The 70984-nt window shown below is 43.2% G+C and overlaps 3 protein-coding genes across 5 annotated transcripts; all 3 read right to left on the minus strand.

Annotated features, from left to right (window-relative positions):
- Window positions 1-525: 525 nt before the first annotated feature.
- COL9A3 (collagen type IX alpha 3 chain) lies at window positions 526-36957 on the minus strand. The gene is made up of 33 exons (XM_082065701.1): window positions 35542-36957; window positions 34943-35419; window positions 33658-33726; window positions 29356-29391; window positions 28690-28761; window positions 27944-27997; window positions 25074-25109; window positions 24471-24494; window positions 24087-24140; window positions 23379-23432; window positions 22644-22685; window positions 21295-21351; window positions 19631-19684; window positions 19102-19155; window positions 18498-18551; window positions 17682-17735; window positions 16527-16580; window positions 16045-16098; window positions 15696-15749; window positions 15054-15107; window positions 14264-14308; window positions 13334-13387; window positions 13043-13096; window positions 10203-10256; window positions 9372-9443; window positions 6067-6102; window positions 4736-4780; window positions 4161-4193; window positions 3637-3783; window positions 2954-3008; window positions 2263-2445; window positions 1964-2041; window positions 526-709 (listed from the first exon to the last, which is right to left on the minus strand). The coding sequence occupies exons 2-33, from the start codon at window positions 35390-35392 to the stop codon at window positions 534-536; spliced, it is 2412 nt and encodes an 803-aa protein (XP_081921827.1). The 5' UTR covers window positions 35393-35419; window positions 35542-36957; the 3' UTR covers window positions 526-533.
- A 122-nt stretch (window positions 36958-37079) lies between these two features.
- On the minus strand, window positions 37080-48878 carry OGFR (opioid growth factor receptor). 3 transcript variants are annotated; one of them, XM_082065702.1, is made up of 9 exons: window positions 48585-48878; window positions 46532-46585; window positions 44068-44106; window positions 43316-43378; window positions 42914-42998; window positions 42524-42602; window positions 42108-42174; window positions 41678-41826; window positions 37080-40586 (listed from the first exon to the last, which is right to left on the minus strand). In XM_082065702.1, exons 1-9 carry the CDS (start codon window positions 48798-48800, stop codon window positions 39218-39220), a joined length of 2121 nt encoding a protein of 706 aa, XP_081921828.1. In that variant the 5' UTR covers window positions 48801-48878; the 3' UTR covers window positions 37080-39217. The 3 variants fall into 3 exon arrangements, with proteins under 3 accessions (XP_081921828.1, XP_081921829.1, XP_081921830.1); XM_082065703.1 differs by lacking the exon at window positions 46532-46585; XM_082065704.1 differs by lacking the exons at window positions 44068-44106; window positions 46532-46585 and having other exon boundaries at window positions 48585-48877.
- Window positions 48879-50297: 1419 nt separating this feature from the next.
- MRGBP (MRG domain binding protein) lies at window positions 50298-55632 on the minus strand. The gene is made up of 5 exons (XM_082065743.1): window positions 55393-55632; window positions 54237-54358; window positions 53624-53705; window positions 52760-52834; window positions 50298-51695 (listed from the first exon to the last, which is right to left on the minus strand). Exons 1-5 carry the CDS (start codon window positions 55613-55615, stop codon window positions 51505-51507), a joined length of 693 nt encoding a protein of 230 aa, XP_081921869.1. The 5' UTR covers window positions 55616-55632; the 3' UTR covers window positions 50298-51504.
- Window positions 55633-70984: the final 15352 nt, after the last annotated feature.

Here is a 70984-nt window from a genome sequence, read left to right on the forward strand (position 1 = left end):
TTTACTAATCTTGGCAAATATTTGAGGTGCAATCTGAAAGCTGATAATTGACAGCATATACATAAGCTATGGTCTTTACTTAGGCCAGAATGTTAAGATATTAGAATACGGGATATTTAAATGCCTCATTTTCACTGATTTAATTAGCAGTTGGATGCCTGAACACCTTAACAACATGTGTCTTGCGCAAATTTGTGAAATGTCGTGATCTTAGAGTTACGGGTATGATGGCAAAAAAGGAACAACACTTTCTCTTGCAGGTCTCGTGAACAAAGGGAGAAAGGGAAGGTGAAGTTGTTTAGCAGTAAAAACACTGGAAAATATTTGGGGGGAGGAGAAAAATACTCATACAGCATCTTTTAATTAAAGTTTTCATCTGCTGCTTGCTTTTTCCTAGAACTGTGTCAAAGTCTCCACTTTATAGAACAGAAGGAACATCTGTCCATTTACCACTAGGAGGATTCTGTCTGTATTCTTACAATGCAACATTTATTTAAATATTCAGTCACTTCTCCACTTCTTGTACTGTTGGTTTATGATTTTTTGGAGGTCGATGCTCCCACAGCTCCCATACAAGCCGACGTGTCGCATATTCCAGGAGTTCCCTGAGCCCCAATAGCACCAGGAGCACCGGGATCCCCCGGCAGACCAGGTTCACCCTGAGCACCATCACGGCCGTTTTTAGTAATTCCAGGTACACCAGGTGGTCCTAAACAAGGAGAAAAATATTACATTAATTATTTCTTTTCTTTAAAATATATATATATATGTGTGTGTGTGTTACGTTTAGAGTTCTTAAAATATTTTAAGTGTCTCTACATCAGACTTGTTATGGCCTTATTGAGTACAAGGTGTTGAATAAATTTAGCCTGAATCTGAAGTATGTTTTTTGGATTTTGTGAACTATCTTGGCATTTTTACTGCAATTACCTCCGTAGAGTCAAAGGCGGAACTTTAGTGTTGCGCTTTTGTCACCACATGTGTCTGGTTGGACTTTTGCTGATTGCTGTAGAACTGGATTCCATCCCAGAGCTGCCCTGTTAGTGTAGGACTCCATGAATAACACCAAGTGATTTGTAACTAGAATTATTTTACATCATCCCTGAATATTTTGAATATTTTTTCCTTCAGATGCCAAACATAATTCACAAAATGCTAATTTCTGTAACAGCAAGCTACTGAAGCTTTCTTAAATACTTTAAACTATTCTTCTGTCTCCCTGAGGGACAGCTGTATCAGCTGGTGTATAAACCTGCATTCCTCTCTTAATTGTGATAGAGACACAGTGCCTGATTCTTTTTATTCGTGTAAGTGATAAATTGCATCTACTGTTAATCTCCTTACATTGCATGAGTAGGACAAATGCTCTCAATATCTAATTTGTGAGACGCAGCCTCTTTCTACATGCTTCAGGAAAGAAAACATTTATGGATTAATGCAATTATTTCATGGAAGAATCTAAGACAACTGGGTATAAATATTCTGGTTTTATGAAATTACACAGATGCAGAGCCTGATTTTGGTGCCTGTAACTTAATCACTGTGCAGATATAATAGCAATTAGAAAAGCTGCTTTAATAGGTGAGCAAAAGAAAGAATATTATTTGAGTTTCTAACAGATACTCATTAATTTGCATAAATTAATCTTTGAATCTTCATCAAAAGAGGATCCATGACTTCAGGGACTGGGATTATAGCCAGGTACAGAGCAAGAACACCGCAGTACTCGCTACGTCATTACGCTAGGAAGTTATATTTGTTTCTGGTGCAAAAAAATATTGTCCCTGATTTCTCTGGTTTGATCTAGAAGCATGAACTAAATTTTGGAGGACCCTGCTATAAAGATTACAGGGACAAATTGTATATAATATACTGATATTATATACTGCCAACAATATGCAGAGCTGTCCCTGCTCAGCCTTTACTTAAGTCATGGTTTATTAGGTTATTTGCACAGCCTTACCTTGAAGTCCTTGATCGCCGTCAGGCCCATCAATACCTTGACCAACAGGTCCTTTATCTCCCTTTTCACCAGTGTCACCTTTAATCACAAACAGACAATTTCAACAATGAGTCGTTTACTCAAAATCCTCAGGACACCACTGGCGTCTTTCCTTACGCTGCATCCCTAAGGATGCCAAACTGCCCTCTAGAACTCCACCAGCTGCCCAAGCCCTGATCTTTTCTCCTCTGCTGAAATTAGTACAAGTTTGCAATTGATTTCAGTGGGCATAAAAGAGGAGGGGGTCGGTTTAGTCTTACCTCGGGGACCAGGATCACCGAGTTCTCCCGTTGGCCCTCGGTACCCGGGGGGACCGCGAGGACCAGGGTGCCCAACGCTCCCCGTCGCTCCAGGAGGACCCGGGGGACCCGCTGGACCAGGACGACCCGTCATTCCAGGAGACAAGGGCTTTCTCAGGTTAGCAGCCAACTGTGCAATTTGATCTGAAAAGAACAATTGAAAACTGTCTGACATTTTCACTCTTTGCTTGGCCGTTCGGCATCTGCCACCAAGTGGGAGAGAGAAGCTGAAATCCCAGTGTGTGACAGTAAAGCAGAGCTGGGTGCTTGGGCAGATCCTGCTCCCTGCTGCTTCTGCACACAGAAACATTGAATCTGGCTTTTTATTTTCTTAAAATGTCCACAGGGGAAGATTTTGGTCAGAAATCTGCAGGTTTTTAACCCATTGATATTTCCTGTTCCCTAAACCACTTTAAAAGATGTCAAATATTCTAGAGAATTATTCTTAAATAAATAATGAAAACAACTTCAATCCCAAATGGCAAAAATAACCAAATGCAGAACAGTAACTTCAAAGAGAAAACACTACTCAATGTATTTTTTTTCTTATTAAGACAAAAATAAAACATCTTGGGGCCACCTTATGTTCAGGATCTGCTCATCTTCAGTTAAATATGGTAATTAAACTCAGTTTTCTCTCAGTAATACTCACCATTTATCATTTCCCCGCAGAGTTCTCTTATATGTTGTTCGCTGGCCTCTTTGCCCTGCAGTTAACAGAATAATTTGTCGTTATACAGAAGTTTCAGGACATGAAACACATTTCCAGCAGCTCAGTGAGAAGCACACGATCCCGCATGAAGAGGAGTGGGGTTTTTTTTCCCCTCTTTAAAAGACAATGGCTTTAATTCAGAACCTCTATCATACTAATGGCAGAGATTAATTTTAATGTTAGGCCAGATACTTAATCTAGAGTTTATTTGGTCTCTCCCGAGTGATGAAACATGAGCTCTGGATCAAGACAGAAGAGGTCTAACATTTGAAGCATTGAACAGGAGTTGTATTTTTAAATACCAACTTCTAACTCACTTTTGTAATGAGCACAGTGTCTTAGAGCCTCTTCCAATGGACACAGATAATCATTTTTATATCAGTATGAGAGAAAATTAATTCTCCAGAACATGCATTCTGGGCGACTTTAATTCTGAAGCTTGCAAACTTAATATTTTTGCACTGGTAAACACTTGATGCAAGACCATTAGCCTGCACGCACGGTCACCTACTTTTGCCTGCTGAAGTGCAGGACCTTATGTTTTGAATTGCAACCAAAATCTACGACCCATTTATTCACTTTAGAGACTCCCTGACCATGGCCCAGAAGCAGAACCCACTTACCGGGGGCCCAGGTTTTCCTGTGATGCCGGGAACACCTTGTTCTCCCTGGTGGCCCATGGGCCCTGGGAGTCCTGGGATCCCTGGTACTCCAGCTGTGCCGTTAGGTCCTTGGACACCTTTAGGACCAAGTTCTCCTCTTTTTCCTGGCTGTAATGAAGAAAGAAAACAAAAAAAATCACTTAAAAGAGAAGACATGGTCCATTCTCTTCTCATGGGGATTAATTAAGCCTTTCTTCAGGTTTCGCTGACCGCGTATGGGTCTTATATCGTATGGGTGGCTTTACATATATAGGTCATAACAGGAGTCCTTGCTACAGCAAAATTATCACACATATTTGAATGTTTTGAATGCCACAAAAAAAATCTCACAGTTATAGATTTTATAGTGTGACCATGAAGAAAATGTGCTTCTAGGAAAAAACAATGCCAGAACAGATTTTATGGAGATACATCATCAAAAGATGCGATAAGCACATCTACTCCCAAACCTTTCAGGGCATGAGCCCGCAATGTCTGACACCTACCTCTCCTTTTTGGCCGGGGGGACCAAAGGGACCCTGTTAGAAAGAAAAGGGAAATTAAAAAAAAGAATGATCCATTCAGAAAATGCACATCTAAAGTCAAATCTCCCAAGCTCCGGGAAGCGCTGAAGACATGTACATGGCACCCAATGGGCTTTTCTGGCAAAGGAGCCAGGAACGATAACAGGATCCTGGAGACCAGACTCATCCCTGGCACAACAGGGAGACGTCCCTGATGCCACGAGGCAGCTCCAGGAAACCTGGGTAATTCTTGAGATGAACCAAAAACCCCCTGTGGACAGAGCAATGTTGACCGCTCTGAGGAGCAAAATGAGGGGTGAGTGCTGATACCCCCAGCTCTGCACAGGCCACATCTGGGGGGTCCTGGAGACAAGAGGAGAGCTGATCCACACCGTCAATTGGGTGGTGGAGAGGCTTGGATTGCCCTCTCCTTTTCACAGCCAGCAGGGTTGGAGCTCTTGGATGGTTAATTCTGACTGACCATGTTAGTTCTTCATGGTTCTCTAGATCCACCTGTTATTTGAGGAGTCAGTTTTACTGAATTCTAGGACACCCACCAGTTCTCCTTTGTCGCCTGGGAGGCCATCTGCTCCAGCAATGCCCTGAAAGTTGGATACCAGAATTAACACCGCACCTGCTGTACACAAAGATTATTGACAATACGGCTCACTCTGAGACATGAATAAGCTCAGCTCCTGAGGGAGATGGGGGCATTTTGCAGCTTATACAGCTGCTCCAGCAAAAGCAAATTCTCTCTTCCCAAAGCTGAACCCTGTCCCCACTCAGCCTCTGACATGAAGTGTCCAGAATGGGACTTTTTACAAATTTCTTACAGGGAATCTAAATTTCAGGTTCCCCGGTGCCAAGTCTCACAGAAAACGCGAGTTTGCAATGACTGTTCAATGTTCAGTGTCCAGTGTGACTGTGTCCTCGAGGTTCCCTCAGTGGGAAGAGTCACCTGCAGAACAGCTTCATCCCACCCTTCAACAGCAGTGATGCATCCCATGGTGAGGACCATCCCTCCCTGGGGACCCTAATGCAAGGGTGCCCAAAGCTCTGCTGACATTAGTTTTACTAACCACGACAAGCAACATCAATTTTGGGATCACGTCCGTTAAGCCGATAGCAGCGCGAGCAATTCGAGCATCGCTGGGAGCGACACAAATCACTGCACCCGCCACCACTGGCGGCGCTTCCCACGCCAAACGCTCTGCGTCAGGGCTGCCTTATTACACGGCAATTAGAGCAGATAATGAGCATTGTTACGATGACTCTATGGCTTTAGGGAGGAAGTTGTTTCAAGAGAAATGCAGGTTAGGTTGGTAACTTTGCCTTAGCAACAAAGCAGGGACCACACAGACACTGGGAAACATAACAAGCAGCGCTTGCTGGGAAAGGACACGTTTTCTGCAAGAACACAGTCATAATGTAAGTCATATATTTGATGAAAACTGCCTCAAAAGCTTATCACTGAGATTAATCCAACTATGGAAGTTAAGCAGCAAAAAGTAAAAGATTAAATTAGTCTATTAGTGTGCCAGGCTTTGAGGTTAGGACAAACCCTAATCAGATGATGTTCAGTGAAAAGCTGCACTTCTAAACTTAATTTGGAGGAATATGATGTGAGGAGCTCATACACAGCATCCCTTGTGGTTACAAAATACACAGAAAGAGTCTCGCATTTTTATCACAGCATTTTCACGTGTCTCCATTAGAATGGCTACATTTCTTTTGCCAACACAGGAAAATCAGTACCAAAGAGGTTTCTGTTGGTGCCTGCTCTACAATATTTTCATTTGAGGCAGGAAAAGCAGTTTGTGCTGTCAAAGGCTGCGTCTAAGGTAGTTTAAATGCCTCTGCTGACTACAGCGTGGTAGTTGTCACTTACCTGGTTACCTTTGGGACCAGGAACACCGGTAGGACCCTGAGAATAAGGAAAAGAAAGAAGGCAAATGAGCTCAAACTGTTGTTTTCCTGTGAATTCCTGCTGCGGTCAGACATTCACTCACTCAGCAAGGGGCTGAGAATTAAGTCTCCCAACTGCCAAGTAGGAGGGAGCCAAATCTCATTCATACTTCTCAGTAAGAAGAGATTTTAAGCATCCTTTCTAGTTCTGGGGCACTCTCTGCAGTCAGGGGTTTGTGTTGCGGGACGGTTTCTCACACTGGCCTTTATCACACCATCCTCCTCAATTACCTAAATACAACCCAAATGAATTCTGGGCTTCTAATCCTAGGGGGTTTTTTACACCTGTTCCACAAAATTCATTTTTCTAATCCATCCCAGGGGCAGGAACTCTGTTTTACTTCTGCCCCTCTGCTTTTCGTTATTGTCATCTCACAAGCATGACCCACACAGCAATTTTACAAATTCACAAATGAAAGGACGAGGTCCGGGATGAGACTGGTGGGTGATTGATCTCTGCCTTTCACACGTGAAGGTGCGAGGAGGAGATTGGATTGATGGTATAAAATGGACCAGAATATTTTTGTACTGCAGAGGTGAAAAGTCAGGATGTTTTTTCAAGGCTTCATTCGACTGTCAGTTTTCCTGGGGATTTGGAGTTAGGTGCTCCTGACTTTGAGAACCACAGAACAACATGACCACAGGAATAAAATACATTTAGATGATGAGCTGATTATCACCCTAGTGATAATTCAGGCAGCTTGAAAAATCCTTCCAACTTAACTCTACCTACCTGGCATTCACAGAGAGGACAGGAGACGTTTTCGCCCCACTCTGTGACTTTGGATTTAGCAGAGCCAATGAGAAGTTCAGGAGAACTCCAGTTTTTTTTCTGTACTGCAAAATCTACATGGGAAACCCAACTATTTTGCCCTTCAGAGAGGATTTCTACAGCACATTCATCAATCTGACATCCGCAAACTGATCTTTTTCAATAACTAGATCTGGAGATGGCTCATCAGAACAGAATCATAGAGGAGAACAAGCACGTATAACAAGGATATGTCATTTTGGTCAAGCACCGAATAAGTTAAAAAAGAGGGGATTTCTACTGAAGAAAAATAATTCTTGACAAAATGGACAATGGAATGTTCAAATGCAAGAATGGATACAGCTATTTAGAACTCCCATTTTATGTTTGCTGAAGGCAAAGGCAACATATTCTTTCCTGAATGTTATCATCTAGATTTATACCTCCATCTTCACAGAGTCCCAAGGCTCCAGGAAATGTTACGGCATTAAAACTCAGTCACCAAAGTCTGTGTCCTGCGAGGAACAGGCCCTTAAAGAAAAGCTTGGCCCACAATTGATTCAAAACTGTAATTCCCAGCAGCAGGAACAGGTGACAGGACTTCAGGGCCAGCAGCTCCAAATCCACCAGCCGTCCTCACATTTGTATCATTCCATCAATCAAATACAACCCACATTTTTCACCAAGCATCTGGTGATGCCACCGATATGGAGCTGAGAGAGACATCGCCCCAGGTTGCTGCCAGCATTCAGAATCCCCAGGAATTTGACCTTAATAAAAATCTTTAGGAAAAGTCTTTGCCTGTTGCTCCCTCAGTCAGCAATAACAGCCAAGTCCTTCCCCTCCGCAATACCCCGCATTCCAACAAGGTGGATTATATATCGTCTCAATGCTATTTATATCTTATGGTCAAACACACTAAACTTCCCGTATATTTCATGCAAGAAAATACACTTAGTGACACGCTGGTTTATATTCCTGGCCACAGTCCCCCAAGGACTGTGAAAACACATATCAGTACCTGTGAACTCAGGCTTACGGGACTTTTTTTCCTAATTAAAAATGTCACAGTTGGTTTCAGCAGAGTGTGATGGGTGAGCTGGGCCCCTGGAATTGTATTGATCGTGTATTTGCAGATCCTCTTTAGACGTGTCAGGACCAGCAGGCTGGGCTAGCAATACAGCAAACAGGGTGGCATCTGCTGTGCCCTGTGTGCCCCCCAGCAGATGCCACCACCCCCCAGCAGCAAAGGCTGTTTATTTAACATATAAAGACATGGTCTGAGGTTTTAGGGTCTTCCCAGCCCTGATCTTGCGCCCATTAATAAACACAGAACCCGCAGTGCTGGTTGCTGGCACAGCCCTTGCTGCTGCATGGACACGGAGGGTGGGACCGTGGGGTTGTCACCGACACCGGTGGGGTTGTCACTGACACTAGTGGGGTTGTCACCAACACCAGTGGGACATGGTGAGTGGGTGAAAAATATTCTCAGAACCAGGTGGAAATTCTCCAGCATTACCCAAAGCCGCTCCAGCACATTTTCCTGGGGAAAGCTGTGAACGAGCTGGGGTGTTAAGGAACAATCAACAATTATATCTCAGAGTAACTACACAACTTCAGAGCCAGAAATAAAACCTAATTTTTTGTTTCTTTAAGCAGGACATTTTCCCTCCCTCTCTGGACACTGAGCTGCTCTGTGCAGGGGCCTCTTCCCCTCCCAACATACATTTTCCACCGTGGCAAAACCCAGGAGCCCACAATAACCCTCCTGTTCCACATTCCAGGCTCACAGTCCCTCCAAGGGGGTTTTTGAAACCTGCCTGGAGCCGGCACAGAAGGGCCATTGTGAAACCCCCTGTGCCGCTGCGATCGCTGACACTGAAACTTCACCTTCGAGCTGGAGTCGAGGGAGCCGGCAAACACACGGCTACTGTTCTCAGCAAACCCCGAATAAATGTCATTTACTTTGCCCCGCTGGCTTCTTTAGAAGGAGAGTGAATTCATTTAAATATTCTGAGGCGTGGGGCCCAGGTGTGCTGCTGTTCAGAAAGAAAAGTCACTGAGGAAACTGTGATTTTAAAAAAGCCAGAAACCCAAATCAAGCATCTGAATGGAAAAGCGCGTGAAGCAGCGCTGCTGTGCTCATGGGGAGCAAGGGTTTGGTGAAATCATCTCTTCCAGCTGGGAGAAGATCCTGAAATCTCTTTTAAACAATCCATCCTGTCTGAAAATAGTGGGAGTTCCTGAACTGAAATAAGGACGGGAATGGCAGAGTTGGGATGCACAAATCTGTCACCTGCCGTCAGATCTGTCCTGGGCAGGCAGCAAACTCAGATTTTGGATAGGGATACCCCGTGTACCCCACTCTGACCTGCTCCAGTTTGCTGGGCTGACATCAACCACAGTGTTTGGTGCCTCGCTACGCTCTAATTTCACATCTCCCGAACAAGAATTGGTTACAGAGGTTTTCTCCTTACCCTGTCACCCAACTCGCCACGAATTCCAGTGGGACCAGGGAGGCCGGGCTCCCCGCTGGCACCTTTGGGACCCTGTTAGGAAAAACAACGAATAAAAAGAGCTACAACTTAAAGCACCAGGAAAACTCGTGTATCTTGACATTCCCAAAGTCCACCACTCTCCATAACACACTCAAAAGGGTCATTTTCCTCAGTTCTCCTCTCCTTTTTCCCCCAGGATTGACGGACCACTTGCTGGTTGCTGGTACCACTTGTGTTGGTCGGTACAGCTCCCTCTGACTCCTGTCCCCCACATTTCAGCCACCTGCCCTTGGCTTGCCCAGGTCTTTTGCTGACATTAAAATAATAATTTAAAAATATATACACATTTTAATATTAATAAAATCTGATCTGTGACTCCTGACTGAGTGATGCTCCCAGAAGGTTGGACCCTACACTGTTTTTCAGCCAGTTTCACTGGGGAATGGGGACTGGTTGTGAACACTTCCTTGGTAAGGGGAGGAAGAAATATGAGCATCCCTCCATGTAGCAGGAGGGAAAAGGAGTTCACTGAGACATCCAGGCTGGAGGTGTCCAGATCGAGAAGAAATTAAGGCATCTTTACACAGGTCAAACTCAAACTCTTCTTTTTCAATCCAATACCAAATATCATTTGCTCCAGCAGGCAGCTCATTGGCTTTGTGCTCTTTCAACCGCACCATGTTAATAACAGTGTCAAACTGGTTCTGGCAAGTGGAAAGACATTTCTTCCCATCACTCGTCCTGCCAGAGGTTTGCAGAAAACAGTGGCCTGAACATGACACCCATTGAATGACCCCATCAGATACCGACCTGGAAACCTCTGACACCGGGGGCTCCCATCGGGCCTTGAAGACCAAGCGGTCCCTAAAAAAAGAAAGATAAGGAGAAGATTTAGGGCCAGGTAAGCGACTTGTGTAATTAAATTAGCACATTTCTAGCAGAGGGCAAGCATGCAGCTCTGTGCTGCAGCAGCCGTCGCCCGCTGGCATTGCTGATGGACCCGATGAGCTGCTGTAAAGTAGGGCTTGGTGTTTACTGGGCTTTATTAATATTGTTATTATTAGAAAAAAGCACTTATTTGTATCCATTAATGCTTAATGACATACCATACTCATAAATAGTAAAAATCAATGACAGCAAAAAGTGGTAGCATGATAGAGCGTAAACAATATACACTAAAGGGGCTTGCTATGCCAATATTATGCTTTTAATTGATCCAATTGATTTTGCAAGAAACTGCTGTAAAACACATGCTACCTGCACTCAGACATGAAAAATGGCAATTGCATCCACTTGCTTTGGCACATTTTGTACTTGCAATGCAGAAAAAGGCAATTTCTTGTGCTGTTAGCAAGGGTGCTTTTCAGAGCCCGGCTCACCAGACAGAACACGAACGTTGCCATTAGGAGTCTATTACTTTCTACAGAGAAAAATCACATATGCGATAAAGATCTTGGGTGAAAAAAAAACCTCCAAGTAATTTAGGCACCTAAATCCCATTTTGTAAAGCGTCTTCTTGAAAGAGATGCCTTGGGCAAAGTTGTGCCTCGTTTCACAGCATCTCTGCTGGGTGCGGCATTAAGGGACACAAATAAACTCCCAACCAGCCACTGCAGGCAGAAGATAAATCAGCACTGACTGTCCAATGTGCCCCAGAAACCAGCTCTGCTGGACTGCAGTGCAGCTGTGCCTTCAAATGCCATCCGTATTTTTTCCCTAATTGTCAGCCCTACAAATTCTCCCTTGTACCTGAACACCCACTGTCTCTTATATTTTTTTTCTGGTCATTGTGAGGAGGAAATCCTCGTGCTTTGTGTGACTCCATATCCAATCTAAAGCAGCCGCCCGTCCCCCTGCCTGGCTCTCCAGAGCAGCACAGACACAGCCTGGTGCAGAAACCAGACTCTGTCCAGAAGAACCTGCTGAAATAAAGCAGCATCCTCTTCAAAACAGCTACAGAACTGCTCAGGTGTTTTTGTGGTTACTGTTTCTGTTTTCTGCTTGTAATTCACTGAGGAACCTGGAGAGTTAGGAATACAGAGCTCTAGCGAAGTTACATTAAATTGCTCCAAAAATGACTCTGCTGTGCTGGTGCCTTTAGAAGTGGTGGGACCTGACGAAACCGGACAGCCTCAGAATGGGCAGAAACCCTTGGTATGTTATGATAAAGTCAAATTGTTTTGAGCCAAACTGCCTTAACACTAGACAAATCCTGCAATTTAGAATAGTTCAGGCTTAACAATACTTCACACAAATTAGGACTCTAATAACACAAACCAGAAATTCAGAAGCCAGGTTAGAAATAAACAGAGGTTCATCTGCTATTGCACCCACATCAGAAGTCTTCACCAACCCAATTAGCTCGACTGCATTTGATTTTTAGCTGTACTGATACCTTTGTGGGGCCAGCTATTGTGATGAAAGACTGCAGACATAAAAGCAAACATTATTAATCTGGTTTCTTTCTAAGGCTGATTTCCCTCTCCTTGGAAGCACCTGCTCACAAACAATAAATCATCATACTGTTCAATTTCTTCCAAGCGGCACATACCAGAAATCATGTTAGACTTGCTGTAGGCTTCTGGATTTCAAAATGAGATTAAGAGGGGGGAAAAAAGAGAAGAAAAAAAGTGAAATGAAACCACTGGAATGTCAAGTCCAACCACAATGGCAACACTAGTTGGGGAGAGATAAAATAAAAGGTATCCTCGCAATTTTAGTAGTGTGAATAAAATCAGGTTTTATCACGCGGATCCATTTGTTGTTATCTCTGCTGTTCAGCAGGGTCAAAACAGGTGGCCATGCCGCTGTTTTCAGGTTTGCATTGCAACTCCTGCAGCTTTTTATTTCTCAGGCTCTGAGATGACGCAGGTAATGCAGTAACAGCAGGAACAAGATGCTACATTGGGGACCTCAGCAGTTTCTAACCCAGAGATTTCAAAAAGTTGTCAGTTCAGAGCGAAAGTGAAAACTGCTGGAGCTGTGTATGGGTTTTGTTTGTTTGTTCCTAGGGGTTCCCAGCAAGAGAATGCTGCCGCAGGAAGGGTGGGAGAAGGAAACGTGAACAGGTTCCCCATTTGAAAACTGTTTTGGTGTCGCACCCATCGTGTGGTTGTGAACTTTGGGGCATTTTTTAACACTTTTCCAGCCCCTCTCATTCACCATAGTGTGTGCAGGCTGTTCAGTTTTGTTGCTTCAGGTTTTGTGAACCTCTCCTGCTTCAAGGGATGCAATACAGGAATGGGAAGGATTTCGTGTTTTATGTGCTGGTGGCAATGTACATTGAAATAACGGGAGTTTTGCCTCTTAATGACTCACATTCAGCACAAGCTGAACCTTATTATTACTGTCTAACAAGGGAAGTGCTGACTGTCCAGTGGCTCCTGTCTGACTGTGGCAGCTCCACAACCCCCTTGGGCAGCTGCAGCTCCCTTTGCCAAATGAAGCGGGAGGAATCGCTTTGCATTTGCACGGAATTGTCAGCAAGAGCAGGATCTGACCCACTTACAGAGGAGCAATTCCTCTGCTGCCAAAACTACCCTGAGAAAATACCAAGACAGGACACGGTGTTTTATTTTAGCCAGAGAATAACACCATGTACGTAACTTGATTTTGGCATCTATTAGATTTAGAAGCAGCGTTGTACTTACGGTCGCTCCTCTGGGTCCCGGCAGACCCCTCTCACCAGGAATCCCAACATCGCCCTGGCAATAACACCAAAGTCAGATGTGACATTTAGGAGCTGCTCATCCACCCTTCCCAACCCAGTGCAGAGCTGGAACTCCTGGATCCCAGGAGTTTATCCACGCCCTCTGCCCCATCCAAACAGGTCGCACCACCTGCCTTGGTGGGCTTTGATCTCTGTGAGCTCCAGCTCTGCGGCTTGGTTTAAAACACCCGCAGCAGAGCTTGTGATAAGTATAAATGCTGGGGATACGTACAGGGATGCCGGGCTCTCCAGAGGGACCGGCCTCTCCCATCTCCCCAGGGCTGCCCTGTGGAGAAGAAAGCAAACACCCAGTTAGGGCATCACTTCAAAGAATCATTTCTGTCCTACCTAGAGACACAAACAGAGCAGGGAGCTAAAACCTGGATTAGGACATAAAAGCAGCTTTACACTTTTGTAGTTCTAAGATCAAGAAGAGAAAACCCCAAAGAACGGACATTTAAAGAGGAGGTGAGCTGTACGTCCTGTCCTGGGACTGGTGAGCAGGCAGGGCTCCCAGCCCAAGCAGGGCCACCAGATGCCACCTCGGACTGAGACAGGGATGCTTTTTTGGAGGCACACTCAGGACACCCCATTTCATTCATTTCTGCATCACCTTTATGCAAGGAGAAGAGTCTCCCCCTGCAGCATGAGGATTAATGAGAATAATGATGCAGACAGGGAAATTCAGAAAGGAATGGGTGAGACAGAAAAAAAGCCACTTCCCAGACCAGCTTTGTGCTGGATTGCTATGGTCTGTCTGAGATTTTATTTTATCGCACAATCTAAAGCTCTGTGGTGGGGGGAAAGTCTCCAAAAGGCAAGATCATCCTGCTCCTGCTTGCAGCTCCTCAGCCTTTACATTCACAAAGATGAAACCTGCTCTTGGGACTTTGCTAAAAGGCTGAATGCTTCCTTCTGAGGTTCCTAAACCACTGACATCTCCCCAGTCCATTCGCTATGTCTTTCCTGATCAAGTGCAAGAGCAAAACCTTCCCCATAGTGACACCTAACGCCTGCTCCTGGGGACCCAGCCCTGACGTGGCCACTTTGGTGACCTCCCAGGGCCTTTGTGTGGGCACCACTCCCCAAAAGCTGAAAAGCCTTGTGGTGAAAAGTTCAGTAGCTTCCACATCAGAACCTGTCACTAGAGAGATTCACTTACTGGTTCACCCTTCGAGCCTTTAACACCTGCTCTTCCAGGCAGTCCCTGAAAAAAAAATAAAGCAATGTCAGAAGAAGTGAAGTTAATAAGTTTTTTTTGGTCTGATTTGTTAAACAATGAGCAACGTTTGCTTGAAGCAATGGAGGATTTACATTTCTGTAGGTTTCACCATGAAAATTATGGCTTCAGTTTTCCCATTGTTCCCTGCACCAGCAGCTCTACATACACCAATCCTTGACAATTAGAGCAAAGAGGAGGAATATACAAATAGAGCAGCAGCAGCATTTTGCACAGCAGAAACCTCTCTCCAAGGGTTTTCAAAATATTCCATAAGACGGGAACAAAGGAATACTTTACCTCTATTTAAATAGCTGGAAGACTGGAGAAATGAAACATTTTGCCAATGAACACCAGTAAGCCAGGGACGGAGCTCAGGCTATTGTTGAATTATGGTCATTTGTATCCCAGATCTTACCTCTCCTGCATAAAGGATGCACATCACTGGGATATGAAAGAGAAAGTTCCTCTCAAATTTAAATTTTAAACAGAGCTGGAGAGGCCAAAATCCAGGGTATGGATGCTGTATTAGTATTTGGTGCTACTCCAGATGTTTTCCACTCTGTCTTTGCACTGCTCCCTTGCTTGTATGGTGGGAAAAATGCATTTTCTTTTGGCTTAGATGGGGCCCCTAGTGAAACAATGCACAAGATGACGCCCCCTCTCCCCAGGAAGGGTCTCTGTGCGCAGGCCAAGCTGGTGGAGCCCCCAATGGTGACAGGTCCGTACTCACGGGCAGTCCGTTTGGTCCCTTCTCTCCAGGAGCACCCATGCGAGCTGCATCACCCTGCGGATATCGAGAGGTTAGGAGAGACTCTCTGCTGCTGGAAAACGGTCTGACACAGGCAGGGGACACATTCCCAAACAGGGATTTGAAATCTTCTCCCTACCCACATGTGCAGGACCCAGAGCCTGTTGCATCTGCAGGAGGTAGACATGGTGCCCAGAGCTCCTGGGTGGTTCCATAGTCCCCCTGCAGCTCATGACCCACATTTCTGTGGGATCACCATTCAAAAACCTGACAGTACTTTGTCTACAGGCAATTAAGACAAACAGATGTCTCTGTCAACAGCTCTGAAAAGGCATCTCTGAAGGGCTAGAGTCAGCCAACGGGAACCACTAAGCAGAGGGACACAGCTGAGTTTAGATCATATGTGCATGGCCCATGTGTGCACCTTCTTTCTTTAGGGAGTTTCCTTGGGATTAATTAACAGAAGGAAATTCACTCTTTTTCACTAGTTATGCTACTGGAAAACTTTCTAGAAGCAAAAGCTTTCCAGCCATGCTCTTTTTTGACAAGTATCAGTAGCTTTGCAACACACAAGGGACAGTACCAGAAATGTTTCCTGCAGTGTTTAAGTAGGACTTTACAAACCTTCTCACCATCGAGTCCAGGAGTTCCATCCCGTCCATCCTTGCCAGGCATGCCCTGCAAGCGTGCACAACGCAGGTTAAGGTCATGAGGAGACTCTGTGGTTTGCAAAATATGTTCACAAAGAACCTTTTGGCAATGGGTGCAGCTCCAGTTGTATTGGGAAACAGGGAGATTTTTCATGGACCAGCAGCACAGCGAGGGCTTGGTCCAGCCAGAATTACGCTGAAGGTTACACAGACCAGAAGTTTGATAGCAAAGACTATAAGATGACAGATTTCTCCTATTGGATTTATTTCATCGTCTGCCAGCAAAACAACAGTGAGACTTGCATCTTACTTAATTGACTTACAGGCTCTCCTATGAGTCCACGAGCCCCTGGGTTTCCTTTCGGTCCCGGTCTACCCTAGAAATCAGCAATAAATCCCACATTATCCAGGACAAAACTCTTAAGAACAATCAGTCAACAAAGATAAAACTCAGACTCTGTAGGGACATTTTGTTCAGTTTGTGCTGGCTCCTGTCCTGGTCACATAGGTACGGTGGTTCCTCTAGGACACACCAGAAAACTGGCCCAGTGCTGGTTGCAGCAACTGGGAAAATTCTTTATTGTTTCAAGGGATGGAGATGTAAGATCTGATCCCCGGACTGTAAGAAGCACTTACACATCTTATTACTTAGCCATTTTTAATAAGACTTAAACATCTTGTTTTTCAGAGGAATACTTTCAACCCTTTCACATAAACCAAGGAGGCACAAGCCATAATAAACGTGTCAGACCCCTTCGAGTGTCACATCCAAAATTTGAGCAGACACGTGTTTAACTGCACTTACAGTATCACCTTTGGGCCCCCTGAATCCTTGAGGTCCTTTGTTTCCTTGGATTCCCTATGACAGAGGAGGAAAAGCCATTAAGCATCTTCATCACACAGTGACAAAGACTAATGTTTCAAGGATGTAAATGACTTTTTTTGTGCTGTTTGCTGATGTGGGAAGAGGCGTGAGTGTACACACTCCCCCCGGAGTTGGGCTGTACTTTCTGTTACGCTCTGTAACTCCTGACACACAGATGAATTGCAGCAGGGACGTTGCCAACAATCCCTTGGGGCAGAGACCATCTTCCCCTTCATTTAATGAAGCAAGAAGAAGAAACAAAGCGTCAGAAAAACTTTTATATTTAGTGTCTAGATCTTGCTTGGCTTAATGAAATGTTTGGTGGAGAGTAGGCACTTTATTTTATTATAGTTTGGATGAATTTCTTCTATACATGCAAAGACTAGCGCGGTCCTCAGAGGGTGGTTCTGCCTTGGGGTCACTGGAGACTGTGGTGTGTTGTCTGGTGTAGGCAGATGAAGGTGCTATAAATCAGATGCCATATTATCCACATTAAGGAGAGACTGTGTGGCAGCCCAGTGGAAAATGCTCTTAGAGAGACCATAAAGATGCAGCTCAGGTCTCATATTTGGGCACAGCATGGAGGATACAGGGGTCTGCCCACAGGTTCTGTGCTCTACGTTCCACCCCAGGGCTCTGTATCTTTAATACACGACTATTTCTGCTTCTAGCAAAAATCCTTGTGAGCCGTGGGCACTTGGGAATAGACCAGGCTCAAAGGATGAAGCTCAGGACAGCACCTACTGATTCTTCCTCAAATTTCTCCTTGCCAAGGACAACACAGATGCTGCTCTCAAGTGCTTGCCCGGAGCTGGTGATGCTCAGGGAAGAGCAGAGAAGAATGGAGAGCAATGGAAATGGGGTGACTTCAATCTGGCATGGGACATGACTAAGTGAAAGACATAATGATATCTGCATCAGGTGAAATAGCATTGCTCTAACTGAAGGGAAAAGGACAAAGAGAATGATCTGATGGAGATGGTCAGCACACTCCTCCTGTTCACTGGCAGCAAAGAAATTAGTGCAGGAGGGATAAACCTGAGGCTTTGGCTGTGGAAGGCAAAGCCACTGAGATGCTGAGAATTAGGTACATACGGCTTTCCCTGGAGGTCCGGGGATTCCAGGTGGCCCTCGGAAACCAATGTCACCCTGCAAAGAATAATACATCATTGTGATATTCTGGTTGGCAGAGGGTGAAGTAACAGTATCCCTACCTTATACCACAATCTAAAAAAAACCCACAAAAGCCCTGGAAAGACACCCCATGTTTCCTGCTAATTTGCAATAGAGCCTTGCAGAAGATCCCCCTCTTAACAAGCAGGTTTTTACTCTGGATCTCCCCACCACTATCTCTGTGATACACTGATATCATTCACGGCCTTGATATCCTGATAACACACTTGTTCCTAAATAAATGCAAGACTTCAGCAAATTCAAGCCCATTCAGCCTCCAGGCTGATGCTCAAGGGACCTTGGCGAAAGTCCAAAGCCACAATGAGCTGGAGATTGACCCTGTTCTCACTGAGGAGACTTTTCACGTCCTGAAAATCTTTGTGCACCAGCGATTCTTTAGCTTTTTCTTGTAAAGAGAACAGAAATTGAAACGGTCATGAAATGTTTCTCAGGGGGTGGGTTCCAAGATTCTGTAGCATTGTCAGTGCTGCAGGGACAGAACTTTGTCCTTGTGGTCTGAATGCTTAAATCAGGCTGGGCCTGATCCTGTCAGTCCCTCAGGTACAGAGACTCCTCCTGCCTTTGGAAGGTTGTTCTGCTCGGGAGGAGCAGGGAAGAGCCTGCACCTCGTATCTTCACCAGTTCCTCAGTGGTCTTGAGCCAGGACAGATGTCATATGGCCCTTGCATGAGACAAAATTGGTGGTGGAGGGGGAAAAAATCGAAAGGTTTTCCTTACTCTGTCACCGGCTGGACCCATTGGACCAGGGAGACCTCTTAGTCCTCTTGGGCCCTAATTAAGAAAACAAATCAGTTAAAACTCAATCACTATTAAATATAAAATGGCAGAACAGCACAATGTAGCAACTCATCAACATAGAGTGCAACTTATCAACATAGAGCACATTAAGAAACAGTGAAGAGCAGCAGAAAGCTCAGCCTCCTGATGCACAAACAAGACATTTTCCCCTTCAGTGATGACCTCTGAGCAGGTGACACTGGGGACACCCCATGCAGAGCTGTGTTTGGAGTGCCTGCTCTCCCCAGAACACCTTCCAGGCTGTCAAACCAGCCCAGAGCTCAGCCCCAAATCCATCCAAAAGGTGTGCAGGGCTCTACTGGAGTACCAGCAAGACTGGCTGTTGCTTGGATCTGTCATCCAAGGTGAGCAGGACCTGAATTAAAGCTCAGTGAAACCAGCACGATTTGTTTTTCTACCAGCATCAGCTTCCACATCTGTTATTCTGCAGAGGCAAGAGCTGTTTGTGATTGAAGTGATTGATGGCACCACTGAGTTTCCCAGTAACAAGGTGATGGGAACCGCTCTGAAGAGCAGGTGTTACCTGCAGGCCAACGCTGCCGGGAATGCCTGGAGGGCCGGGAGGGCCAGGGTTACCCTGGGAGAGGAAAAAAGAGACAAAAATTAATTAGACAAGAGGTGAGACAGCATGAGCTGCCAACCCAAAGCCAATGACCTTCCCATCTTATTTCTCCTCCCCCCCAGATTTCTGCTTCAGAATTTGCTTCTGTGTTACAGGCAATTTCTTCTACATGCAGGAACACTTGAACAGTCAGGAATTTACCCGAGTGATTAATGCAGGACTTTCCTCTGAGCTGACATCCCCGCATGTCAAACAGCAGGTCTTAACTTATCAAACTGATCTTAACATGATTATTGGGAAGATGAATTTTCTTGAAGTATGGGCAGACGTTCATACATGCAGAGCAATGGCAGCCAGCGCACTTCAGTCATAGGAACTTCTCTTTGTTCAGCCAATTGCCAATTTTCCCCCATCTTCTTGAAAAAAATCATTTGTTACAGTGCTTTTAAAGAGAAAAATCCTCCTTCACCCCCTTTAGATCTAAGTTTACCTTCTCTCCTTCTTTTCCTATTTCGCCAGGTTCTCCTTTGTGACCAGTGTGTCCCTAGAAAGATGAACTCAAATTATTCACATTCCAGTACAGTCTTGTTTCAAAATATAAATTTTGTGAGATAGCTGTAAAACCTAAACCCACACAAAAAATGACTTACTGGGAAAATCATCTACACACGTGCTGTAGATACATGAATAGAGGTCACTTCTGGGGTTAGTTCACCATACACCGTTCCTGGGTTCGGGATCATTGTGTCAGAATTGATCTAGTTTTAGGAAATGCTCAGATTTGGTTTTCCAGGGTGACTCGCTGTGAGACTGGGCTACAGTCTCCAGACGCAACTCCCAGTTACTGGTCAGGGACCACAACTCAGTTCCCATCACTTCTGAAAATAGGGCCAAGACCCTTCTGAAAGCCCCATTCTACATCTTTAATCTCCCTTTTTGCTGAAGTCACCTTTAATGTCTGCATCATCAAGCTTGCAAAGAAATCCATGTCCCAATTAAATCTTTTACATAAACTCAGATTCAATTTGCTTCTTGGCTCCCTTCCTATTATTGTGGGAGAGACCCAGCCTAATTTCAGCCATGGCAGATATTATTCCTCACCACGCAAAAGGGCCTGCATCATTTGCATTGTAATTGGAGACTTTCACAGGCTTTTCCATTTCATAAGCTATGAATTTTGAATAGTTCTACGCTAAACATTATGTGTTTCAAATGATATTTATAACTCAGCTCAGAGACCAAACAGACCTGCAAAAGGTCAGTTCATAAGGAATTAAGAGCATTTCCCAGGAGATGTTCCACCAATCGCCAACTTCTGCTAAAAAAACTTGAGTAATTTATTACTTCAACTCACTGCTGGAATGTAACCTACTGCACAAAACTCATGTGAATCATAGAAGGGATAGAGAAGGGGATGTTTAACCACTGAGTGAGGTTTCCTGAGGGTTGCAACCTAACATTTATGTACGAGGATAAAACAACATAAACAGAAAGCTACCTGGTGCTACACTGGGTATAAAACGACAATTAAATCGTATTTAATCAAGTAAGTTATGTCTAGCTGCAGTAAGATGCGTACCCCTGTGTTTACAGGGTCTGTGAGCACAATTTAAGAACTGGTGACATTTTTGCAGCAGCCCTGAACCGCTGCTCTCTGCTTGCTCCTGTTCAGCCTCACAAGGTTTGCATGGTGTTTAATCTTCGTGATCGTCCCACGCAAAAGGTTAAATTCCATTTGTAGGAATGAATGGCCATAGTCAAAAATCAGTAAATTCTTCTGTTTAGCAAAGTTTGCAATCCTGCAAGCGAGGGAGCAGCAAAGCAACAGCAGTTACTTGAGGGATGCAAAGCCACTTGCTGAAGGGAAAGTGCTCACACACTTTGCAGGACTGAGTTTGGCTATTCTGCGAGTGGGGGAACAGCAAGCAAAGAGGGCAGGATCAGGCCCTTCATCCTCCCCTTGTCTCATATTTGGCTGCTTTACAGGTTTTCTGTTTCAACGCCATAAACCCAGGAAAATACATGGCTGGTTTGGAGAGGTGCGGAGCCTACAGGAGATGTTTACTGTATATAAACCAGTTTAATCCCAGGGGTTCACAGTGGTATTTGCTTTGGGAGACAGACTTTTGTATCTGCAGGTGGTATTTTCCTTACCTTGAAGCCTGGCATTCCCGGGGGACCTGGGGGACCCGGTGGGCACAGCGCTGGGCACTGCAGGGACAGAAACACTGGGGTTTATCAGGTACACACAGCACAGCCAGGGAAGACGGTTTCTAAACCATCTTCCCAGTCTAACCCCAGTAACCCAACAAACAACCCTAACAAAATAATGATTTATGAATGATCTGCTTCACTTGGAGCATTGGCTGGGAGAAATTCTGAAGGCTGAGAGTTGTCCACCGTGCAAAATGCCAAAGAATCAGAGGTCCCCAGTGAAGCAGGGTCAGTATCTTGTAAATCATTAAGAACATATTTAATCCTATGCATTAACTGACCCCTACTGATTTCCTTTAGACAACTCACCTATCTGAAACACAGACAAACATTAAGGTTTATTGGAAGGGGACCTATAAAACGTTAACCCAAATACCTATTAAGCTGGTATCTGCAGATGTCTAGGGCTGGAAGAGCCCCTGGTGGGAACTCTAGTTTGATTGGGAACAAATCAGAACTTGCACAGAAATTTAATGGAGGCTGAAAGTGTCATCCTCTAAAAATTTCATAATCAGGGAATGCAATTTTCTTCTGCAGCTTTTCCTTAATTTGTCTGTTTTTTTTTCTTTTAATAAAACTTCAGGCAAACCTCTCTAGCAGAAATGTAATTTTCTAGTATATTCCACAGGGTAACTTAAATTAAACTTGCAAAAATAGTATCATTTTCTATTAACTTCCACATGACTTGCCATAAGGCAGTCTAAATTGACTCTGAGCTTTTTTAGGGCACACCAATTAGAAAAGGAAAGATGCTGTCACAACAACAGCTGCGAAATCTGGAAATGTCACTTCCATCCTTCATGGACTTAACATTCCTTTTATTCCCTTGAAAGAAAGGAATCAGGAATCCTTTCTCAGAAGGAACTTTAAACAAAGCATATGCCCATAAGAACCTGGTGCCACCATCCATGGAGATAAATACTGCAACACTCGTGACCTTTTGTTTTGCAAAACAGGATTGGAAACAGATGCATGAAAAGCTGTTGTCATTTACCAAATGCTAAAGCTGTTTTGCAAATGAAAAATGTACGCAAAACCGGCATTTTGGAAACCCAACTAGAAAGTAAAGATCAAGGCAAAACCTCAGCACTTGCATTTCTATCCCCTTCAAAGAACATTTTGGTCTTGTAAATACACAAACACTTCTGCATTCCGCAACACAGCAGCTTAAACTTGTGTCTGCAGGTCTGAATGATGCATGTTAAATGCTCTGACCCAAGTATGCCAACGAAAAGTCACATCCAGGATTAAACAGAAAATATTTTCATACTACATAAAGCAAAACCTACCTGAAGGTCCCCACCGCCATCAGGAAGCGCACCTGGAAGTCCCTGTAATTCATGAAATGTGGTCTTTAAAATACATCAAGACAAACAGCAGGAGTAAATATGCACTTTACAGACCCAGCTCAGTTAGACCAGCATGAGGCAGATACCCAGCCCCGCACTGTAAAACGCAGCCCCTGAACCCAAAGTATCGTGAAGATCATCCTTCAAACAGATATGTCAGGGGTGTAATTATCTTCTGGAGATGCACAGAGGAGCTCAGGAATGATCCTTGAGCCTTAGGTGATGACAGCAGCAGTGTGAGAAGAGCAACTGTGCCTGACCCTCCTTTGGGCCAGGGAATTCCTTGGGAAAGACCTCCCTGTCCGTCCAGAGATGGCGAAGCAAACCCAAAACAGACACTTGCTGGTCCTGCAAGAACATTTCACAATCCAAGCAACCATATGAACCTCGAGACAACAGAAAACCCACCCTGTGAACTGTCTATGCCACAAAGTGTAGTTCCTCCACTCACATAGCACAGGCAATTAACAGGAGATAATAAACACTAGAAGTGCAGCCAGTGGAAAGTCACTGCTGTCCTTGGGGCACAGTGTTTATGGGCTGCTGAAATGTAGCCCAGAAAGGGAACACTCAAAGTAATAGTAGCAAATAAAATGTGTACATTCTGGCAGCAAGAAGAAAATTCTGAACTCCTCATGGGAATTTTCTCACATCTTTTTGCAAGTGTCAACTTACAGGAGGTCCAGGTGGTCCAGGAGGCCCTGGGAATCCTGGCAGACCAAAAGGCCCCTAAAAAGAGCGAAAAATAGTAAGAATTCACCTTCTTAATAATGTAAATGAAAATGAAAAGGGACAGGACAGGTGGCTACCAAATACCACTGCATAATTTTAAGTGTGGGGTAAGATATCTTTAATGGGACTAAACCACATCTTTGCCTTCTATGACTGCAAAGAGAAGAGCAGATTCATATCGAAGTACAGGGATTAGGACAGAACATATCCCTCCACCTACACCCCTGCTTCCACCAGCTCTGTCCCTCTCTGAGGGAGCTGTGGGCACCCAAAAATGATGGAATGCTTCTGCAGAATGGGCTTCCTCAGACCAGACCCATTCTGTGCAGCAGCTTGTTTTGAGGATGTTGGAAGTAGACTCCAGCTGGTAACTCATCTCTGTTCTCTTGACATTGGCCGCTCCTTTGTCCTTACTCATAGTTGGTAAAGGAAGATGTGGCTGCAAACAGCTGCACATGTTTGGCATTTCACTGGTTGACTGGGATGACCCTACACAACCTGATACAAGAAACAGCCTGTGTGCATTTGTAGACTTCATATTGTCTTGTGCATCAGGCATCCAGAATGGGGTAAGAGACCAGAAATGAACCTTGTTCTTCTGTGTTTGTGGCATGTTCAGTAAATGAGGATCAAACAGTGGGAGAAACTCACAGGAGGACCCCGAAATCCATTTCCACCTGGGAGCCCACTGGGTCCTGGAGGCCCCTGTTGAACAGAGAGAAGATGCTTTACACCCATGGTGACCTCGCAGAGCTGCCAAAGCCCAGGGGCAAACAAACCGCCTGGCTGTCCTTGGTTGTCTGACACCCCAAGAGCCCAGTCCTGCACCCAGACAGTCAGTTTACCATCACGCATCTTTCTTTTTGCTCCATCTTTCCATGGAGCACACTCTTGTCATCATGGCCTGCTAGAACCATAGCAATATTTTGGTTGGAAAAGACCTTTAAGATCATTGAGTCCAACCGTTAAAGAGTATCAAACAAAACTAATACAATAATGTAAATCTCTATTTTGAAAAAGAGCCTCATTACTTACTGGAGGTCCTGGTAGTCCTTTGCCCTGGAAACAACATTTAAAACAGGAAAAGATCACTTAGAAACTGAACATCCAGGAAAAGAGCAAACCTCAGAATGCTTAATATTTTTTTTCCTTTGAAGTTTCCTTAGCACTCCCCTGTCCCCAATTATTGTAATTTGCAATCAGAGCAGAGCTGGAGTCTCAGTGAATTATTTTGTTGCCTCTAATAATTTGTATTCCCTTCACATTGCTGTTACCTATGAGATATCTCTAAGTAAAGTCACATAAGGTGATGTGATAGCAGGACACAGACATTTATGAAGATAACATTCCAGTTAATTTACTTTTTTTTTTCCCTTTAATTTTTTATTAGACATTATCTATTATTTAATAATTTTGATAGCATTTGATATGCTAGTCTGGCTTGCTTTTAGCATCTTAGAGACTAAGAACAGGACCTGTGATACCAGCACAGGTCACACATACATACAATACAAACAGTATTTTCACTCATTCAGGCTTTGATCCCTTTTGTTTGGGATACAAGGCTTCCCATCTCTTGATGATGGTTTTGGCATATTACACCCCATCTTTACTTGTGCAGTTCCAGGAGTTACTTACAGCTGGTCCAGGTGGCCCGGCAGGTCCTAACGCACCCTACGGGGATAAACCAGAGTGACAATTAACAGAGATAAAACAGAAACTCCTGTATGGGTTGAAACCAATGTCTGGTGTCATTGACATCAATGTTGGTTTGAAAACTCCAGCGGTGTCTTAAAGTAACAGCTGGAGATGGTCAGCTGAATTCACAAATATTAGGATAGAAATTGATGGATAATGACTGTCATTCCTGGTTAATTACTTGACTGAAGAACAATTTAGGGCAGGAGGGATGAATGTTCGGAACTGGCCACAGCAACTTTCTTCACCATTTGCTGGGCGACTAAAACATGAGCTGTGCCTAAAAGACGAAAGGGACACATCTGCAAGTCACAGCTGCCTCAGATTAGTCTTCACAAATATCTAAAGGTTCATAAACTGAATTTCATCCATTTGAAATATTCTGATTCATAATACTTTCATGATGTAGATCCAATGACTAAATTGTGTGAAACTGTTTAAGATTTGGGCTTGTTCTAGTTAGTTAATTTTATTATTTCATACGTTTTCCTTTCAAGGAAAGACAAAGATTTAGCAGTAATTCTGAAACAGAACGTAAATGGAAATATAAAAATAAACAACAACAACAAAAATTGTGCCACAGACAGCTCTTTGCTTGCATTTGTATTGTTCTTGGCTGATGTTTCTCTCTGATAAAGGCAGAACTTAAAATAGTGAGAGAGAAGGTGACAGACTTCAACCCAGAACAAACCACGTTGTTATTTATAGACTGCGTTAAACTAGCGCCAGCAAAATTCTCATCTCCTTGCACAGGGGACGAAGAACGACTACAGCACGAGGCTTCCTCAGCCTCTTGCCAGCCAGATTGCCCAGACCTGTTTTCCACGTGTTCTCAAAATCCTGCACAGAAACATCTCAAGAACAATGTCCTGAGCTGGGATTAAATGGTATCCACTCCTAGGATCAGGAGAACAAGGCAGATGGGCAGAGCTGGAAAATATCCCAAAACACTGCTGCTTATTGGGATCCCATGGACAACTCCAGCCCTTTCCTACTGTTCTGCGTACCAAATCAGATTAGAAATATTTTCCCTTTTTAAGCTGAAAGATACCGAGGACCCGCGGCCTCATTAAGAGCAGGCTTGTGAGAAAAGGACTGTAATCCAATAAAAATCAACTCAGTTGCAGATGTCAGCTCATTCATTTCTCTTGCTGCGGGTTACTCTGCATTTCCTCCAGTCACTTTTATCTTTAGGCTGAAGTTCTTACAACTACTGATGGCTGTAAGGGACAAGCTGGGATCTCCTATAATGAAACCCTTGAATTTCCAGCACCTGCTGACTTAGCCCCATCCTGCCCCACTGCTCCCTGTTGTGTACCCACTTTCTGCTTTGGCCAACATGCCGAAAGCTCGGCACAGCACACCAAGTGCCAAGTATTGGCACTTTACCCTCCTTAATTTTGATATCTTTGAGGGTGTAAGGTGGAGCATGAAGCAGGGAATGTTCCTGGTACAGTAAAAGATCGTTGAGTCCCTGAGCAAGCTGATGCGGCTCCATTATGTTCAAAGGAAAGACTCTGATTTACACCTCAATTTTAATCACATTGTCTGACTCATTCTCCTGGTAACAATGTTCTTTCTCTTTTGATTAGAAAACAATCTCACCATAATTTTTCACTTTAAAGTAATGTACTTTATGAATACACAACCAGGGAGCACAGGAAATGCTTGATTAACATGACATTCATGAATAAATACTAATAATTCTGTTTTCCTCATTGCTTACAGTGTAAAGCACCAAACTTCAAAATGGCCTTTAAAAGCTTTCCAATGAAGGATTCCAGTATCTAGCACTGAGGTCCCACCTCATCCCTGGCTAAAAATAAAGGATTTTTTTCATTGGAAAAACAAGTAGGCTTGATCTAATCAGTCTGTAAGCAGAATCATGAGAAAAGCTAATGTATGCTGGTGGCAACAGGAGTATTTAAGATAAAAACCACTTTGGTATGCTGCCTTCACAGTACCTGTCCCTGGCCAGACATAAATCACTGCTGGACTGATGCCGTGTGGGATACAGAGGAATGGAAATGTTTAGCACTAACATACTACTAAAAACCAGGTTCCATGAACCCACTTCCATATGCTAAACACCTTCATTCTCAGACACTCCAGCTCAGACAAAACATGGTTATTCAGAAGAAGTCACAGTGTTAAACATGAATTCAATCCCACACCTGCATATTTCAGTGATTCCTGGGAGACTGAAATATGTTCTTCAAATCAGGGAGAAGAAAGAATGCTGGGATAATAATGTTGTCCTTTTAGAGTGCTAAAGCTTTTAGAGGTTTATTTCCTTTTTTCCAGGCTTTTATTAGACCAATTAAAACAATTTTCCAGATGGACCACTGACCTTGAAAAGCTCCCGTAAGTGACAACAGGTCCTAAGTTTGCCCCATGCTGACAGATTGAGTTACAAGACAAGGGAAAGCACGTCAAATCAGAACACGTAGTGATGGTAACTGAGTTTGTGTGTTTCTGCTAAACAGCTGAAAAGGAAATTCTTGTGCCCAGAAATTATCTGCTCAATTGCCCTGCAAACTAGGAGCTTGTGCGCTAAAGCGGGCATGGGCAAATTCTACTGCCAAACACAAAACAGGGGCACAAAACTGTTCCCAGTCTCACGCCCTGCCAAATGAAAACCCATCTGGGGCTTCATTTCAAGGGTCCAAGTATTCTGCAAGTGTTTATGAATAAATAAACCATCATAATCAACACTCGAATGTCACCAATTTACAAAGGAATGAGAAATCATCAATACAATCACTGACAATGTTCATTTAAAGGGATTTAAGATCCAATGTGGTACTCACACGGTCTCCTGGAGGCCCATTTGGGCCAGGTGGGCCATCGGTTCCTGTTAAACCCTGGGAAAAAATTTAAAAAAAGTGTGAAAACAGAGAAATACAGTAATAAGAGCTATAGGAGGTCCCTGTCACTGTCACCAACACAAATCACCTGCATGCCAAGCTCTCAGGAAAGCCTAACTACTTTCTTTCTGTAATGCATCACAAAGGAGCAGAAGCAAATTATTCATACTGTTCCCTGTGCATTGTAAGCATGGATTAATGCCCCCAAGTAGTCTTGTTACTGGTGTTTATTGAGTTGCAGTGTAGCTGTAGAAACTACCTGAATGCAGAAGAAAACGTGCTGGTTAAAACCTTACCCAGACTCAGATACCAGTGCATTAAGTGGGGAAAACTTGACCAGAGCTCAGCCAGTAAATGCAACTGGATTTCTGAACCGAGGCTCAATGGGTTTGCTCTAGAAATGTCAAACGATGCTTGTGTTTCTGCAGCCTTGACCAGTGCAACTCTGAAGAACTGCAATGTTTCATTGCCAGCGTGCCATCCCATGCATCTCAAAACTGTCCTCATATTCCTTAATTCAATCAAGAGATGCTTTCGACTCTTAAAATTTCTCCTAATATGCAAGACAGAGCCAGGACCCACTTTGCTTCTCCAGCAGACACAGAGCAAGTTGATGACACACTTCAGGAAAACACCCGTCCCTATGTGAAATATTGAAAAGATCTAAGACGAGATGACAAAATACTCACATCCACTCCAGGAAGGCCAGGCAATCCAGCTTCACCAGCTGCTCCAGGCTTCCCTGGTGCACCTTTTGGCCCCTAAATCAGATAAACATGCAATTCTTTTAACATAACAAGAGAAGCGTGGCACGTGTTGATACAGGCTACAAGATTGAAGTCCATTTGTTGGTGCGTTAATCTTACACCATGCAACATGGAAGAATTCCTACAGAGAGATGAAGCTTGCCATGAATCCATATCCAAATCTTAAATTCATTTCAGTGCTTTGGCTCAGTTCCACATAGAGTTACCCATAAGCTGTTCCTAGTGAAGGGGTAGAGAGGGGTAGAAAGTGGCAGAAAGGGGTGGGGTAAATGGGCCCAAACCAAATTGCTGTGCCACCTGGTACAATTTTGAGCAGTTGGCAGACTGAGGAGCTGACGCAGACTCAGACCAATGCCAAAAATAACCACACATATGTGGCTTGGTGCCAATTTTGTCACACTGCTGATGGGTGAGCTTTATTTCATGCTTATCCTCTGCTAGCAATGAAGCAGGAGACCAGTGCTGAGCATCTCCGCTCCTGTGTACCCCCTGTGGAAATCCTGCTGCAGATCAAGAGGGAAGTCTTAGCTTTGCACTGTATCCCTCTCAAAATGATGAGCAAGTCAATGTCAACCAGAAAATACTTACTGGTGGGCCTGGCAAACCAGGAGGGCCTGGCTCTCCCTAAATGAAAGAGAAAAAACATCCATGTTATTGCTGAACCTCCTTCTGTTGACTTTTTGCAACAACGATGTTCCCAGCTGTCACAGTGCTCAAGTGTCCCTTGGTGCCCACTCCAAGATCTACCACGCTCGGTCTTATGAAGCTGATGCTCTAGGTCCTGCTAACCCCCAAACGGGATAGCCCTTTCCACACCTACAAAGCAGATTTGGTGAAAACCCACATCCTCAGCCTCCCAGAGACAACCAGCCCTTCTGAACAGTGCCCAGCACCTCCAACTTTTTCCAGATATACTTAGAAATTATTTGCGCTTGGGCTTGTCTGCAAGTGGGGCAGAGAGGAAGCTGGGTGGCTATCAAGGCTTTCAAACATCTTCCTGATGAAGCAGAGGATGAAACAATAATCTCCAGGTATCCAGGACACAGTGGGAAACTGTGGTACTACCAGGCGCTGACGACTATCAGAAAGTGAAGAATGAACAAACTGTCAACAGTGATTCTCTTCATACGACTAAACTTTGACAGGAAAAAGCAAATGAACAAAGCCCCCAACTGATTTCCACCTAATCCAATTGCACAATCTGGATTAAGCCCGATTTTTATAAAATATTTCAAAAGCTCTCATTTTTTCCGTCCTAATGGAAAGCACCTTCTAAGAACAGCATTAAAGGTGTTTGGGAGATGATATTTTAAAAGTCTTTGAATCATTCCTTCTACCTCAGCCAGCTGTAACATCATTCAGGAGCTCACATGGACCCCAGACAACAAGATAAATGTGTTTTATTGTTAGACCCTGAAAAAGGAAATAATTTGTGAATAGCAAGAGCCTGGTTTCTCATCTCATCCTGCAGAAAATCATTTTGTGTGATCCAGATGTCTGGATGGTACCTTCCCCTTCTGGCTTTAGGACAAGTGCACTAAATATTGTGAGAGACTCGGATATTGCGGGTGAGCAAAGGGGAAGAGGCATGTTGATACCCTGGAAGAAGAAAACCTATAAGGAAAACAGGTGGTTATTAAGAGTAAGGCTAGAAATAACACCATTCCGACCACAGGTCTGATAATTAGGAGTTATAAGGCAGTAAGCAATTTATAGCACATTTCTATATTTACTGTGTCGACAACTGTGAAGCCTTGGGCAAATCTCTCCAGCCTTGATTTGCTCAGGTGAGGATTATCTACTGCACTGGTGACCAAGCAATGCACAGACCAGAGACTCATGGAACAGAGGCGTCTTTATGCTCTGCCTTGCTAAAGCAACTCTTTTGCCTACAGATTTTCCATAAATAGTTATCATTATCATAGGTGGGGAAGGTCCCCCTGCCAAGGAAATGAAAGGAGCAGTTCTTTTGCAATGAAGGGTTTGAAAAGGCACCTAGAAATGGCAGTAGAGCTGGTTTGCTCCCTCCCTCCGTCATTCAAGATCACCAGACCCTTGCATTTTTTCTTGCCTGTGCAATGGCAAACCATACAGCAAAGCCACAGCGAACCACGCAGCAAAGCCACGGTATCAGCAAAAGGCCGTTTGGGACCATCTTAAACCCTGATCCTGCCACTGTGGGCCCCTGCGGGACTCTGCGGGAGCACCAGAACTTCAGCCAGCTGAATCAAAAGCCTAATCAGTGTTTATACCCCTGACGCCAGATCACTGGGAATTAGAGGTAAAGGCTGTCAGCAAAAGGAAACGCTCTCCTGGTGCCTCATGAGAGGGACGTTCACTCTTAGCAAGTCAAGCCAGGAGATGGAGAGTTGGGGAAAAAGGAAAAAAAAAAGCTTGATCTGTGAAAAGTGACAATTGCTTATTAGCAATTTGGAGAATTACATCCCCAGAAATAATTCACAGGGACTTGTTGCTAATTCTTTCGATCATAACATGCTGTTTCTATTCTTGGGAGGGAGAGATTTTGCTTGTTACGGAGATGAAACGTGAAGCATGTTAAAGGCTATAATTATATAAGATTTCAGAGGGACTTAATGCTGCAGTTCCCACTGAAAGGCAGGAATGAAAGCAGCAGCTTCTAGAAATTGTGCTTATGGGGTTCATCCAAGGCTTGTTCGGAGATATCTTGAATAATTCAGCTGTATGTTATGCACCACTCAGTGCCGGCAGCAAGGCCTTGGCGGCACACATCCAGCTCAAAGACTGTCCAGAGACTCTTCCCATATAGCCTTTATCCAAAGCCATCTGTGAAGGTGACCCAGCCTGCGTGGCTTCCAGAGTTCAGGAAACTTGCACAGATACAGCCCAGAAAAGTTCTGATTGTGCTTTAAATAAAAAAAAAAGTCTCATCATTGAAGAAAATAAATAATGGTTTCATTCTTTGCAGTGGGAGAATTGCCACTGCCACTCAGGCTCCACATGATTGTCTCCATGGAGTGCTACGAAAATGCAGAGCAGTGCTGGATTTTATATGCCATAATATTTTTTGTGCTGCTTCTCCTGCACAGTTCCTTAAAGGATTCAGTGTCCTGTAGAATATTAACCATCCTGGAGCCTGTCCCAGAACCACCAAACCATCTGCCATGAACAGGGTACCTGACAACCTATATCCATAGGGGGATGTAGATCAAATCTGTTCAAATGACTGTTCCTGTGTAGCCAAAACTCCAGGCTCAAGCTGAGACTGCGAGACTTAGCACCTTAAATACTTTACTCAGCTGTTTGATTTATTAGAACTAAGTTGCTCCTATTAATTAGATGTTATTTGGTCGTGTCCCACGGGAAGCCTTCTGAAGCTTTGAGCAGCAGATAACAGGGTGCAGGTTCACGTGACCAGCATCTCCCCAGGCTCCTGTTTCCAAGAGCCACCAGAAGCGATGCTGGTGCTGTTCCAGAATTAAGGTGTAAAACATCCTGTAGAAAGCAGGAACTGAACGACACAATTACAGGGATTTGTTTCTTTCTGACTGCCTAAGTCACTGCTTGTTATGACTTGAAGTTTGAAGGGTTTCATCCCTCCCAAATTCTTCTTTTTCACTCCGTACAAACGTACTGCTGCAGAGACTCCACCAGCAAACTGCTGTGAACGTATGTTCTTCACCCTCTTCCAAGGTGTCCCCTTAAGATTTTTATCATGAAAAATAGCAGAGAGAAACTGCTGAAACCAGCTCTGAACTTTTCACACTGCAAAACCAGAGAGAGATTTTCAGTTAAACAGTCTCCATCAGTCAAGAGGACGCGTTAGAGGGACAAATCAATGAGGTTCTCTCTTCAGCTCCCACAGTCACTGGGAAAGCTCAGCACTGCAGACAAAAAAGCTCCTTGTTCACCATATACCAGGGAACTCATATATCTTTTTTTAACCTTCTCATCCCAAAGAAAATGACCTTCATGGAATGAATAGGTTTTTTCAAGGTTGCTTAAAGGTGCAATTCCAATAAACTTACTTCAGACAAGCCTAAAAAAAAACCCCTGCCCTATTCCATAAGCAGCTTAGAGAGACAAGCGCTACTCAAACTGAATGTCCAAGCAGGAATCCGGCCTTCTGCATTTGATGTGGTCTTGCTGAAGGTCCATCTGATGCTCTTTTTATCCACTGCCAACTACAGGACACAATTCAGTCCTTATCCAACAGATGCACAGAAGCAAAATTGTACATTTTTATGGAAACATAAATCCCATAAATCCTGTGGTATAGTCTTATACCTCTACAGGAGGCGTACGTATAAAGAGCTGCCTACTGAAATAAAGGGTGCCCACTTCATTTGCCTTTTGTGCCACTAAAGGCAACTCATATCTGGCAACACACAAGCCACATTCTGACCTCTCACATACCAATTTAAGTTAGGGAAAGCCATACTGACAACGTTGAAATAAAACCAACGTAAAAGCAGTGTCCAGTGCTGTATATTTGAGTTTCTTGGGGCCTCTCTAGAAATGTGGATACCCTGAATTACAGAATCCAATGACTCCAGCATGCATCACACTCATACACTCAACATTACAGATTATGTTCTTCTTCCTCCATAGACATCAAAAGAGAAACATGCGGCTTTACAAGCAGGGTCACGAATCCCTGTCACACACCAGCTTTATCCTGAACGCTCTCTCGAGACAGGGTATTAATGCTGCGAAGAACCTGAAGCCACTCAGCACCTCCGCTCACTGCTCTGACTCTTGCAGAGTCTCCTGCGGGTGGGCTGGTTCTCCAGGTCCATCTCTGAAGGACATCGGCCAAGGGCTGGGGCCCTGGAGAAGCAGAGCAGCTCCTCTGCTCGGCCAGCTCTGCCCCCGCTCCACCCTCGCCCTCCCTCAGCCATCCCCACTCACATCTATGCCGTCCTTGCCCGATGGTCCAGGCGGTCCTCGTGGTCCAGGAGGTCCTTGTGGTCCTATTCTCTGAAAGCGTTGGGGGAAAGAGAGAGAGAAGAGTTTATTTTTTCATCCAAAGAAACATATGGGCTAAATCAGAAAACAAGGGCCAAGTTCTACTGTATAACCCTAAATCTGTACTAAGCTTCCATCCCTCACCCATCCTGGGTGGACTCAGAGGAGCTCAGGATCAGCACAAGGCTCTTTGGAAAACCCTCTTGAACGAGCACATCCTCAGGGCTCCCAGCTGAACTGGTGGCTCATGCTGGGAATCGGAGCTGGTCACTGGGCAGCAAGTGGGTCTAATTGTATAGGGAACACTTCTCACTGCCTATAGGCATGTTTCATTTTGGGCAGAGAAAGGAACGCAAAGCCCATGGGAAATAGATGCTAAGTGCATTAAAATAAATTTATAGTCCAAATATAAAAGGGTGATGGACGAGTCAGTTGGACACTGCTGAAGACAGAAGAAGAAAGGGAAAATTTCCTCTCTGAGCAGGATGTCATTTTAAAGCCTAGGATTTTGGAGGTCTAAGGTGGGGGAAGGAAAGAAAGGTCCAATAAATGACTTCTGTATGGAGAGGGCTCCAGAGAGCAATTTACTGTAGCTTCAGCAAACAAAGATTTCATTGTAGAAGCAGGTCTGCTCACAGACTGCAAAAATTCCTCACTAACACAATGAAAAACCTCACTGAGGAGCTGCTTCCCCAGGAAATAATATTATGACCGTACAGGGAAGATTAATGTAACTTCATGTCTGAAAGTGAGCAAGGCTCAAATATGCCATTTCATAAACATAAAATTAAAAAATTGATTGAGGGAAGGAATAAAAAATTCTGATTCAGAGGAAGACCCAGATCAGTCTCATAAGCAACCTATTACTTCACTGAAAAATAAAACTGTTTCTCTTATACCAACAGGTCTCCCCTTTCCCAAGGCTTTATCTCTGGTAACTGCAGCCCTGGATGGGAAGTCAATACTTCTACGGAAAGTTTAAAGCAGCAGTTTCTACACACGAGGATACACTCTACAAGCCTCCCTGTGCAGTTACAAACCCTTAAGTGTTTGCTGGATGCTCTCCGTATAACAGCACAAGCAACGCACACATTTTTTAGCAAAGTTTAGACTCTAATAACATGCCTATTACCACATTTCATCCTGCAGGTATAACATATACAGTCGCCGTGTCTTTTTCACTTACATCCTTTTTTCTTGAGTGTAAGACATAAATGAGGCTTCTTACCTGAGCTGATGCCGTGGCCAGGAGCTGGCACAGGAAGAGAAGCCCAAGAGCGGAGAATCCAGCCATGGTGCCCAGGCTCTGCCTCTCGTTCCTCCTGGGCAGCTGAACCGTTTCTGCTCCGGGGTCCAGCAGATCCCTCCTCCTCAGTCTCAGCTTACAGAGTCCTGGTCTCCAGATAAACCTGCAGCTCCAGCCGGAGGGGCAGAGCCCAGGAGCACAGGCTGAAGGGGCTGAGCTGGGAGGAGGTTTGGGAAGGAGGTGGGAGCAGGGGGAGGTTTGGGAAGGGGGTGGGAGCAGCAGCCCCTTAGGCTGAGGCTCATGTTTAAGCCCCGCTGGGCAGTCCCAGCCTTGAGCAAACACGGCCAGGGCCCAAGACTGGGCTGGACTTGCAGACATGCCGCAGCTGCAGCTGGAGATATAAAGATGTTCCTTAGGTCTCACCCAGGGCATTTCTCAAAGCCCATCACCATCTTGGTGCTGGACAGATAAAAAGCAACACAGAGCGAGAGTTATTCAGTGCCTGAGGCTACCTAACTGAAACTAGAGAAATTAATATACCTGTAATGAGTGCAAGGCACACAACAGAGAAATGCACTTACTGCTTTGCACGATGGTTTATTAGCTCTGGAGGTGTATTCACATCTGTAATTTATTTTTCAGGAAGACCTAAAGAAATGCCAACTGATTTCTTGAGAAAGTGATGAATGCTGACCAGAGAACAGATGATCGCAGACAGATGCAAGGAAGAAAAAAGGAGAAACATTCTCAGAGCCACTAAAAGAATATGGAAGAACTGTCTTTGAAATATCGGCAAGGAAGGAACAGGAGGACAGCTCCCAGCTAGGTGATTCCGAACAGCGATATATTAACAAAGAGGCAGCTCCTGCAAATTGCTTCATGCTTCCCTTTATGGATTAAAGATAATTTCCTCCAAAGCAGGGCTTGATGAGGAACAGTGGAGAGGTTCATCAGAACTGAAATGACAGAGCTCATCTGGTTAGCAAGAGGAGAGCAGAAGTAGAAAAGGCAAAGCTTAAAAAACAAACAAAAAAAACACCACAAAATGCCAGGTTTCAGTCTGGCATCCTTACAGTGGGAGGTTCATCTGAGCACACAGTGTGTGGCTGCCCAGGTCCCCAGCAGCCAACATTCCACCAACCCTGACAGGGATAAAGGGCTCAAAGATCCACTAAGTCCCTACAAGACTTTGTGGAACAGGCAGCTGGGGACAGAAAGGGAGTGTGTGTCTGTATGCATTTAGATGGCTTCAAAGTAAACTAAATGTTTTATTAGACACCACAAAAACCACAGTGGGGGAGCAGCAGTCGCATGAACTGCTTTGCACAGCGCTTGTACCTCCTCCCTCACACCGATGCCAACGGGTGGCAAGAGAGACGGCAAAGCAGATCCAAATAGAGGCGGCAGAGCAGATCCAAATTCCTCAACCACACATTTCCCATGGCAATGCAGGACTTGGAGAGCTGCTGCGAGCAGAATCTGCTTGTGACCAGTGATGGAAGAACCCTGGGAGCATTCGTCTTCAAGCCCATCCACAGAAGAAGACGACAGGTCCTCCTGGTCCTCCTCTCCTTCCACATCCTCAGGCAGAGGGAGCACAGCTGAAGAGACTTAGAGAAATTACCACAAATACACCTCTGTGCTTGTGTCCTGAAGGAAAATGCCCTCTAGACTCAAGCCCCCATAGACAGGTTGGGCATCTGCGCTCCTGCCAGCAAACCTTGAGAGCTGCTCCTTGTCCTTGTTTGCTCTGCAGAGCATCACAACACACTTGATGGGCGGTGGCATGGAACCAAGACAGGGCATCTTGAATCATTTCAAAGGCCATCATTAAACAAGAAGCACATGGGGAGGTGTCTTCTCCCCACAAACATTCAGTGGCCACATTTTACAGCGGTGGAAGAAGACTTGGTCACCATCTCCATGTGGAACAAGCAGCAGGTCTGGCTCATGGTAAGCCCAGCAGAGCTCAGCTTGGGAAGGCTGGGAAGCCCCATGGACCCACTCCTTGGAGGTGCCCAAGCAACAGCAGATGGCTGCAGGGGGGTGGTGGTGATGGAGCAGATACATGGTCACATCCTGACCTCCAAGGTGAAAAAAACAGAAGTGGAAATGGGTATGCATTGAAGTCATGCTTTAATAAGTGACTCTGCAATACAGGTCTGAGTGCTCGAAAACATCCTGTGAACTCACTGCAAACACCTACAGCTCAGACTCTACACCTGATCGTGGTGGGGAACGGTTTGGTTTGAGCACTCCAGACCAAGACTCACAGCAAAATCCCATTAACACAAAAACAAATCACACATCACCATAACAAGATTTATGACCTATGCCCCAACTGAGCACATATTCACAATGAAAACTTCATTAAGAAAATTACTATGAATCTGTACAAAAGCCAAGATTAATGATTTCTTACGAATCTTTTATGAAAGAATTTTCAACTCAACATCTTCAAGTATTTATATCTGCCATTAAGCCTATTGTCATTGGCTATTTAACTCCATTTGTTCATAAGAAAAAAAATATTTAAAAAACATTAAAGCCTTTTTTCTAGCACGTGTGTGACCATGAATATTAGATGTTAAGCTTGCAGACTTTTATTCCCACACACATGTATGTGGCATGCTGGATCAGTCTGGGAAGGCAAATCACTGATCAAATTCCTTGAAAGACGAAGTTTCAGAGCTGTAGCAGAGACAGGAAAAACATGAACATTGCACAGGCTACTGCATCTGCTCTCCGTCAAGGCGGCCAAGCCTCCAGCCATCTCCTACACAAAACAAACAGCACCTAAAAACCCCCAAAATAAAGCAAACAATCTGAGCAAACAGCAAGTCCCGACCTTCTGGCTGTTGGAAACAGCTTCCTCCGCTTCATGAAATGGGTCCTCTGTTGTAAATCTCTACCAGTGAAAGTGCTAAATTGTTTAACGCTCCTTCAGACTTGGTTGAATACTGTGTAAATCGGGTAGAATAGCTAACGGGGAGGTCAGGCAAATGGCTGGCAAGCTCTGAAAGTAAATTCTTGAGGGCTGTAAATAAATGAATCAGACAAGCATACCCCCCTCCAATTAAAGTTTCAATTAACTGCCCCACAAAGCCCAGTGGTTTCCAGACATGTTGCACTTGAACGTGCCCCCACTGCCTGACATGCTGATCGTTAATGGGAAAACGATCCTGCCCTAACTAGGAAGCATCTGACACATGTAAATAAATCTGACATCTGTAACTTCATGCAATGGGGCTGCAGAAAAGAGAGTCCTGTGGCAAATGCAAATTAACAGCAGAGTCCAAAAAAGTGCAATGACAAATACTTGTTTTGGCAGTTGAGGAAGGAAGGCCTTTGAATCAGTAGTGTATATAAATATCCATGGAAGACTATCAAGGGTCTGAAAGTGGTGGAAAAACCTGGGGAGGAAGAGCTCTAGGCTTTCTGCAAAGTCTGAAGGTTTTACTCTTAGAAACCAGTAAACAATTCATACTCTGAATTCTAAGAAGTTTACAAAGCAGCTTCTGTGGGGGATAAATGGAACAAATTACTCAGCATTTTGCACCCTAAAACCCGGTATCTTTACACAAAGGTTCATACTGGTCAGAGATACGGTTGACTACGCATTTAAGCCCAGTGTAAAGTCAAACCTACTTGCTTTATAGGAGGAGAGGCAGCTATGCTCTTACATGATGTGAAGTGCAGATATTCATCTCTCTTTCAGGAAAATGCCACAATTTATGCCCTAGGAAGCAGGCACACAGCATCTTTGCCAGGAGTAAATCTCCTGGGAAGGCAGAGCCTTTCAAAATAACACAGAAACACTACATGGTAATAGAAAGACCTGGCAAATTAGGTCATGCTGCTTTACATTAAAAATTAGTATTAAATAAATAGTTGACTAGTTCACACATGGAAACAGATTTGTTTTCATCCTCTCTTTAAGAAGAGACATACCAGAACCAAAGCAAAGTGCAAAAATCCCTGTTACTCCAAGATAGCCCTGAACATCAGTTAAAAAACTGAACAGGACACAGCCTGTCCATGGAGATGACAAAATTGAGTTTTCCTCTTTAGGGTGACCAAGGGCTGGATCTCAGTGAAGTTCCTATAGATGATTAAAAAAGCGTGGAAGGGTGAAAGTCAGTCAGGGTCTAGACTGGATCAGCCCAAAGGAAGTTTATTTTTCCATATACTTCTGCTATTTGAACCACTACAGCGGCTCCGGGCAGCCCAGGCAGCGTCACCTCCCCTGGCTGGAGCTCACTCTGCTGCCACCTGCTCCTCATCAGGTCCTGCCACACACTTGGGGCTCCCAGGTCTTTGTGGTGCAACCTCAGCGCTGTCTTCTTCAGGACAAGTGGGTGACACACTCTGCTCAAGACTCTCTGGAACTTGTTTCTTGCCCGTGACTTCTGCTTGCCCTTTGCCATTTGCATTTTCTGCCTTTTTATGCTGTTCTGCCCCATCTCCCTCCCTCTTGCCCTTTTCTGTGCTGTTGGGGTGCTGATCACTCCTTGCTGCATCTTGATCTCCACTCAATTCCAAGCCATCACTCATTGGAGAAGCCCTGCCAGTCTTGGGGAGCCTGGAACCAAGCTGGGGTCCCACAGCCCCACCATCTGCATCACCACCACCCTTTTCACTTGTCGCTTCCACTGTTGAGTTTTTCTCACCGACGTTTTCTTTGTCAGCCTCAGTATTCACAACAGATGGATTTAAATCGGCACTCGAGGCAGAGGGCCTCATGTTCAGGTTTATGGCCAAGTTGTATGTTTTGCTTCTCGATGTTCTTTTATCGACTTTCCTCCGTTTCACAGCCGCATCAGTGGTCTCCAGCACTGCTGAGGTTTTGGTGCTTGCATCGTCTTTTTTCAGTGGTTCCTGGTCCTCTTCTGCTTGTAAGAGTGGACCTGAGGAGGGGGTTTCTGCATCAATTGCACATTCTCCCAGATTACGGGAAATATTTTCAATATCAGTAGGGCTTTTCAATGGCCCAGTCTTCATAGCATCTGCCATAGTTGCATCCAGTTTCCTCTTCTTGCTCTCCTTTGCGCAATCATTCTCTGCTGTATCCTGCACTTCTTCAGTCGCGCTGTTTAAATCCTTCTCCTCTTGCTGGGCACATGAAGCCTCTTTCTCCTCTTCACCATCCCCTCCCTTCGAAACGCATTCACTTAACTTCTCTTTTACATCTTCATCATTCACTTTAGGCTGCAAGCCTGCAGCATCTCCAGCTTTCTGTTCCTCATCTAGAGGCTGGTTCTGATCCTCTTCCACAGAATCATCACAGTTTTTAGCTGAAGGTTCCTGTTTATCTCCTGCCTTTTGGTGCAGCTGTGACTTGGCGGAGCGAGGTCTGTACTTGGAGAGTTTTTCGTGTGGTCCCCACACGAATTCGTCTTGGGGTTTGTAGTGTTGCCAAGCATAGTAGACTAGTTCTCTTCTCTTCCTTTTGCTTCTGACGGTGAACAGGAAATAATCCAAGGCACTTCTCTTGACGTTCGGTAACGTCTTCTTGACAAGAGTTTCTGTTAGGAAAAACTTTACCAAGTGCACTTGGTAGTGTTCATATCCCATCTCTCCCAGGCACTTCAGGATGCGCGTAATCCGCAAATTGTTGTGGCTAAACCTGAAATAAACAGATAAGCAAAGCTGTTAAGTGAGTCTTACAAGCTGAAAGTCACAACAAAACCCCAGGGTACCTGCAAAACATTTTGTGCATTATTGACTGGCTTCTATTAAGGGCTCTTTGACAATGCAGACAGGAGTATAAGCAGAGTTACTTTTAAAGCATCTACTGCTGCTGTCTCCCCTTAGTAATACCTTCCTAACCCTTCTTGGACAGCTTGGATTAACTGTCTCAAGTGCTTGGGAAGGTTCTGGCTTTCTGCATCACCCACCAGTAGATACCAGCCACCATACTGGGTCAGACACACGAGTCCCTGCAGCCCAATATCCCCTCCCTGACATTGACCCTGCAGGGTAAGCTTGTAGAAAAATGTAAGAATATAGGCATGTAAGGATGCTGCCAGAAATTCAGGACTGAGGGATTAAGCTAGACACAGCTTTTTTTGATTTTTATACTTGACAGTTTTCAAGTTGGTTTTTCTTTTGTGACTATGCCCAGTCCTTTTGGAGCCCTTTTAATACCATTCAGGGTACTAGAATATGAAGGGCCATCACTGTCTCCACGATATGTAGTGCAATAATATAAAAACACTAACATCAATTTGCAGATGACTTTTCAACCTAGGATTCAATAGGCTATCAGGGAAGCTTATGGAAACGCTCCTATTTTGTAGTTTAACAGAACACTACAGGGGCAATTCAGCTACCTGTGAAAGGGTTTCAGTGATTCCTGCTTAAAATATGGTTTTAAACACAAGCTCTGCTAGAGCAAATATTAACATCTTCAGGTCCGTATTTCATACTTTAGGAGACCAACACGAGCAGTGCCTGCTGGTAACAGCTGCACCACATACAAAAGAAAACCAGTCTTGGCTGGTTTAATTATTGTACTTGTCACTGTAAAGCGACAGAGAAAGTGATGACCTAGGGTCAGAGGCTGTGCCAAGTTATAAATAGTTTAGCTAGCTAACTATTTTACCAACAAAACCCTCCGTTCCTCAATGGCTGAGGATTTTCTTGACTTTGACTGTTTTTCTTCTCAAAGACACGTCTGGCTGCAGTCAGTGACCAGCAGCACAGACAGAGACTCACCGGTTCAGGTTTTGAAATCGTTCAGCCCAATTCTCTGCTCTCTTCAGCTCTCCAGTCTCCTCGTTGATCAGATTGATGCCGTAAAATCTCAGCATGAGCTGATAAGCACGTACAAACCTTTGCATAACTTCCTGGGACTTCCTAAAGGCCTGAAAACAAGACAGACCAAAGAGCACAAGGTGCATCTTCCTAATTACCTGCACCAGTTTAAGTGGCACCTGAATTATACAAGGCCAATTATATTACCAAGTATTTCATTTGCTGGTGTAGCTACTGGCAGACACAAGACAGACAAATGCTTAACAGTGCCTGAGTGAGCAGGGCACCAAGGAAGCAATGTAAAAAAAAAAATAGACTTCAAATATAAGGCATTTAGGGAAAACCCTAACATCGTTCAGATCTCAAAAAAACCCACAAAAGCTTTACATACCTGGATTTCTTGACACGTGAGCGGTTTGGCACGCCAGTTCATCCCATGTTCGCGTAAAGGGAAAAGCCTGAAGGGAAAGAAACTTTCAGCTCAGATGAGCCAAGCTGACATCCAGGCCAGGGTACCCGTTTTGTTAAAACTAAAAATGATTCCAAAAATTGTGATATCACAGGCATCTCTTGGAGACCTCACACCCTTATGGGCACAGAAGTAGTTTACTATATGGCAAATAAATCCCGCTGATAAAAGCACTGTCTACACCAGGCATAACAACATACTTTGCTTATCTGCATCTCTCTCATTGCACTAATAGTTTATTCTGTAAGACCAAGCATGACTGAGATCTACTACCACAGCTGCACTTCTTCCCAGAATAATACAACTATAGAACCACTCTATTCATGCAGGCAGTTTACCACTGTATGTAAGAATGGTTTTCTTCCAGAACTTCATAGTTGTCCCACCAAGATTCAAGCAGAATTTCAATACGCAAACCTGAAAAGAAAAAAAGTCAGGTAAGAAGAAATGACACCAAGTAAAAATTATCCAGAGCCAAGTGTTCACACACAGGCATTAACTTCTCTAACTACACAACCATTCTGCTAGGCCAGACAAAAAGAGTCTTTGTTTTCTAGCACCAAACAGGAAATTAACTGACATACAGCAGGAGCAAGGACATTTTTAAATGGAAATTCTTGGTGGTTCTGTTTGTTTCGGTGGTGGGCTTTGTTTGTTCGTTTTTAGTAATTGTCCCATACGGATCAAGCTACTCTTTTACCAATTCAGTGGTCACACAAGGTACTCACCCTGGGGCAGAAAATTAATCTCATTTTTATAAAAGCTCAAGTTCCACATCTCTTCTTCCTCCTCATTTTCTGATTCTATCAAACCCTGGTGATGAGAACAAGAAATGAATATACAGGAATCTTTCAAAAGGCAGCATTCACTTCAACACTTCTTGCTTCCCACCAACGTTTCCTAAACATTTCAAGCCAAATCCTTGAAACGTGTTTTTGGGAAGTAACAGCTTGTTTATGACGCACCCACATGCACATTCATCCCTTCCCTCTCACAAATGAATTCCTTAGAGGTTCTGAGCCTGTCAATGTAAAGACAAAAGCGTGCTCTCAAATCTAGAAAGCGTTCCTAAGCTCGGCACACGATGAGGAAGAGCCACAAGAGCGTCTGCATCATCGTTTAGTCCGTACCGGGTAACGGTGTCTGTATCTCTGCAAGTCTTCTGCCGCGTTCCTGTTGCGCTTGACTGAGACCTAGAAGAAAAGAGACACATCAGAGATCCAGAATAAAGTTGTCTTCTGCAAAAAAACCAACAACCAACCCATTGGTGGGATTCAGCATCTCTCACACATGTTCCCCCAGCCCCGCACTCCCAGCATCCCAAAACCAGCCACTTGGTTACTGCAGTTATTTCTCTGCATTCCTGAAAACAACTTGAAGATAAGTTCAAACCAAAGCATTTCTTTTTCTTTCTTATTAATCAAGGTCTTTGTATTTTATACCTCTTGTTAATCCTGGTTGGGTTTTCCTACAGAAATGGTCAGAACTAGCTGGAAATCCTGAATAGTAGAATGTAATTTTCTTCCTTAACTCAGAGGTTTTAAAACAAGACAATCTAAGCCCTGTCTCTGAGTCACTATATGCCTTACTCAAGACAGAGATCAGACTAAAATGGCAGAATTCAAGATGTAGAAATATCCCTTAAATTCAGGATTCTCATTCCCTGTAGACATTATTGAAATAAAGTTTTCTTCCTCTTTGCCTCATGCTTGAGAGCAGCCTTGCTGATTTAGCATTGTGTTGATCTAGTGGACAATAATAGAGCCACATGAGATACTTATTTTACTGGACTTCCACTCCAATTATCATCTTCATTATCACTCACCCCTCCAAGTAATCAAACTTTATGTCAAACCTACCTGAAAACCTATGTCAAACCTACCTCCCTCTGAGACAGCGGTGACAAGTTTGATCTCTGGTCCTACAAATAAAAGGCATTTAGTTGGAAACATTTTGAAACAGAACTTCACTAATAGGATTAAAAAGAAATATAGCAAATGAGAATACCCACATCAGTGACTCACATGATCCTTATTAGTTGCCAAGGGACAGATTTACCTAGTTACAGCTGAATTCACTTTATCCGCGATTCAAATAGCTATATAGGAAAACCTGTGGTGCCACGTCCACCTGACAATTGGGTGTCAGGTTCTCCTCACTACACAGACGTGCCAGATTCCTTCCAAATGCAGCATTTAGAGAGAAATCACAAAGAACAGCCCCATTTCTTCCTCTGAACTTCATGGAAATAAAAGTTGGAAGTATGACTTAATTTAAAATGTATTTGAACTGAATCATATCTATCTATCTATCTATATATCTTTTTACAGCGGATTACTTCAATGATAAGAGGTTTTGTTACACTTCACAAGCAACACAGGTTCGATCTTGCTGAGTGATGAACCATCTTGTCCCAGACCTTGAAAGCGCTTAAAAGTGCCCTGAAATGTCAAGGCACAACCACCAAAACGAACCAGACTGCTCAGGAATAAAAGGTCCCAGCTGGTGCAAAGTTCAGTGCAGTTATAGCATTTAATATCAACTCACAGCAGAACAGGGTCTTTGTGAAATGGGTCAGATGTGTAGACTCATGCTATATAAGCATCTTATGAAACGCAGAAGAAAGAAGCAACAAATAATCTCCTAAGTTATTTTTAAACTTAATTTTATACTTCCTAACCTGATCTGCCCAGAGAAAAATAAACAAACAAAATGACCTTCCAGTGAACACCGATCACCGCTTCAGTAATTATTAAGGCAGGAACTGGATTAGATTTTGTAACACCGTGTTGTAGCGAAGTCATACATTCAGCTGCCCTGTTGATTGTTAATACTTCAAATTCATGCAGCATCCACAGCATTTGGGAGATCAAACCTTTATCCACAGAGGGAGGTCATCAATGCACAATTTTTTAAATTGCGTTTAAAATACACATTTATACATTATGATTCCCCCACACTTTGGTGACAGGAATTAAACAAAGCTCAAGTTGTTTGTTTGTTTTAATGTGATAACTTGTGATGACCTAAAATAATGCCTGTATACCTTGGAAAAGAATTCCATTTTCTACATGACAACATGAACCAAACCAGGTGGCAGAACCTCCCACAGCCACAGCCATTGGGGGATTAGAAATGCAAGTGCTGGTGTCCAAACCCAGAATCTACCAGACCGCAGAAATGCACACGGCTACAAAAAACTGTGGTACACAGGGGAAAAACAATAATAAGTCACTGCAAACACAAGACTAAGAAATATGTTCAGCCAGAGCAGATCGATACTATTCTTTTGTTCAAGGTGTAAGCAGAGACTGTGATTTCACACTTTGAAATTCATTGATTATTTTGACTAGAACTTTTGAACTCCACAGATGACATGTGGTATTAATGAAAATTTTGTTCCCAATTACAGAAGAATCAATTTCCAGATATTCTTGACGCTTAAGGTTCTCAAATAAAATCCTTCAAGGCAGTCAGGTGGGACAGGCTAACAGAAGACTGGCTCCAATTCTGAAAAAGAACTGGTTTGCTGAATAATAAGTGTAGATACAGAGACAGATGCAATGAGGTGGTGCAAGGGGCTGTAAGGCTTCTCTAGACAGAAGCCAGATCCAAAAAACTAAGGTATTCTGGAGGACAGCACTGGAGAGCACAACACGGGGAAGCAAAGAGCACAAAACCCAGCGCTCTCTCCAAGCAGAGGTTGCTCCTGGGTCTCTATAATTTCTATTTAAGCCACACAGAAACAGAACCTTCCCTTTTTTCCCAGGTTAGAAAGACAAACTAAATTTGCACAGGTAAATCAAACCTCCTTCTTTCTCATGATGCTGATAGCTGATCTCAGTGCGTTTCTCACTGCAAAGCTGCAATGCATCCATCAGAACATGCATTAGGAAAGCAGAGAGCAAAGGCAAGAGGGGGTAATATGAGCAATATTTGGCTGAAAACTGGAAAACAGCTGCAACTGAAAGAGGAGGTGCAGACTGTGAACAAGGTAAAGGAATGAGAAAGACCACAGAATCCTAGAAAAGTGACCTAAACCTTTTGTTGATGGAGAATTAGGAGAAGGCAGAACTAGGGGGCTTGTTATTAAAACACAGCTCTGAGCAGCACAACACGAACCCCACATGTTACAGCAGTGAGCACAAACCCCGAGATTTTCAACATTTGCTCTTAGAAGCTAAAAGCACTGAAATGTAAAAGAGCTGCAAAGACACACCTGCAGGGATTTCAAACCGTGAACACGGAGTATTTGCAGAGACACAAGCGAGATGCAAAGATAAAATAAGAATTTTAGGTTGGTTTTGCAAGCGCATAGTAAAAATAAAAAGGAAAAAAACTCTAACCTCAGTATTGAACAAAAACCTTGTCAGCTTCAGACATAAAGTATACCATCCAGGCTGAGGGGAGAAGAGTGAGAATTAGCGTAGCAGAAGTAGGAACCAGTTTTGGAAATTGACTCATGCCTTTGGCTGGTTGTAAAGGCGTAAATGGATAACAGAAGATTTACTGTTTCTTTTTGTATTCATTCTTGCACCCCTTAATATTTTTTCGGGCACTGTCAGACAAAGGTGACCACACACGACGCTGAAGGAAGAACTCCTCTTAAAAGATGCAGAGCAATATTCCAGGGGCCGTGGACAACATCCTCCCTTGTAAGGCAAAGCTTGAAGAGTCCACTTGCTGGAGTGAAAAAACGGTCCTTGATTTTACAGTTGTCACAATCTGGAAGCTGCTCCAAGGGGAAAAACAATATCTGAAGAGCAAACACATTTTAAAAGAATAACCTGGATGTTCTAGAGGCATTAAAACTTGTGAACAAAACCAGCACTCCAACCACGCACAAAAGATTTCCAGTGTGCCCTCAACAATGCAAATCCCTTCAGAGAAAATCCCTGTTCCTTCTGGAGGTATAAATATTACAACTATTCCACCCAAAACACTTGTGCCCTTTCACAGAGCAACACACACAGCGACTCCGCTCCTGCAGTGAACTGCAGGATGATGCGGAGATGCACGTCAGCACGTCCATCTGCTGTATTTAAACCTTGTTCAAACTTTGTTCACAAAGTAGAGAGCATGTGTTTCTGTAGGATGTCATGAGTGCTTGGAACACTATGTTGCACGGAATGTGTTGGGTTTTTAAGGGAGGTTATTTTAATATCAACCTTAAAAGCATTAAGTTATGAAGCTCCTTTAAAAGTATATTAATTAGAAAGCTTTCCCTGCCTATTTATATCCTAAGAATATGGATGTGCCACTGAAATGAAACTGAAGAGAAGATTAGTTTCCATTTCCCTGAAAGGGGAGGAGTTACGTCAAAGGACTGTAGTGTCTCGACTGACCCAGGAAAGACTGATAAACAGTTCTGCATTTGCCAAAGCAATGCTGTACAACAAGTTATTGACACTCCACATCAAACACAAAAACACGGTAAAGGTAAGAACCTCAGATAAGACTAACAAGCCCCTTTTATTTCAAAACAACATTATTTTAAGGCACCACGAACAAGTGTTCACATTTTGCAGCGCTGCCTCATTCACTGGAACCCCACAGAGCTATGTACAGATCAGCACATCTTTTTTGTTTTCAGAGATGTTTTATAATATGGTCCCTAGAAGAAAACAGATCTAAAAGAAATTAAAAGTTACAGCTCACTTTCAAAAGTGAGCAGATGTCACGTGATGGCTTTTTATTGGTGGCATGGAAGAGACCAAAAGGCTGCCAGGCAAAGATACCAAGAAAAAACATAAAAGTAAATGTTGCTGAGAAACATCAATGTCATAATGTCAAATCCACTGGCCATCAGAATGCGGTGAACAGGTGGGTGTCATATAGAACACAGAACGTGTGTTTGTGGGATGAAGTACCCACATCACAGGGAATGGTGGGGGGAAAAAAGAAAATAGATATGAAAACCCAGCTCATGGCAGCGTAATTAAACTTAAAGAGGTCGTAAAGTCGCACATCTGCCTTCGCCACTCATAAGGCTGACTCCTCTCTTTGATTTGCTCTATCAAGATGAGAATAAAATTATATGCTAATAATGTCAGGACAAAAAAAAAAAACCAAAAACCCTTGGACTTGCTCTAAGTATTTTAAGCTACTCCAGTTCCTGATGATAAATGAAGATAGAGAAGTGGCTCGAATACACTGACAAAACAATCGGCCTGGAGAGATTGATCCATCACACACCGAAGTGTCGGAGCCGCCCCGCGGGCAGCGGCGCCGCTGCCGGTACCGCTGCGGCTGCTCCATTCGGAACTGCCGGAGAACCGCGGGTAGCGGCCCCGAAACAGGAGCCAGCGGCAGCCCCAGGAGCTCGGGCCGGGCAGGGAGGGGGCTTCCTCCCACCTCGGAGGCTGCTCCGTGCCCCGAGGGACCCCCGCATCCACCCACCTGCTGCCGGGAGCCCCGGACCAGCTGCTCCCCCGCATCCTCCGGCTCCGAGTCGGCTGCCGCCTCCGCTCCCTCCGGCTCGCCGCCTTCGTCGTCGTCGCCGCCGCCGCCGCCATCCTCATCATCCTCCTCCTCGTCGTCCTCCCAGGTGGAGTCGTACTTCGCCTCGTCCTCTGCCTCGCTCTCCTCCGCCCGGAACCCGGGCCAAGCCGCCATGGGAGCGGGAGGGGACGGCAAAGGGAAAGCGAAAGAGGCGGCGGGGCCGCCCGCCCGCCCGGCACAATGCCCGCGCACGTGGGGGGGGAACCAAGGAAAGGAAGCGCGGGGGAACGCCCCGCCCCCTTCCTGCGGCGCCGCTTCCCATTGGCCGCCGCCCGTGTCGCCGCGCGGTCCCTGCGCCCGCCCGCTCCTCATTGTCCGGTGGCTCCGGCGTTTCCCCGGGATCTGCCCCTGCGGAAAAAAAGGGAGACAACGTAATTCTGCGCTTTTCCATCCAGCGCGGCGCTGGGCAGCAGTAAGGGGTCCTGGACAGGCTATGAACAGCCACCAGGCTGGAAACAAGCTACTGGAGTAGCGGGAGCTTCTCAGTGTTCAGCAAAACTTGTGTATTTAACTTCACACGGCAAAAACAGCAACATCCATAGAAAAAGGAATATTCCTCCTACAGGATAATGAATAACAGAACAAACTTCCCAAGAATACAGGACTCGGTGAAAGGGGAGGTAAAGAGCTGCAGCGCTCGGGTCATTTAAAGCATTTGCATTTTCCAAACTTTGCAACCAACGACGTGCTGAAAATAAAAAATCTGTGTTGCTGGATTGACCATGAAATCCCAAGCAGACTTTCCCTGCTTAGAGGATGGTGTTGAGAGGTTGTACTACTACATGTCATGTTGACACATTCCCACTTTAAGCTATAAAGAAACATTTCATTGGTATAGCAAAAAAAATGTAGACTAGAATCCCTTGGGTGAAAAGGATTTAGCCACAAGGCCGTGAGACTTTAAAGTTACAATATCTGCACTTTATGGCCAAGATCTGTGTAGATCACTGCAAAGTAAACAGCATTTTAATTCTCAAAGAAACAGCAATACTTCATCCCTCATCACTCAATGATAGACCCGTAAGTGAATTATTACAACTTCAATGAACTTGATCATACCAAATAAATTAACTTAGACATTTTTCTTCAACATTAAAAAATAAAACCAGGAGCTTCCTCACATAAGGCCATATAAAGTTTGATTTCTACCCACCCAGAAGACCTGAGGCACCTGTAGCATCTCTCCCACAAAACAGAGCTCTCTTGCACGGCTCACTGGGGTGCAGCATGAAATTCACGGTGTTTCATCCCTTCTGGCTCAGAATTTGTTTGTGTCCTGCTCTTTATTTCACACCCTAAAGCAGTGAACTTGCATCATGCTGGAAAAGTGGTTATAGTGCCCATGCCAGCAGAGTTCTGACCTTCTAGAGCTTGGAGGGTGAACAGGTGAGATTCCAAAAGGCTGCAACCAAAACTTCAACTTAAGAGAAATAACAGGGTAGTTGTTCATAAGATCCAGATGAAATATGCAAAAACAAACAAAACAAAAACCAAGCCAACCAACCAACCAAAAACATGGAGGCACTTTTGACCAATCTCACTAACGGCTCAAGATACCTAAATAACTTTCAAAATAAATTGCACCAAATTTTAATCAAGTTACACAAGAAATACCATTTAGTAAAATAAAAACAAGTCAAATTTATTTTTGGTATAAAACAAGTGAAGCAGGTAAGACAAAGAAGAACTTGACTACGTACCTAGAATAAAAACAAAAACTAGTAGATGCCTAGTTCCTCACCTCAAAGCCAATACTGACAGATCAAGAAGTAACTTTTCTTTTTATTAACGGATAGTTAATATGGTGAAACAAATTCAGTAACATTTCAGCCTACTTTGTTCACCATTTAACACGTGTTTGTTAAATGGTCCATCTTCTCCCAACACAAAACCAGTAACTTCTTCAAATCTTAATTTTCTAGCATAGAAAGGACAAGCATTACAATGTCAGTAAGATTCTTAACTTGTAGAACAAAATTAACATTTTGGAATACAAATTCCATTAACATCTACTAAAACTGCTTTAAACAAATAAATAAAGATGTATAAAACCCACTGTTATGTACTACGGTATTAGAAATGGATGAAACAACATCTCCAGTTTTATGCTCAGCTCAGCTGACCCATCAGAAAACCATGTGACATCGCTGGGGTTTTTATTATTATTCAAGGGGCATTATCATTTTCAGTTCACTTAGGGCATATTGACGTAAAAAGATGAAAAATGTTACATCACTAAGGGTGAAAGAAGGTTCCTCCAGCAAACAGAGTGAAATATACTTCAACTCCAAGTTATCTGTATTTAAAAAATTTTAGTTTTACTGAATTGAAAAATTCAGACATTTGATGCAAACGTTCTGTTTGCAGCAAGTAAAACAACCAAACACTATCCACACTTGTGTGATAGTCCAAGACAGAAAAAAAACCCAAAAGGCAGAAAAAACAACCCAAAATTTACAGAAATAACTGGTGCTTTTAATGAACTGAGGCTCTGTGTTTCGCTGGGCACTTGTTTCCAGGAACTACGCGGGCGCAGAGCCTGTTACTGGTTTGAAATGCACCCACCGGAGCTGTTGTACACGCACAGACTCATGACGCTGCCGCATTTCTCCCCCAGCGCCCTGAGACGGCCGCCACCGCTGGCCACAAAACACATCAGGAAATTGGACAAAAAGTCTTGCGTGTATAAAGCCAACATGGACATTCTTCAAATACTTGGCTCAGATATTTTGTCCTTCCTCAAAAAGTTTACGTAGCGACTATCCTGCTATTTGTTTTTACTGTTTGCTCCTCACGTCGCAGAGTTTATCGCTTCTCTCTACGTTCTGCGTCGCTTCGCAGCGCTCGGGCTGGAGGGATTACTGTTTGCGTTTAGGACCTTCTCAGTGACTCTGTTGCGCTTCCTCTTATCAGATCCTTCTTTGGACCCGGAGTCTGATGAAGTTTTCTCTTTTTCTTTGCTGCTTGGCTTTTCAGTTGTTTTTGCTAAACTTCCAGAGGGTGCAAAAACTGAAATAGGATCAAAGTAATGATGCCAGATCAGAGTCATACACATAGACAAACAGAAGTGATATCAAATTTCTTTATATTACATCAAACTTTTCAAACCAATCAATTATCAGCATATTTAATGACCATTTAAGTATTATTTTCACTTTTAAAGGAAAAATATGTAAGAAAGGCACATCTTGCTTTATTATTTGTTTTTAAGACAGGCATGTATTTTGACAGGCTAAAAGTGAAATTCATTAAGTAGAATTAAACAGCACGTAAAATTAAATGATACTTAATAGGAACATTTACAGAACATAGGACCAATCTATGAAATTAATTATCGGCAACAGTCATTACATTTGGTATTATAGACTGATTTTAAAACTGAACACTCAAAATATGAAATTTTACATATTTAAAAAATACATTTTTAGATCTTTTATTACACTCCATGTTAAAACACCACTTATTCTGTGATATAAATATTATGAAATTATATAGTTAACAGTTGGCTTGGTCTGTTAAGGTAAATACCAGGATCTCTACTGTTCACGTTTGACTTTGTTCTACAGCGAAGTGTTAGGAAACTAAGCCTTATACTTAGAAGAAGCAAGAAAATGTAAATAAAAACCCCACAGTCTGCCCACCCTCCCTCTTCAGCATACAATCTTACAATCTTTTTTTGATGTATAGGCTCTATTTTCCCCCATGACTATCCAAATCCTGACACAGAGTATTTAGGCTCACCAAAACTGGACTCGACTTTCTTTCAGAGATCCTTCGATTACTTCAGACTCCCAGGGTTTCGTCAAGCACATATAAAAACCAAAAAACTCCAAAGCTATACAACTCTGCATATATGAATTAGGAGCAAAGGAGACATCTCTTGAAGTATCAGATATTGGCAAGTGCTTACTTCGTGCATTCTTAAATTATTCTAGCTCTTGGCATGAGCATATGCTAAGTCTGAATACAAATCACAACATACACCATATTCGGGATTTACATTTTAACATTAATTTCTCAGTTACAGTGATTTTTTTAATCTCGTATTACACAGTACACAGTTACAAATTTACCTTCTTCTGGACCTGTATGCGTTTCCATCTCTTCTTTTATTTCCTCTTTCACTTCTTCTTCCATCATGACTTTTCCTACAGAAAGGGTTGTTAAACTACGGTTATATGGTTTTAAAGAACTGGCTGTATTTTATTCTGGATTAGCAGCTTTAGCACACGTGCACAACATTAACAAGCACTCGGTGCCACATTCGGCAGCAATTTAGAAAGGTTCCGTGACACTGCGATAGAAAAAGACAGCTAACAGTTCAGGCATACTACGAGTGCAACATAAAGCACCAAATGAGATGATGTGCCATCCCAAAGAGTTCCCCTGAAATTATTAACAGGAAGGAAGTGAAATGCTAAATAGGCAAAACATAATGCAATGTCTTAGCTACATTATGACTTTATACTGAATTTTTAGTGTAAAGTTTAGCGTACCTAGTAATTGAGAAGCATTACACTGTAGCTTAAAACATCCCAAGAACTCTTTTGGCAGATGAGCTTCCGAGCTCCTATCTTGTGTAACAGTATCAAGTAACATACAATGTAGCTAAACTGAAACTCCAGATTTCACTGCTTAACCTGAGATTTCTGTCAAACCGCTGCATATGTCTATTAAATTAGACGCTACATATCAGCTTATCATGAGTGAGATTTGGAAGAACTTGGTAGTTCTCATCAGCTCCATAGCTCTCTTTAAAAAATTATCTTGCTACAAAATGAACCACATTTAAGTGTGCAGATGATTCATGTTAGCAATATGAATATGCTATGCTATGCTATGATGTAATATTACAGCCATCTCCAAATTTTATTAAACTACCTGTTCTGAAATGAGAGTAGAGCAACCAAGAATAAGAGGCTGCTCTCACATCTTACCTTCTCTCACTTCTTGAATCATTTCGTCAGGAAGAGCGAAATTCTTCTCTATATTAGGGAACGGAAGAATCTCAGACTCGTGCTTAGAAAGAAAAGAAACATCTCTATGAATGACTTGGGTATAAACTTTAATTTGGATTTAGAAGTGCAATTTCAAGTTCTATTTTACATGCAATCAGTAGCTAAATAATTCTTAGTAAGAGGCTCCTGATGACAAACTCATTACTAAGGTCAAGATATCTCAGACCACGACTCATGATGAATTGAGATAACTCTGGGAACCCAGACATGGTAAATTCTTACGTAAACACAGTATAACCTCCTTATGTGACACTCAAGTACATATGTAAACATTTGCTGGATCAGCATTTGGGCAACTTTAATCAACAATGCCAGAACACAGTATAGAAGAAATAATACAACAACAAACCACTGCAAGTTTCCTTGTCTCCATCTAATCCACTTTCATACAGGAAAAACCTCATCAACTCTCTGGAATGACACACGATTCTTACTAACATGAAAGGTGTAACAAGCCCAGTGATTTGGGCCCATCAACCCCCCTGAACTATAAGAAATAAGAAAGTGGCTGCATCAACCCCTTTATACTCACAAGAGCCTGCATATCATACATGGTGCTCAGGTGGTCCCAAATCACTTTGGAAGAAATCTGTCGTCCAATATTCTGACTGAATTTATCCCGGATACAAATCATGTGGAAGTGGCGATTCACACCTGGGGGAAAAACTCAGTGCAATTAACACTACTAATAATTTACATACACGACACAATTTAAAAAGTCCTATCGGTACAAGGAAATCATACAGTATGGGGGAGACACATGGTAATCTGGGCAGCCCTACCTGGCTGATTATTTCTATGATTCTATTAATTTCACCCTACAGCACAGGTGCTATTCTGGAGAGGGGCTGAGGGTGCCCCCCTGGCTAATGCTTCTACATGGGGCTGCAGTCAGAACTTATAGAGCAGCTGCGTGATAAACCACCAAAGGAAAGTAAAAGGCAGCAAAGTGAAGAAAGGTGATGGCAAGAGGGAGCGTGGAGGTGTAAGGAGCCACTGAAGGAAGAATGTTGCTTTTACAAAACTAGGGAGCTGGTACCTGACCCCAGTGGGGGGAAGGACTGAGAGACATCAGACTACGAATCCTTAATGTAAAACAAAATCTTCGAACTAGTCCCAAATGCAAACTGATTACTGCATTTAAGAAGTGAAGCTAGGGGGAAGGGTAACCCAAGAGCCAGGAATACGTATTTTAAATAAATCAATCAGGGGAAGGGGTTGTTAGAATTAGATGAATGAGACAGGTAAACTGAGGCAGGGCTGGGTGGTCTGTAAACCCTGCAGTACCAACCCCTGGGGCACAGGGGAGGGATACAAGCGGGGGCTTTTTACCCTATTCCGTGTGCCAGCCGATCTTGCAAAATCGTTAATAAAATATGCTTTGCTGAGAGATCCTGCCTGGGCCTGTTACACTGGCAAGATGATCGCTTCCTACAGAGGGCTGGCCCGGTGTTCCCGGAGGGGCGGCCGAGGAGGCCGCTGGACGCGGCGCCACGTTCCCCGCAGGCCCCGCCACGACGAGGAGCAGCGCCGGGGCCCTCGCCCGGCTGCTGCGGGCCCCTGAGGCCGCCAGACCCGGGCTGGAGGGTCCCTCACGCTCGCCCCGTCCGACCCCTACCGCTCCGGGCCCAGCGCCTGGTTCTCCTCCCCGGCCAGCGCCGCGACTCGAGCTCGCGGCCTGCTCTCACCTACGGGCTTGTGGCCCAGCATGGCGTGGAACAGGCACACCTCCACCTCGGGGCTCCACACCACCACCGCCTCCTCGGCCGGCACGCCGGGCTCCGGGGCGCCTGCCGCTGCCGCCGCGGCGGCCGCAACAGCGGCAGCGACCGCAGCCGCCGCTCCCGACCCGGCCGCGGGCAGCGGCGGCTTCTCCACAGCGGCCGCCGAGCCGCCCTCCGCCTCGCCCATGGCCGCGCCGCGCGGGCCCGCAGCGGCTCCTGCCGGCCGGGACCGGGGTGGCGGGCGAGGCGGGGCCGGGGGGCGGCCCCGCGGCCTGGAGCGCGGGGCTGGGGTTGACTCGGGCTTGGGGCGGACTGGCGTTGTCGTCATAGGATCATAGAGTGTCCTGAGTTGGAAGGGAAACGGAGGAATAAACTTAACAGCAGAGACGATTATACTGTTAAGTGTCATTATTTTATCAGCGCTGGGGAGCTCTGGGGATCGTACTCCATCAATGATCCAAACACTGGATGCTCTTGCGTTGCTTATATTCACATAATTATTACATATGCATTGCAGTTTTTGAAAATTTTGGCATACATCTATACTAAGAAATAGTTAGAAATAGTTGATGGTATTAGTTATAATTGTTTAGTTCCTTACTTACAATACACCTATTATTAGTTAAATATAAACTAAGCACTCTGCTTCTAGACAATGTATTACTTAATCTTCTGTCTCCCTCTTGTCATGCAGAAGGATTTAAAACTTGAAAAATATCCCTTCGTTTTGCAGTTGGTCAGAAAGCATTTGTCTCATGTCAGTTGGTTAATGATGGGTACGTCTTTTATAACTTAATCACAGTGTGCATTAATTTGACAGCTTCTCTTCAAAAGGGACCCACAGGGATCATCGAGTCCAACTCCTGTCCCTGCACAAGGCAACGCTGCAGTACACGCCGTGTGTGTAGGAAACAAGTCACCTTGCCCATAGAATAGGCCCAGGCAGGATCTCTCAGCGAAGCATATTTTAATAACAATTTTGCAAGGCTGGGTGTTCTACCTAAAGGCAGGCACGCAGAATAGGGCAAAAAGCCCCGGCTTATATCCTCCCCAAATCAAGGGCACAATTTCCCTCCCTTGTTCCCCACTGGTTGGTATTGCAGGGTTTACAGACCAGCCGACCCTGCCTCAGTTTACCTGTCTCATTCATCTAATTCTAACAACCCCTTCCCCTTATGGATCTATTTAAAATGTGGATTCCTGGCTCTTTGGCTACCCTTTCCCCTAGATTAACTTTTGTAAATACAGGTATCAGTTTGCATTCAGGGATTAGTTCAAAGAGACTTTGTTTTAAATTAAGGATTTATAGTCTGATGTATTTCAGTCCTTTCCCCCTGCTGGGGTCAGGTGCCAGATCAGTTGTAAAAACAGCATTCGTCATTCAATGGCTCCTTACATGTGTCCGAGGGTGTTGTCCAGTCTGTTCTTGTCATCACTTAATGAATCCTGTCTTCAATTTCTAACCTAAAGATGTGTAAATCCTTTCAGTTTTAGCTCATTCTGCTCATACAACAAAGAAAAGAGTGACTTGCAAAACAATCATGAACTACAGACCCTACTGACCGTGCAGCTTTAGACATTTTGCAGCCTGCACAATTAGTTGAGTCTTGCTTTAACATGTTGGATAAAGTGTCCTTCAGCTGAATGTTGCTTATTCTATGCTAAAATTATTATGTAATGTAATATGCAATTGCGTAACCAATTGGCTCTTTAGGACTGCTCTGAGTAGTGATACAATTTTGTATATAATGCCTTTTACTTTTCTTGCTGGCATGCTGGCTTTATTCCAGCATCCAGACTTTCGCAACTCTGTAATAAACAGTGTTTCATCTCTGTGTGCTAAATTTAGCTCATTTGGATGTGGACTGGGTAAAGAACCCTGGTTTTGGGACAACAGCGGATTGCTGTTGACGGAGCCTGTCCCCTCAGACATGGGACAGGGCCACCAGATGCCTCCAAGAAGTGTCTCATCGACCGCTGTCAAACTTTAGGGTTTCTCGGGCCAGCCACGAAGTCAGCGCAATGTCACCATCCCAAATGGCCTCCATAGGCCTGTTCTTGTGCATTTGGGGTCACCAGAGGGTTGGGAAGGTGACATTCGGGAAGCAGGGTGGGGTCTGAGGCTGCCAGGGGAGCCTTGGCCACCCCAACATGCACCATCCCACCAGGAGGAGCGGCCAAAGTGGGAGATGACACTGGGGAAGGGTCCAGAGCGTGCTGGAAAACCCCCCAAACCGCTCATCATAACACAATTGTTTTCTATCAGCCTGACATGCTTAACAAATATCTATGCCTGGCATTCTTGAAAACTTCAGAGCCTACCAGCTCTGCCCGTCATTTAAGGCGTAAAAAGCATTTTGTTTGGGAAGAAAGAGAATGTATCATTCCCTCAGTGATGGGGGTTTTTTTTGCCTTGGTAGGTATTATTAGGCACAGAGGCATGAAACAGGACTTCTGTTGCTTAGGTGATCAGGTTTTCCTATTTCTCACTCCTCCCTTGAAGTCTTAATCCTTTTTGTGACATTCAAATTATTTCAACAGCAAATAACAATGACATCACATGTAAAGAATGACTGTTCTGAGTGACTAATAAAGCAGCGGGGGAAAAAACCCACAAGCAAAGAGACATGATTTTCTTGCAAATTATCCTAATTATTAAGATGCAATTTTCTGCAGCTGAAAACTCTCTGTACCTTTGACACCTGAAGAATTAACTCATATCATTCTTTGGGATCTGATGTAATGCTTATACCCAAACCAGACTAATTTAATGTTAAGTAAATGTTCAAAATGAGCTAAACCCAAAGTTTCACCCATGAAGCCTTGGGAAGTTTGGTGGTTTGGATCCTGGCTTGTTTAATCTGCCAGTGTTAGTTTGATCTATGCTGCTGCCTAATCTTGAGCTGCTACCAAAGAGAGGGTTGTGATTTCCTGTGATGACTGCACAGCAGGAGTACATGAGTTCCTGAACAACTTAAATTCCTGTTTTCATACACATTTCTAGGTGTAGAAAAATGAAGGGAGAAAGAAAAGCAAATAAATTACAGAGTAGAAAAATTGCACACCCGTAGATTAGTTTTCAAAGTTTTTCAGGAAGGTTTTTTTTTTAGTTGTTTTCAAGTCTGGGTGAAACACTGAGCTTCAGCACTCTCATCTGTCACATTATGCTTCTACTTAAAGACTGTCATCAAGAGGGAATAACCGTGTCAACTCAGATAGCAATTTTTATGTCATTAACTTCTGATGACTTAAATAAGTAGCATGTGAAACAGCATGTGAAAAAACATATGGCTACCTCTGAAAGTACAGTAGCATATGAAAATAATTTAATTCAGTAGAATAATGTTAATTCAACAGGAAGAGCACATGCATGAACTGGCTGCTATTTTGTTTCAATCACAAATAATTACATTTCCCTGTGTCTAAATTTCCTTGTCTCTTTCAATGCCTCTAGGAAACATACAAGAGCTTATAATAACACCATCCTCTATCTGGATTCAGACTGGAGTTAAGTTTTTATCTTTTTAAATTTTAGAGATTTTTTTCCCCTCACTGAACAGATTTTTCAGATTCTGAAAAATTTACCCTCCCCTTGTTCAAATTGAAATTTACTTTTGGTTTTCAGCAGATACCAGCAATGTAAGACATGCACAATTTAGTTCCTCTCTTTTCCTTCCCACTCTTGAGGCTGCTTTCAGCCTTAGACATCCACTTACCTGTTATATCAACCAGGGGTGCTCAGCCCTTTGCTGTATCAGGTCATGTCCCCCAGGAACATTCTGATATTTCATAAGACATTGCAGTCTGATCAACTGAAAAATACACCCAGCATTTGTCTTTCTCTCTAGAAACGTTTAATTTCTGGGATAAGCAATATGACTACAACTATTTCTGTCATTATTTCAGAACACCATGTGTTAGTGCCCTTAACAAAGTAAAAACTTCAGTCCAAATCCTGGATCATTTTTGGTCTGCCACATGAACGTTTGTAAGATAATATAATCTATGTGCTTTTCCATTAAAAGCAGTCACTTTACTTGGGGTTTTTGGTACCTCTTTGATTTAGAATCTAACAGATTTTGTCTTATGTAGGTGAATGAAACCTCCTGAGACCCCCAGAAAGCATTACCAGCTTTATCCTAGAGAAACTGAGAAGGAGAAATGGTGCGATTTGCTGGAGCCCATGGACAGGGATCCCTGCTACAGCTGCTGGATGTCACTGCTGGCTGATGCTGAGTGTGTCGTTAGCCATAGCTGGGTTTAATTTTTGGCAGACTGAGTAATTAGCTACTATATTATGCCATATGTAGTTTGTACATGCAGAAGTACATACATAGTACTGCACTGAATTACTCTCAGGTCCATAAATCCTCCTACAAGATAAGTAACCTCAGTGCCTTGACATATTTTAGTATTTCCAAATATGATATCCTTTCTAACTGACGAGGACTTCCTGGAAAGCGGAGTTCTCATTTGATTTGTGAGCTTTACCTGTACTTTCCAAATCCGCCTTTCAGTGTGAAATCTGTGGGCAGCTCTGCTCTAACAGAGAATTGGGCAAAAGTTGGAGCTTGATGATTTTGCACATCTTTTAACAGATCAATGAAGATAGTTTGACATAGATGTGCTTTACTCCTCATTAAACCTGTCAAGGAGGAAGAACTAAAATTATAAACCTATTTGTAGTTAGAGTCTAATCACACAGCCCTTTAGAGCATCTTTGCCTCTTCCAGCTTATTCCTAATTACGTAAGTTCTTAGCAAAAAGGTGCGTTTGATTATTTTAAACAAGAACATTGAACAAGGAGTTCACTCTCAGGTCTGGCCTGCATGGCTTCTTATGGGGTAAAAATATGGAATTTAATTCAAAAGAAGGGGGTGGATGAAGCAGCAGAGAAAAGGGGAGCAGCTGTCAGGCAGAGGATACGTTCTGTTTGCTGAGACATATGTTCTTGAACTGAACTTCTCCCTTGTGATCAGTTGTGCTCATTCTCCCAGCAGAGAGGGGCTACGTATCAGATGGGCATCAGATGGCGAGCCTTAGAAAAATAGATCGAAAGCAGCACAAATAATAATCTTTAAGCAAGCACAGAGGTGTTCATTACTGCTATTGTTATGCTACAGAATATCCCAGTGCAGAGTGTGGATTGGGGAAGGAAAAGCCATCTCACTGTTTTTTCAGTTTAATAAATCCATCGTATTGCAGGCTGACAGAGAAATGTAAAGAAGAATGAATGGATTTAGAATGAACCCATTCAAAGTGAGCACAAGAATCAGTTCATGGATGCCTGGCTATCCCAGGACCGTAGCACGTTTCACTGAAGGTGATTTTTATTTAAAGTACCTGAAGTGCCTGCTAAACCCACCTCAGCCTGTTCCAGCTGGCCAGCATGAAGCCAGAACTCCCTTCCTTGAGAGTTTCAGTGTTTTCAGTTTCGGGATTGTTTAGATCATAATTTTCTTCTCTGGGGCACTTTTAAAATTTTATTTTTCAAAACAAAAATACTATTTTAAAAAATAATTATAAAAAAATAGCTGGCATAAACAGAAAGGATCTTCTGAAGGAAAGCAGCCAAGCATTAAACCTGACTTGCTGACATTAAGATGGTGATCACGCTCAGCCTTTCACTGAGGTGGAAGGTGGCAGAAGATTTTCACAAAGTTCCTGTAGACTTTTAAGCACATACAAACCTTGGCAGAACAGTGCAAGTCGGGGATCTGGGAGATTATGTTAGGGTCCTTTTTTTGCATATCGACTTTGACTATCCAAAAGTATTCCCGGGTGCCCTTCAGCATCATCCACTTGGCTACATCATCTGGGTGACGTTTAAGATTGATTTATAGGACGGATCCTCTGCATTGGCAAAAAAGAATGTGTTAGGAACAAACTGGAGCTGCAGCCAGGCAGTGCTGCTGTTACAGAAAGCTGTGGAAACAACAGGTTAGTATGAAATTTGGCCTGTAATAGTGACAAGCCAATAGCAACACCCAGGACTGAGCCAAGTAACTTGTCAAAGAACTCCTGGACTTGTCTGATGTGGGGGAATATTTCTCTAGATTCAATGTGTCTCTCAAACAAGAGACTGCACAAAGTGCCAGTAACAGGATCTTTTTTCCTCATTAGTCATGGAAAACAGGCCTGTCCCATCTCCTGTTTTGTTTTATAAACACTTCTGGTTTGATTCCAAAATGTCAAGCCTGCGTTTGATTTACAGAACCAAACCAGAACTGTATCATTCTGGGTTTATCCTCATGTGCAAAGAATGTAATTACAGGAGGGAATGGTTGATAAACCAACATATCTGGTGATGGAGCTTTATCTGTTGAGCCAAATTCCTCCCAGGGTGTAAAGTTGATGGAGAAGAAATTGGATTCTCAGAAATCATCGGTATATTTGCAGTGGTTCTACTGGTAGGAGATGCTTTTAACACGGGACAGAGTTCATCTCCAAGCAGACAGATGCTCCTGTCCTGGATCAGGAACAACTTACTGGTGTTGCCCAATGTGTCTGAGTTTTATCCTTCACCATTTTCAATGAATCCACCACTATCTTTAATAATTCTAAACCAGACAGACTGAAAAATGAAACAAAATGAGTTTGTCTTATGCTTAAGTGTTAATCAAAGGGGAAAATCTGTTGATTTCAGTGAAGGTGGGGTTTCATATTGGCTGTATTCTTGTTTCTATCTATTTGGCTGTTTAGGAGGCACCTGTAAGAAGAGACAGGAGACATTTATTTACAATATTTCAAGCCTCCAACTCTTTATTTTTTTGGTTGCAGTTTGTATCACGTATTTCAAAGCCAATTATTCCTTCTAAAACAGCACAAAAATGCCAGAGTAACTCTATAAGTAATTTTAAGTATTTGGATTAGATCTGAAGCGTGGAAGTGTTTCCATCTTCATGGCCAACGAAATGTCAGTTATCCTCATGTGCATCCCCAGGGCATCTTAGGAGGGGAAAAAACCCTCAAATAAATAAACAGGTTTACAGAAAGGCTGTAGACAACACTGTCAGGACTGACGTGCCTATGTAAAAATATAAATATATATCTGTTCCTGTAAAAAGGAACAACTACAGCTAACAATCCTGCCAAAGTAATACATGCACTTCTTTTTGTTATGGGCCAATACACAAAGCCACTTTTTGTTTTCTGATTCAGCAGGCATTTATTTCAGTGCATTGCTGCTTGTATACTGTAACTCGGTGATTTTATAAACTGGACCGAGATGATGTAAGTTGATCTATAAATCAATGATGCTAATGAGCTATTGCTTAAGAAGTTTGACAAATTACGTATGTTATCTTCATGACAGACTTAATTACATAAACCTGCCCAGTGGATCAGCAGTTCTCTACTGCACTCCAGAATTCTAATTACCACCTTCTGCACTGTTTCCTACTAGGAGTATGACATAATTAAACACCAGTGTTGAAGGAATTTGTAGCAGATTGATACAGGCTGACTTGGCCAATGACCTCTACTACTTTGCTAGGATCACTGTCCACCTTTAATTTTAAGTTAAAATGTAAATTTAAATTTTAATCTATTTTGCTCAGTAACTTCTTCCCCAAAGTTGGTATTTCAAGCTTGCAGAAGTGAGTGTTCACCCCAAACTCCAACTCAGATTCCTCTCAGAATTTGTTCTTTGCTGTGTCAGGTCTGTAAGCAATTTAATGTATATATCATAATTCCCATCTGAACACATATGTTAGAGCATCCTGAGGCCAGCTGTGATATATAGACATCTTATTTAGAATAGCCTCATTTTTTTTTATTTCTGGAATGAAAGCAACTGAAAACTCACACATTTAAAGAGATTTTTTTCTTTTTTGCATTTTTGAAATAGTCTTCCTGCATTTGAGTAATGGATAGCAGCCTTCCCGATTCTTCAACTGCATCAGCCGCCTAGAATAAAGATCTCATTTTCACATGAATCCTATGGCAGGGCAACCTGACAGACCTAAATTCAATGAAAATTACATCAAATTGAAAGAGAGCAGATGCCATTGTAAATGATGGCAGGGCAGCACCATTACTATCAGCTACTTTGCATGATCACGTTAAGGACATTTCACTGCTTTTTACAGCAAGCTGTGGCTGTAAGTTTTTTGGAAAGAGACAGAGCTTCTCCTCCTATTCAGGATTTCTCAATTGCCTCAGCCATTCATGCTGGTTTTATGCTCCTTGACACAATATTAGAGGTAAAGTATCAGATTTAAGCAATTTTCTGAATGGCAGGAAGGCCCTAATTTTTTTCATAATAATTGACTTGATCATTTAACTGAGAAACTTACAAAGAAAATATCTCTCTGATTTTTTTCACCTGTGTTGTGGGGCCATACTTTTAAAACCTTGCTAATTATTTCTTTATAGATTTGAACAGGAAGGTGAGGTGGGAGACACTCATGCTAAGGCACACAGCACATTTTGGTTTTGGATTCCACCTCCACATCCTGGTGCTGCTGATTAACCCTCCAGTCCATGTCAGAGAAATCCAGTATCTCTTGCTCTTATCCCGTTCTTAAAACCATCTCTGCTGCTAATCTGAATTACTCACACACTTCTTATATTCCCATTAGAAAAGGATCTCCACTGTCCCAAGGAAATGCTGATACAGAACGTACCAATAGCTGGAGATCCTTTAACACATGAGAGGTGTTACTGCACCATCAATCAGGATAAAAATCCTCCAAATCCTCTTTTTTTTTTGAATCTTCCTTCACAGAGTAGTAGTTTTGAGATTTGCCAAGGTGTCTGGATCTGGCTGGATGGGACAGAGGGAGCTGACCCTTCATTCACACAAAATCGGTGCGTTTATTACCAACGGTGTAATGGTTGAAGGACGATTTCTTAGCTCATGTGCCTCAAATCAGGTATCTGTGCACTTTGTATTTTAGGGACTGTGTACCTGTGCAGGAAAACTTGACACCTTTCATTTATATTTGCCAAACTTACTAACAAACTTACAACCAAGCTAACTCCAGGTATTTCAGAACACAGCTCTTTTCCCAACTCTCTTTGCTGCTCAGAGATATAAAAATTATTATTATTATTATTATTATTATTATTATTATTATTATTATTATTATTATTATTATTATTATATTTTCAGCAATATCAGAGACACTGAGTTAGGCCCAGGGTTCATTAGCAATCCTGAGATAGGAATTTCCAATTGTATTTCTGACTTTCAGAAGTTTTTCTCTATTTATTCACTGTTAGAAGCAGATGAAAGTTCCATACACATCTTGCCATATAATAGAATACAATGTACTTTAAGAAAGTAATAAGAATACAAAAATCCTGTTGCTTTACCAGTAGGAAATCTGGGGCTCAGGTGAACTATAATGGGTCCTATTGACATTGCACACCAGAATTCTGAATTGCTCATGCAATGATAATAAATATTTACAAGATTAAAAGGATGGCTTTATTCCCAGTGTTTTATTTCCTCTCCCTGGAAGCTATTACCTGAAGTGCACTCTACTTTTGGCGATGTTAAACATAATCACACAGTTTTTCTTTTGAATGACTAAATCTCCACTAGAAAATATTTACAACTGTGGTAAGTTTAGCAGAGAACTTGCATCTACCAACATTTTGTTTGATGCTTTTAAAGGAAGAGTCATGTCATATTTTTTTAAAATTATCTTCTTTTTATTTGTTAGAGGCAGATCTAATTCAAACCCTCAGATTTAGACATTTGCTGCAGTTACGGATCCAGGTCCAGCTCCAGATACAGGGTTGCAAAACTCCCTTATGTGGTAGGAGAGCTGGGAACCCCCCAGGTGAAGGTTTCAGTGGATTCACCACAGGCCAGGGCTTGTCCAAGAGGTTTAAATTCCCATATTCCTCAAACATCTAAGAAAACAAGACAATAAACAAAATCAAAATGCTCTCGAGATGTAATATTAATATTTATGGTATGCCCTAATATAAGAAACTTCTTCTGTAACCAAACCCTACATTTTAATTTTTGGTTTGGAACAATTGCTATTTATATTGCAAAAATTCACTGACCATTGAAGATAACGTAATTTTAAAACTTTGTGACCTATTATAATGAGAGGGCAGCGGAGGGAAAAAGCTTTTCATTATGATTATTACTGCATTGTGAGTCTGAATTTTTTCCTCAATTTACTGTTCAGTTGAGTCTTCTGCCAAGAAGTACTCGATTAAAATTGTTTTTCTCTTTAGACGGTTAACGAAAGGTTATAATTAAGATAAGTGGGATCAAGCATCAGATCTCAAATTTCTGTTGTTTGATGGAAGCAGCTGTCTTCTTGCTGCTTTATCAGCTCAGTTGATGTCAACAACTGGAAACCTGAATATTCTTCAGAATCATTATTAGTTTTTTGTGCCTTTGCATTCAGCCACAGAAGGAAAACTCCCTGTAATCCTTGTGGCTTGACCTGGTGGTGACACCGACTTGAGAGCTCACACAACCTACAAATTCATGAGAAGTGGGGGCAGCCAAAGATTAATACAGGCTCATTTCTTGGCTTCTTGGTACATTCTGACAGTTTCCTCCTTTCAAAATTCATTGTAACTTTACCAGTAATTAAACACAGCTCTGACTCTGTAATGCAAAAGTGGTTTTCTTTTAAGAATGGTCAAGCAGCTCAGTGCAGCCCTGCTGAGGATACTGGGTGGTTGGATCCTTGCATTACACCCCCTGGAATTACCACAGAGCAGAGGAATGATGTTTTCTAGCCCAAATGTTTTAGTTCTCTAACCTTTTCACAGGTTACCACTGCCCCATTCTGAGGACCACAAACTGTTATATCAATATAGACTGAAGGTTTGTTTCTTTTGTAGACTTCTTCAGTCTCCATCCACTGTGACTGCTTCCTTACAGAATAATTTGTAATACTTACAAATTCATAACAACAGGCTAATAGAGGAGCTTAAAGGCTTCACAGATAAGAATGCCCCAGTCTTTCAGAAATGAACTAATAGAAACAAACCCATAAGTGCCTTTTTCAATATCACACTAAATATCTGAGTGGGGCAGGATTCAGATATTCCCACAGCCCTGTATTCATTCTTGTGTCTCATCCATTCCTCTGTGGAACGTGGTGTTTCTGTTTCGGTCATAAAACCCTCCCAGACACTGATTTTGCATTTGCTGTTCCTATAATAAATCACACACCAGCATTCATGGGAATCAGACAGACACAGATAACAACAGGTTCATGTACAGGGGGAAATGCCAAAGTGCTGGATGTGGCTGTGTTGTGAAAATAACAGGTTTAACCACAGCAATTTTGCACTGGAATGAAGTCCCTGGGCAAACCCGAAGCCCCGGTGTGGCAACAGTCCTGCGTTTGCTGTGGTGTGGCTGGCTGGATGGTCCTGGGTGACATGAGTGACGTCTGTGATACCTGGGGGGTGTCATCCTGGGGGACAGCAGGAAGGGGTGCAGGGAAAATATTTCTAGTTCATGTGGCTGGAGATAAAACCGAGGAGGTTTTGCTCCTGTCTGGCACCTGGGCTCTGACAGCGACAACAGTTGCAATCATCACATCCAAATCTACTATTTTATTCCCTTAATTGGGAAAATAAGTACCGCTCATCAGGTTTAATGAGCGGTTAACATCACTGGTTTTTATTGTCTAGTCCGAGAATGCTGATTGCTATCTGCATTCAGGCTTCTGGGACAGAAGTGCTGGTGATGCTTTGTGACATCCGGAGGCTCCTCTGGGGATGAGCCCAACGAACCAAAATCCATAAGAAGGAGCCACATCCAGGTTTACCGTTTAGTGAAACAGGTGAAGACTTTCCATGGGTGTTTGTGGACTGTTGAGGGGGAAGGTGTCTGCAGATTAAGTGATTAAGAGGCCATTAAGTATTTTTGCATATCTGTCTGTAAGCAGGAAGAGAATGAAACCTGCTGAGCCATCAACCAGAGAGTCACAGGTAACAGGGAGGGTTACCTCTGAAGTGGCAAAGCAAAAGGAGAGCGGGAATTCGAGCTTTAGAGCCCCCCACCTGAGCAAAAAGATTGCAGCTCTCCTCTGTCCTGTTAATTATTTGGGTGATTCCCTGGTGAAAATCCTGCTGGTTCTGGTCCTGCTGGTTCCTGTGGTGGGTGGGAGAGGTGGCTCTGGGCAGGAGGAACCCAAACAAACCCAGACAGTGGGCAGGGGAATTGGTTTCTTGGCAATTTCTTTTTTTTTTTTTAAATTTAATAATTTTTTTTTTTCTTTTTCCAGGCCACGTAGATAGAGGCGAAAAAATGGTTTGTAGATATTTTAAGTGCATGGCTGCCTTTAGGCCAGATGGTTTGAAGATAAACTGGAGGTTACCTGTTACCTGTCTGGTGCTTCACAGAACAAGCCAGGGGCTGCAGGCAGAAAACATTAGATGGAAAGATTTCCTATTTTAAAAATGCTTGTAAACATGACAATAAACACCATTATATCTTCTGGGGTAGCACTTAATAATATAACCTTAAAGTCTGGATGTTTTGCAAAGCAAATGTTTACTAGGGTATTAGAGGCATAGATGTGCAATTTTTGTTCCTGTTCTGCTTCTATAGTGAGTCTAATCTTATGTTTAATCACATATTCATGAGTGCTTGAATCACTGTATAGAGTAACTCAGTAAGAATTTAATCACACTGCAAATTAATTTGCAAAGAAACTTATTCAAAATGCTGCTAAATGCAAGAAGTTTTGGAAATGTAATATAGAAGCTCACCAGGTGTCTATTTTCTAAATCTGAAGGACTCTAACGTAATCCGATAAGTTGATTCTATAATGAAGTTGCTGTGCTGAATTTCAAGGCCTTCGGCAATGAAGAAAGCTGTAATCTTTTGTTTTATTAGGCCGCTAAGGTAGGGTATATTTACAAAACTGAATTAAACAGACTAAAAAGCTCTAGTCAAATGCTCTGGCAGGAACTAGGAAATTGGGTATTAGGATATTTATACATGTGTCTATAGCTCTGCTTCCCCAACAGCAGGATGGTGTCTCACCACATCTTTTTCCCACCTGCATATTGTAACCCTGGGAATATCCTTGTTCTGTCTGCTAGTAATGAGATTTATCCTGCCCTGAGTCCCAGCAAATACAATCATCCTTAGGAAACAACGTTGCGGTTCCATAAATCGCTTTTAATCAAGTAATATTAAATGAAGAAGAAAGAGTGACGTGAAATAAAACCTCCATGAAAGCTAAGGTTTTACTCCAAGGTGCAAGAAATACAGAGAATTAACTGAAGTTTTTATTCACTCTCAGTTTTTATGTGGGAAGTGTTCGGATACTGTGCTGATGAGGGGTAATATAAAGTGGTTGCATAATATCAGAGAGTTTAAAGCAAAGGATGTACAAAGACGCATGAATTCTGAGGGAGTTTAAAGTTGTAATTTATGTAGATAATGCTGCAGAAGGATCTTGTATAAAGTCCAGTCACCAGGAATTGAGACTCTCAACAAAACTTCAACTTCTCTTCAGAAAACACCTTTGAGCAGACCATGATCTTAAATACTGTGAGCATCCACACAGTTGATTTTTGCAGGGAGGAATGAATTAGAAAAATGCTTTAATTTTGTTTGCTATTCAGATGCAGCAGTTTATCAGGATAGACAAGTGAAAACTTCTGTGTCTCTAGGCAGGCAATAAGCCTTTGTCCTTTCTGATGCTGAGATAGCTGGTAAATGTATTTTAAATTAGGAAGTTGTACGAGACTAGAAGTGAGATGTATCTGGGTGAGGAGAAGCCTGATGCAACAAATCTGAAGCTGCCATTCAATAGAAAGCTTTGCTGAAGGAGCTCCTAGAAAAGCTTTCTTACAGTCATGGAACTCACAAACATATTAGACAGGGCAGAAAGCCAGCTGGAAGGGTAGGAGAATGAAGATATGAAGGCAGATGATGCCTTCCCAGATTGGAGGGATGCTGCCCAGCTTGTGGTACTTGAGGCATTCTTTTCACTTTCACCCAAAGCATCTGGTGCTGCCACTGTCAGAGGAGGCGAGAGGAGTAAACGGACTTTGGGAGTGATCCAAACTGGCCATTTCCACCTTTCTGATAGACATGGTGCGCAGGTGCTGGGGAAAGGGCTGTGTTGCTGTGTCTCCATCTCTAAAACGTCCACACGCTTGGCAGGATTTCCCGCATCCAGACGGCCAGAATGGGGTGGGTACCACTCCGACCAACAAACCAGCAGCCGATGTGCGGTTGGAACTCCGTGGAAACCTGTTGTCCTCGGAAAAAGCCTCCAGCTGCATCCTCTACGGCACCGTCATCTCCAGCTTTTGAGGCTTTAGAATATGTCCCTCTACTTCCCCCTCCTCTGCAGGAGACAGAAAAGATGCTTCTTCTGCATTTATTGCTCACTGTGCCAAGATCCTAAAGTGTCTGGTGTGCTAAAAACACTTAATAGTGCAGAGCAGAGCCGGCTGCTTTTTCTATTCTTTCAATGTGCTGACAGCTCATTTCTGAAAGTTTTAACTGTAGAGAGGAAGCAATTTGTCTGCAATTTCTGATTATTATTTTTATTATTCAGTCTTAAAGGGGGATTCACAGTAAAGAGCAGTTTAGAGTTAGTGGCTTAGAAGGAAACAGGTATTTCTGTGCACTTCTAAAAGCATATATGTCTTTTATTGGGTTGATACCATTGCTCGGCTGATCCTCTTGGGATGGCTGGGACCTGGGCACAGGGTGGTGGCACAAAACCAACCTGCTGGTGCTCTCTGTCAGAGGGTCGGCAATGAATTCACAGTTAGCAGAGATAAATGACAGGATGAGCAAAACCCGTGGCTAAACCCAGGACTTTGAACTCAAGCTGTAGATTTGTGCATGGGGATGAGGTTGAATCACGGCTTGAGCAGAGCCGTTGGTGCAGCCCTGGTTTCCCAGGTCCTTTCTCAGGGCCTAGAGCTGCTTTTCTGGGTTTTAAACTACTGTAAATGACAGGTTCTGTGGTTTTTTTGTGTGTGTGGTTTTTGTTTGGTTGGTTGGTTGGTTGTTTTTTTTTTTGTTTTTCTGGGTAGACAAAAGATTCTTCTTTAGCTCAATGTCTGATCCCTGGGCTTGTGAGACACCTTTTATATTGTATGACAGATTTGATCAATATGATGTTCTTTCCACCGACTGCATTTCTGTGTCCCCTGCCTCTGCTCTAGTGCCAGTGATATTTGGGGTAGGTTTTGTGGAGAGCTGAGAACAACCTCTTCCCCATATATTTTTAATCTTTCTGCTTTCACCAACCCCACAAAATACCCTGATGATGTTCCTGCCTTCTCTTTTGCCATTAACAACTATGTTTTGTGACAAGAGCTATGGTTGCACTCAGCATGCAAAATTTGCTGTTATTTTAAATAACCATCTGCTCTCCCCACAGTCTGCTACCTCACCCTTAATTTCTTTATTTTTTGGATGTTTATTTTGATTAGCCTTGTCACATGGTGCTATAAGGAAATCTTGCTTCACTTCACAGGCAACTGCCATGTTGATACAGAAAACTGGCTTACAACCAAAAAGATGTTATTTTTTTCCATCTCTCCCCCCTGCCTTTTTTTTTTTTTTCCCAGAAAGAAGTTTTATGTA

The sequence above is a fragment of the Streptopelia decaocto genome (genome assembly GCF_964273445.1).
Source record: "Streptopelia decaocto genome assembly, chromosome: 14".
NCBI lineage: Eukaryota > Metazoa > Chordata > Aves > Columbiformes > Columbidae > Streptopelia > Streptopelia decaocto.

What these genes read in the sequence shown, in the direction of transcription:
- COL9A3 (XM_082065701.1), bottom strand. Translation starts at nt 35,392, where the DNA reads ATGCCCTGGGTGAGACCTAAGGAACATCTTTATATCTCCAGCTGCAGC. An exon ending in AGGGACCAAACGGACTGCCC is followed by an intron (nt 14,309 to 15,053) that starts GTGAGTACGGAC and finishes TTTTTTTTTCAG; the next exon opens with GGACTGCCTGGAAGAGCAGG. An exon ending in AAGGCTCGAAGGGTGAACCA is followed by an intron (nt 13,388 to 14,263) that starts GTAAGTGAATCT and finishes TCTTCTCCACAG; the next exon opens with GGCAGCCCTGGGGAGATGGG.
- OGFR (XM_082065702.1), bottom strand. Translation starts at nt 48,800, where the DNA reads ATGGCGGCTTGGCCCGGGTTCCGGGCGGAGGAGAGCGAGGCAGAGGAC. An exon ending in GATTAATTTTCTGCCCCAGG is followed by an intron (nt 42,603 to 42,913) that starts GTGAGTACCTTG and finishes TTTTCTTTTCAG; the next exon opens with GTTTGCGTATTGAAATTCTG. An exon ending in AACCATTCTTACATACAGTG is followed by an intron (nt 42,175 to 42,523) that starts GTAAACTGCCTG and finishes CTTTCCCTTCAG; the next exon opens with GCTTTTCCCTTTACGCGAAC.
- MRGBP (XM_082065743.1), bottom strand. Translation starts at nt 55,615, where the DNA reads ATGGGCGAGGCGGAGGGCGGCTCGGCGGCCGCTGTGGAGAAGCCGCCG. An exon ending in TGTATGATATGCAGGCTCTT is followed by an intron (nt 53,706 to 54,236) that starts GTGAGTATAAAG and finishes TTTCTTTCTAAG; the next exon opens with CACGAGTCTGAGATTCTTCC. An exon ending in GCATACAGGTCCAGAAGAAG is followed by an intron (nt 51,696 to 52,759) that starts GTAAATTTGTAA and finishes ATCCTATTTCAG; the next exon opens with TTTTTGCACCCTCTGGAAGT.